Here is a 56,306-nt window from a genome sequence, read left to right on the forward strand (position 1 = left end):
CACTGTCCTGGTGGCGGCGATCCTGGCCGCGTGCCTCCTCTGCTGGACGCCCTACCACCTGAGCACCGTGGTGGCGCTCACCGCCGACCTCCCGCAGACGCCGCTGGTCGTCGCGGTCTCCTACGGCATCACCAGCCTGAGCTACGCCAACAGCTGCCTCAACCCCTTCCTCTACGCCTTCCTGGACGACGGCTTCCGCAGGAGCCTCCGCCGGCTGCTGGCCTGCCGCCCCGCCGCCTGACTCCCCCGCGGCCCGCGCTCCCGCTCAGCACCGCCAGCGCTGGCTGCAATCTTCCAACCTCCGCCCCTCCAGACCTGCCAGAGATGCAGATTCTCGGGCCCAGACCTGGGCGTGCCCGGAAGCTGAGCTTGCCTGGTCCTTTGGGTGATGCTGGAGCAAGCACACCCAGTGTGAGGACAGCGGCGGCTGAGAACGCACCCGACGGCTCCCTAATGCCGAAGGGCACCCCGCCGAACTTGTCAGGGGAGGAGAGTAGGGGGAAGGAAGAAGTGCTGGGAGCTTCTTTCTCGTTCCGCAGCTCGCTTTCCGGGGCCCCCGAGTCGTGCGCAACCCGGCTCTAGGGGGAGCCCGCGGCGCTACCTCGGGCGGGCGAGGTCCGAGGACGCAGCGGCTCGTGGGCTCCGCACTTGCCTCTGCACTTCGCCGCTTTGGTTTCCAGCAGCGACTGGCTGTGCTTTGGCTGGAGCTGCGAACAGCCTGCCCATCCCCCTAACCGCCCCCGAGCTTCCAACAGCGCGAGAAAGGGTCAAGGCGCGTGCGCTCCGCGCCCACCTCGCCCAGGTGCGCGGTGATGGCGGACGAGGCCCCTCTGTCCTTTTCGGGGTGGCCTCGGGGACAGAGAGAGGGAGAGCGGGAAACAGAAGAGAGAAGAGGGAGAAAGAGGAGGCGCGTGGGGAAGGAGGCTGGGGCTTGGCTGTGACTCCTGACAACAGTGCTAAGACTAGTCATAATCCCCCTTCCTGACCCAGCCCCTTCTTTCTTTACCAGTCCCTCCCCCTCTGCCCCTCCTCTCACCTGAAAATGCTCCCGGACTCGGGCTCTGGGGGGCTCCGCGGGCTCAGGACCGGCCAGGAGCCCGAGTTGCCCAGGCGCGGGGCTGTGGCGCTCCCTGGCGGAACCAGCGGCCCAGCGCGCGGCGGACTAAAAGGGATCGCGAGCCTGCGAACCTGCTGCTTACACCGTCTGATTGGGAATAATCGCTTCTTTCTACAGAGGACTTGGTTACCCTCACGCTGCTTTCTCCCCGTGGACCTCTCCTAGAACTCGGACCAGTTCCTTGCAATTGCTTTTCAGGATTGAGAACGTTATAAATATCCTAGCGGGCCCGACGCAGGACAATTCATGCAAGAGTAGGCCTTTCTGCCCCTGGCTGCCGGCACTGGCTTCCCTCCTGCCGCCCGCAGGCACCCAGACAGGGCTGGCTTCTCGGGAAGGACTTCTGGTCTAATTAGCATATTACCTTTTTATTATTATAGATAATGTCCCAACCTCATAAATGTATGTGAGGAGCAAATGAGGTAAAAAGAAATGCAAAATTATTCTTTCGTTCTCTTTTCCTCGTATTCTTCATCTCTTTCGCTTAGGGACAGCCAGGAAGCTGAAATGAATCTGCCCTTATATTTCTCTCTACTGGATTTCTTTCCACTGGGAGCTATGGATTCCATGGGCTTTATTCCTGAGTCCCAGATAGCATCTGGAAGTTAGGTGAACCTGGTCAATACCTGGTTCTGGAATCACAAGGGAGTTGGCCAGCAACCTTTATTTATTTTTTAAAAATATATTTTATTGATTTTAGAGAGGGAGGGAGAGAGAGATAGAAACATCAATGATGAGAAACATTGATTGGCTGCCTCCTGCACGCCCCCTACTGGGGATCGAACCCTTCAGTCCCCAGGCCAATGCTCTATCCATTCAGCCAAACCAGCGAGGGCGGCAACCTTTATTTTCTGTCCACTGAAGAGAGATGAAGGTGGAGTAAGAAAGAGGATTGACACTTTGTCCAACCATCTGCAGTTTGCATCTCAGACATGAGGGCAGAGCCTTCACCAGACTATGGTCATTGACTACAGTTTTAAAAAAAAGGTATTTTTTTTTTAAATTTGGGATGAATTCAAAACAGGAATGAAAATTTCTACAAATATTTGTTTCCTATGGCTTGGTGTTAAGTGTGAGAAAAAGCATTAGTGTCACCATCAGGTTTTGTTTCCTTAATTTAATGGGCATTAATCAATTTCTCAATTACTTTGGTTCAAAGTACATTTTTGAAAATATGTGGAAGGGGAAAAGTCTCTCTTGGGTGGGGCTATGCAAACTCCCTCTCTGATTTGGGTGAATGAGGATTGCTTCTTTAGCTCTCAAAGTTATTAGGGAAAATGGGATAACACATAGCTGTAAGATTAGAAAATGTAAATTTAGAAACCTGCCTTGGGTGACCAATAATAATACATTGTTCAAAATACAGTTTTTCCTCTCCAGTACATGTCAGATGACGGGCATTGTGGCATTTGAACAGTCCTCTGCCAGTGGGCCTCAGAGGGCCTCTTGGAATTCATCGTAGTATTTCTCAGGTTTCTTGGAAACATTTTATTGATTTTTTTATGACTCAAAAATTCTTTTAGGAATCTCAGTAATTTTTTATTTTATTTTTTAAAAATATATTTTATTGATTTTTTACAGAGAGGAAGGGAGAGGGATAGAGAGTTAGAAACATTGATGAGAGAGAAACATTTATCAGCTGCCTCCTGCACACCCCCTACTGGGGATCAAGCCCACAACTTGGGCATGTGCCCTTGGCTGGAATCAAACCTGGGACCCTTTAGTCCACAGGCCTATGCTCTAATCCACTGACCCAAACCAGCTAGGGCTCTCAGTAGTTTTTAAAAATTAAAGTTTTAAGCTTAGAATAGTTGCTAGACCATCTAAGGTGATGAACGCAGAGTAAAGTGGTCACAAACAGAACCAGGTACAATCACCTGGATTTGAAACCTCATCTGCCTTCATAAACTCAGTGACTGTACTTTGACATCCTCTAGACACAGATGGGGAGAGCAGGGTGACCCATCTGTCCACCGTGTCAGCCCCACACAGGCCGATCTGGAGCTGCCTTGAATCTCTGGACAGGACTGCTGGACAAGTATACAAACTGGCACCATTCTGTTGTCCACATCACTGTGTTGTGTTGCATCCTATTATAGCCCGTGGTTGATTAAACAGGACTCAGTAGTTCAGTTTCACCCTGGCTTTCTAAATCAGTGGCTAAACTATTGTATTGTTATTTCTAGGTTGTAGCCTTCAGATTAACATGTAGAAGTCCAGAATGTATGTCTCAAACTTCCTTTTTATGCTGTGTCTTCAGTAGAATAAATATGCAAGTAGCCACATTAAAAGTAGAGTTTATTTACCTCATTGTATTACAGAGGTTTTAACTCGGTGTTGAATTCTTGCAATCTTCGTGTAAACTGTTATTTGGTTATACCTCTTCTGGTATTTAAAAATGTCTGTTTGGTCTTAGTTCAGTTTGTCAGGTTATGTAAGGCACGTGTTTAGGCTCTCTCTTGAGCAATGCAGACTGTTAGTCCACCCTGAGAGAAGCGCAGTTTAAAATAAAAGCTGAAACATTCTGTGTCATATGTGAATATTCTATTGCCCGAGAACATCAAAATCCATAATCCAATCACTTTAGTGTATATGCATTCTTAATTTTTAAAACACTGCCTTCATGCCCTAGCTCGTTTGGCTCAGTGGATAGAGTGTTGGCCTGCAGACTGAAGGATTCCAGGTTCAATTCCAGGCAAGGGCACATACCTTGGTTGCAGGCTCAATCCCCGGCCCTGGTTGGGGTACATGCAGGAGGCAACCAATTGATGTGTCTCTCTCACATTGAAGTTTCTCTCTCTCTCTCTCTGTCTCTCCCCCTCCCTTCCACTCTCTCTAAAAATCAATGGAAAAATATGCTCGGGTGAGGATTAACAAAACAAAAATAAAATAAAATACTGCCTTCATGAACAAGTTATTCAATGGCCCTAGCTGGTTTGGCTCAGTAGATAGAGCATCGGCCTGCAGACTGAAGGGTCCTGGGTTCGATTCCAGTCAAGGGCACATGCTCAGGTTGCAGGCTTAATCTCCAATAGGGGTCCTGCAGGAGGCTGCCAATCAGTGATTCTCTCTCATCATTGATGTTTCCATCTCTTTCTCTCTCTTCCTTCCTGAAATCAATAAAAAAATATTTTTAAAAAAAGTTATTCAATGGATAAGCAGTAAATAAATAGGAGTGATTTGACAGGACAAGATTATGAATTAAATATTCCCTCTTGATTTTGGTTGTGAAAATGATATATAACTGCTGACGAGCACAACAATTCTAGAACATATGCTGGGGCAGTAAAAGGATGCTATGTTGTTATCATATAATCACAAACCCCGTCTCTTGAATATTTGAGCAGCCTGTGTGGTGGGTGATAGCTTATTAGCCCACCCCTAACTGTTTTAGCTAACAGTGAGCACAGACATGGCTCAGATGCATGCAAGGCAGAGGCTCTGACACCACAGCAATTTGACCTAGTGCGGAATAACTGGAAAGGAGCAAGGGGAAGACCGAATATTACAGTCATTTGTGCCGCTTTGCCACCAGCCTGTCCGCGGCTGGGGAACGGGACTGGACAGGGGGAAGAATAGACCCGTGCCCAGTAAAGTCTGGGTGACATGGGGAAGGTACTCGCCTGTCAGTCACCCCTGGGAACAGTCATTGGCCAGGGTAGATGTGGCCACTGCAGGCACGGGAAGATCTGAGATACTGAAGCCCCTAAACGAAGCTCGCAGAGCTCTCACGCTCCTACGTTAACGGGCTGATGGACTACAACTAGCCCGATGCTGTACCCGACTCAGTTCCCCCATGGGATGGAAACTTGGTGCTGGCTTTGCTGCTAGCTCTATCCCTCCCCAGCTGCACATCTCCCAGGGCTGCATTAAGGGAAATGGGACTTGGAAAACCCAGAGATGTAACTCCATGCAAATAAAAATCACTCCTCTTCCCTCGATATCGTACAGATCTGACCCCCAGCACCCGGTGGGGGGAGGGATACCTCACTTTCACCAATAACATAACCAGAAAAACCCTCTCAGTTACTGAAAACTCTCCTTTCCTCAGCAACACGCTGGGGGGAAAAACAGCAAGCAATATCCTACACACATGGCAATCAGCTGTGCTTATCTACATTAGGGAAGACATCAGAGACTGCGTCACATAATTGTCTTAGATTGAGCAGATTTGGGTCTGGCACCTGGGTCCCCACTGTATATACAGAGAAAGTGAGATACAAGGAAGTGGATCGATTTGACCAGACCCACAAAGACCAATCGGGATCAACCAGAGCCACCTGTTTTCTAGAAACTGCTTCACCCTATTCCAGCGGAGAGGAAATTGGTTGCCAGGTATAATTTGAAATTACTAGATCATAGAAAACATTGATGTCTTTGAAATATTTAATGGATCAGGCAATATATACTTAATATTACATCATGTGGTGCAAAGGGAGGAAAAGATTTGATAGTAAAACTTCAGTCCTAACTCAGAGAAAGTGTATGGCGTTGTTAAAGATCTTTTAAGAATAAAAATTCCTTGGCCAGGGCTGGCTGCACTCAGAGCTGAACTACAAAAGTACCACATTCATTAGAATCTGTATGTTCCTTCCACATGGGGTTGTGCTCCAGGTGGCACCCTGTATGGAGAACAGTGTTAAGGGCCCCTCTGTTTCCATAGAATGGAGTTTTGTCTTGGGTAACACTGTCCTTGAGTTTAGGGCAAGATACATTTATTTATACCATAAATCATAAAGTTACATGAAGATATGTCATATCAGTTAAAATTTAAAAAGGGAAGAAAGGTTAAAACGACATCTCTGAGAAGCTCTTAAAATGGATGAACTACATGTTCCCCACAAGCCAGAACTGGATTAAGGGATTTCCTCAAATACCGACTGGCAGTGAGAGTTCACTGCATTCCCCACAAAGGCCTCCGGTGAGTCCTGCACACACAGATGCCCAGAGAGGCAGCTTTGCATCTTCCCGTGAAACCTGGATCATCTGGAGGAGACTGCGCGACCAGAAGTGGTGCCTGAGGGTGACTCGATGACTGCTGCACCCCACGGAAAGAGCGGGTGGGACTTCACCGTTAAATTGCATATGGGCAGCAATGTAGGAGAGGTGGTGTGTTCCCCAAAACAGGGGCTTCCCATTGGTGGATACTAAATAGTTAACAACAAATAGATGTTGTAAGTGGCTCATCCATTTGACAAGTTATTTTGCTTTAAACAGCAGTGAATTATAAGAGACTATTGAGTATAGGTGATATGAATGAAGCAATCATATTAGAAAAGATACATTTACACCTATAAAAGTACCAAGTGTGTTATCCATATTCTCCTATAGCAGTGGTTCTCAACCTTTCTAATGCCACGACCCTTTAATACAGTTCCTCATGTTGTGGTGACCCCAACCATAAAATCATTTTCGTTGCTACTTCATAACTGTAATTTTGCTACTGTTATGAATCGTAATGTAAATATCTGTGTTTTCCGATGGTCTTAGGCGAACCGCTGCTGTTCGATGAGCCTAAGACCATCGGAAAACACAGATATTTACATTACGATTCATAACAGTAGCAAAATTACAGTTATGAAGTAGCAACGAAAATGATTTTATGGTTGGGGTCACCACAACATGAGGAACTGTATTAAAGGGTCGTGGCATTAGAAAGGTTGAGAACCACTGTCCTATAGGATGTTGTTTTTAAACCTGTAACTCCTGCCTCTCATACAACCGGTGTTCTTTAAAAACATATACTGAGTGGCCAGATTATTATGATCTCTGAACGCATAATAATCTGGCCACTCAGTGTATTTGTATCTCAAATGGGTACCAAAAGTATTCTAGGCTTTTGCTGGAGATCAACCACCTATTTGCCCTGAGCTTTCTATCAGCCAGTGCAAAGGGAAAAACTGATCAGGTGCATGATTTATAGTATCTTTGATATCAAATAAATGAGGTACTCAAGAAAAGTACATTTAGTGGCCAGATTATTATGCATTCAGAGATCATAATAATCTGGACACTCGTTGTATATATATACATACACTAGGGTCCCGGTGCACAAATTCATGCACAGGTGGGGTCCCTCGGCCTGGCCGGCAATCGGGGCTTATTGGGGCCAGCCAAGAGGAGGGACCGTGGGAGGTTGGCTGGCCATCGGAGGTTGGCTGTGGGAGCGCACTGACCATCAGGGGGCAGTTCCTGCATTGAGCGTCTGCCCCCTGGTGGTCAGTGCACATCAGAGTAACCAGTTGACTGGTTGTTCGGTCAACTGGTCGTAATGGTTTTATATATATATATAATTGATTTCAGAGAGAGGAAGGGAAAGGGAGAGTTAGCAACATCAATAATGAGAGAGAATCATTGATCAGCTGCCTACTGCACATTCCCTACTGGGGATCAAGCCCACAACCTGGGCACATGCCCAGACCAGAAATCAAACTGACCTCCTATTTCCTAGTCAACCAACACTCAACCACTGAGCAACACCAGCTGGGCTCAACTGACATTCTTATTGCTGCATTTTTATTTGTTCTCTTTACTGGAGAATCCCACGGATCCTATTTTAAAGGGAATTTCTTATATATTTCTTTTTTTAAAATACATTTTATTGATTTTTTACAGAGAGGAAGAGAGAGGGATAGAGAGTTAGAAACATCGATGATAGAGAAACTTCAATCAGCTGCCTCTTGCACAACCCCTACTGGGGATGTGCCCGCAACCAAGGTACATGCCCTTGGCCGGAATCGAACCCGGGACCCTTCAGTCCGCAGGCTGACGCTCTATCCACTGAGCCAAACCGGTTTCGGCAGGAATTTCTTATATATTTCTGAAAGAAATTGGATCTAAGCTTTATTATTACCATTTGTTATTATAGTTAAATTTTATAGTACACCTTTAAATGTATTTATTTACTTTTATATATTTTTATTGATTTCAGAGAGGAAGGGAGAGGGCGAGATAGAAACATCAATGATGAGAGAGAACCATTGATCGGCTGCCTCCTGCACCCCCCACCCCCACTGGGGATCAAGCTGCAACCTGGCATGTGCCCTTGACAGGAATCAAACCAGAGCCGTTGCCTATCATACCGTAGAGGCTTTTGTGGGACTCCAGGTCCAGGTTGGTGAAGGAGAATTGAACTATGCTTGATTTTTGGATAAAATGGCCCATTCTGATGAGCAGCCACGAGGGGAATAAATGCATGATCAGCTTCTGAGGCCACAGGTCTGTTTTCAGGTTCTCACCTTGATCCACGTAGACCTGGCAAGGCAGTGACCGCATCAGCAGGGTGTGGGTGCCTGGTTTGGGCTTTTCCTTCCACCCGAGGACATCGCTCCAGGCCAGGAGTTTTTTGGAGATTGGCTGCTGCTCACTGAGGGCCGAGACCCCTCGCTGGGCTAGTGAAGGGCCACTCTCCTCGCCTTGGGATACCGTGCTCACCAGGGACGGTGACCCAGGCTGTGCAATGGGGGCAGGCCCTGACCAGGGGCCACTGAGGACTGGTTCTTTTTTATGGTTTCCATGTCTTCTTTTATGATTTCTGTGTCTTCTTTTATGGTTCCCGTGTCCCCTTTTATGATTTCTGTGTCTTCTTTTACGGTTCCCATGTCTTCTTTTATGGTTTCCATGTCCCCTTTTATGGTTTCCATGTCTTCTGTTATGGTTCCCGTGTCCCCTTTTATGATTTCTGTGTCTTCTTTTATGGTTCCCGTGTCCCCTTTTATGGTTTCCATGTCCCCTTTTATGGTTTCCATATCTTCTTTTATGGTTCCCATGTCCTCTTTTATGGTTTCCATATCTTCTTTTATGGTTTCCATGTCCTCTTTTATGGTTTCCAAGTACTTTATTATGGTTTCCATATCTTTTTTTAATCCTCACCAGAGGATATATTTTTTATTGATTCTAGGCTAAAAGGAAGGGAGAGGCAGAGAGAGATAGAGATAGAGATAGAAACATCAGTGTGAGAGAGAAACATCTGTTCCCTCCCATACGCTCCCAATCAGGGTTCCTTCCAATAACCTGGGCATGTGCCCTAACTGGAAATCAAACCAGTGACCCTTCGGAGAAGGGACAATGCTCAAAACAACTGAGCCACTTTGGCCAGAGCTCCAAGTCCTTTTTTATGCTGTTAAAGTTCTGTCTAAATTCAGCTACTGTTCCCCCATTATAAACCAGTATTTGGAACTATACATCTATTAGATTGCTTGTCTCCATTTTGTTTATTTTTTTCTGGACTTTTGTTCTGTTCTTTCCTTTGGGACATGTTTATTTGTCTCCCCCCTCCCCCCCCCCCCCGCCCCGCTTTGGCATCTCCCCTGTGTCTGCTTCTGTGTACCAGGTAGAGCTGCTACGTGTCCTGGGCTTGGTGAAGTGGCCTAATGCAGTAGGTGTCCTATAGGGTCCAGTGGCACAGCCTCCCTGATCACCAAAGCTGGGCACTCCAGGTGTGCCCCCAACCTACACCATCATGTGCTCTGTACACCCTCCTCCTGTTGTTGAGCCTCGATTGCTGTAGGCACCTCAATGGGAAGTATTTACCCCCAGGTCGATCGGCTGCAAGTACCAACCACTGTGGAAGATCAGCTGTGCAGGGCGTACCCCACAGAGCTGGACTCACCTCCGTGGGGCAGTGGTGCCTGCTGAGTCCACCCCTTGAGGGTGTCCCCTGCGGAGGAAGTTTGTGGTGCTCCGACATGGTCTGAAGCTGTCCACCGGGTGTGCTGGCTCTGGGGCCTCCTAGGAGGTGCTGGCCCAGGTCAACCACTACCTGTGTTCTGCCCAGGGCTACGGGGCTTGAGCTACAAAGCAATCTGCAAAGGCTGCTACTTGTGCTGGGCTTGGAGATGCCCAGGAGACGCCAAGCTGCGAACCAAGGCCAGATGCTGCTAGTGCTGGGCCTGGGGCCACTTTGTGAGAGGGCCTGGCATGCCGAGGCCAGATGCTGCTTATTGAATGGTTTTAGGAAAGTCTGAAGCACCAGCCAAGACAGGCCATTCATCTCAAAAGCCAGGTGGATGTGACAGGGACTCACATATGGCCCTTGCATGCAGGCTCTTTGGAGAAGGGCTCATAAAAAAACCCACAAAAAACAAAAAACAATGACCTCGCCCTGCCCGTGTTGCTCAGGGTAAGAGCTTCCGCCCAAGCACGGAAGGGTTTCGCTTCCTGCCCCTGGTTGGGCGCATGTGGGAGGCAACCAGTTGGTGTGTCTCCCTCACATCTCTCTCTCTCTCTCTCTCTCTCTCTCTCTCTCTCTCCCCCCCCCCCCTCCCTCCCTCCCTCTTTTCCATTCTCTTTGAAAAGCAGTGGAAAAAATCATCTCAGGAGATGATTTAACAAAACAACAAAAACAAACAATTCCAGTTCCAGTTCCAGTTCCTTTCAAGCGGCTGCCTCAGCAATGGACTCAGAGGAAGTGAGTCTGAATAAGTGCCCGGGCCCTGCCGGGGACTCCAGGAGCCCTGCCTCCCTTTGGCCTCAAATCCCTGCTCCTTCCTACAGCCGGAAGTTATGGGGATTTCTCTTCCCGCCCTGGAACCCGGGGCTGGGCGGCCTGCTGTGAGGCGGGACGGCCGGGGTATCCCTCCCCGTTTTCATCGGCCACACGTCTGTGTGCTACCAGCCCGCTCCGTGTCTGGGCCCCACATACCAGGCTCAGTGTGGCTTCTCCTTTAAATCCCTAGTTGTAGGGCTTCTCTTCAGCGAGATTCCAGGCAGTTCTGGGTGATGGTTGTTCTGTAGTTTAGTTGTGATTTTGATGTGGTTGTGAGAGCCAGGCTCTGTTTTCGTGACCGGGTTCCCCCTTGCCTTTCTTCAGCAAAATGGAAAGTCCCCGTCTGTGCCAACCCTTATCTCTACTTCCTACTTCCTTCTCAATCGCTACTGCCTCTTCCTCCAGCTCAGTTACTCCCGGAACAACCAGAAGGGGTCAGTATTACAATTGCCCTTCATTTGCAGACCTGCAAACGCAAAGGCATGCAGTACCTGCCCAAGTTCAAAGCTCTGGTAGCAGGGGAGGCAGCATTCCATAGAGTCAGACGACTGCGCTGGCATCTCGCCCCCCGCAGCAGCTCCTCACCGCGTTTCCTCACTCCTGTGCCTTTAAATAACTTTGAGAAATAGCAAAGCACGTCCTTGCATGATGTTCAGTGGATATCTCAACTTTCTCTTAAATGCAAACAGTTACAAAGGATGTAATTTCAATACATATATGCTGATTTAAAAAAAATAAATAAAACTGCATATATGATTTTTTAAGATATATTTTATTAATTGTTTACAGAGAGAAAGGGAGAGGGATAGAGAGCTAGAAACATCAATGAGAGAGAAACATCGATCAGCTGCCTCCTGCACACCCCCTCCTGGGGATGTGCCCGCAACCAAGGTACATGCCCTTGACCGGAATCGAACCTGGGACCCTTTAGTCCGCAGGCCGATGCTCTATCCACTGAGCCAAACCGGTCAGGGCTGCATATATGATTTTTTTTTTCTTTTTAAAAGTTTTTATTTCAAAAAATAAAGCCACAATTAATTTCACATAAATATCTGGGGAGGGACAGGGAGAGGGATGGGGCAGGGGCGTGGCCCCTACCTCCTCTTCTCTTTCACTCTGTACTGTAAAAGCAAAGGGGCGGGCTCGCCGAACCGTTGGGAAAGCCATAATCTGCTCCATGGTCACGTGATCAGGGAGAATCTCATTGTCAAAAAGGAGCTGCACGTGCTGGGGATTTAGCATCAGGCGATGGCAGAGGACCCTCCGGAGATGACGAACCTCAGCTCTAACAGAACATCGGACATATTTGTTCTGCAAGACACTTTTATTCGTGTCTTTGCCAGAACTCAGCCGCTCCGGGCACAGCTCAGCTGCTCATCATGGCGATAGCAGTGGGCTTGAGGATGGCCAAAGCTGCTGGCGGGCAGGCCGAGGTTGCTCAGGGCTGGCTCTTGCCCGCCGGGCTGGGTGACTTGGTCCAAGCCTCGGGACTGGTAGAATTCTCTGATCCGTTTCTCTTCACTGTCTTGCAAGCCAGGCACCAGCTTGTACACGATGTCCTGCCCGACCCGGTCCAGTTTGAGGTTGAGCAGTGGCTGTGTCTCGTGGATCTTGATGTTGCACATGGGCAGTACTTGCTGGTTTGGGGGTACAATACAACTCTTGCAGAAAGTATGGAGACACTGTGATGGTGGTGGCGTCCACGAAGTAGCCAGCGCACAGGCAGCAGACGATGTGTTCATTCAAGTATTTGATTTTTACGCGGACCTCCTCCTTGCACGGTCAGCAAGGGCTTAGCCCCCGGGGGCTGACACTACCCCTGCGCCCAGCGGAGGTCTCCGCGCATTAGCGGGGGCTCCCTTCGCGTGGACTGGCCCGGCCTTCCTTTCCCAGGGGAGGCTATACGACGACGGACCTGCATATATGATTTTTTTAAATTACTTTATTGATTAAGGTATCACATATTTGTCATCAACCTTCCCCCCATTCCCATCCCAAACCCCTCCCCACGCATGTCCCCATCCCCCTGTTGTCCGTGATCACTGGTTAGGCTCATATGCAAGCACACAAGTCCTTTGGTTGATCTATCTCCCTTGTCCCCACCCTCCTCTACCTTCCCTCTGAGGTCTGACAGTCTGATCAATGCTGTTCTTGATCTTCAGTCTATGTTGTTCATCTTTTCCCCTAGATGAGTGAGCTCATGTGATACTAGGAATACACTTATAGGAACCGAAAATGAGACAAGCAATAATGGTTATGCTGAGAGGCAAATGAATCAGTCTATAGTGAGTTTCTGTGCATATATGATTTTTAACATGCATCCAGTGAAATCTAAATAGCCCATGGAGCCCGGCCGGCGTGGCTCAGTGGTTGAGCGTCGACCTATGAACCAGGAGGTCACGGTTCAATTCCAGGTCAGGGCACATGCCCGGGTTGCAGGCTCAATCCCCAGTGCAGGGCGTGCAGGAGGCAGCTAATCAATGATTCTCTCTCATCATTGATGTTTCTATCTCTCTCTCTCCCTCTCCCTCCCTCTCTGAAATAAAGAAAAAATATATTTAAAAAATTAAATAAAAATAATAAATAAAAAGCGTAGAGTGGCTCAAGAGGCTGGGTGAGTGACCCAGTTCCCAGGGAAGGAAGGCCAGGGAGCCAGGCCCTGTGTGGGAGGGCAGTCACCTGTGGTGCTTGGGAGGTGGCACAGGCTCCCAGGCCTGGCCCCTTTCCCACCCCGACTTGGTGATGTGGAAGGACTTGGCTGCGGGCCCACGTGTCTCCTCTCATTATTCTGGCTGTGACAGGCCAGAAGCCAGGGCGCAGCCAGCTGGGCAAGTCCCGGGAGGCTCAGAGAGGCCGACTGGAGGGAGAGACTTCCCTCAGACACGCCCCGTGGGAAGCAGCCTGTGGCTCCTTGTCACCCGTCCAGGGCAGCGGAAGGCCAGCCGCCCGCTCCATTTGGACTGGGTGCGCGGACGTGTGAGTCCGCCTGTTGTTGCTGGAAGCTTCCGAGAGTCATTGCTCAGAATCTCTGAGAAGGAAGGGCTCACCCTGACAGCTGGGATGCTCCTCCACGGGCTCTGCTCTTCCCCACCCTGAGGCCAGAGGCGGCCGTCACAGACGCTCATCTGGCCGGTCTGGGTTCTGAGTAACAGCTTCAGTAGTTCCCACCACCGCTGAGATGAAGGCCAAAGTCCTCCTGTGCCCCCTGACATCTGACCTCTTGAGGTCATCTCTTCCCACCCCTCACCACCCCCCACACAACGTCTACACTCCTGGGGCACCCATTCCCTCCGGCCTCCCCCAGCGAATTCCTGCTGCGCCTACCTGTCATGACCTCAAAGAGGCCTCCTGACCCCTGGGCTAGGTCAGCGTCCCTGCTCTGTATTCTCATGGCTCTTGCTCCCGTGACCTTAACACTCACCCAAGTTCAATGTCATGACTTCTCATTTGCTGCCTTTCCCACTGGACTGTAGGCACCACCACAGCACAGGCCATGCTGTCGGCCGGCCGTGCATGGCCCGCGGTGGGCCCTGAGCATTTGATGATGGAGGAAATGCTCAGCTCTACCGTAATTGCTTGTCTTTTTTGGAGGGCGGGGGCTGCAGTCGGCTCATCTCTACATCCCCAACTTTTAGTCTGGTCCAAGTCCCATGTCCTAGTTCCAAAGATATACAGGCTCCGATTTCAGGAACCAGGTGGGCCTTTCCATGAACTGGCCAGGAATGGACTTCAAAGTCCACACCCACTCTCACATACAGGTGGGAGGGCGGCGAGGTCCCCTAACCAGAGGAGATGAGTTACAGCGCTCACCTCGCAGGCCTTCCCACTCTGTCCCCTCTGACGGGTGACACAGGTGGTGGAGGGTGTGGGGCCCCAGGAGCTGGGCCTGGAACAGGACAGTGGTTTTGCCTGCGGTCCCAACAGGGGTCATGTCAGTGGCAGATCGCATCAGTGTGTGTCCTGGCACCCCAGGCTGAGGTGAGAGAGAAACATCACAGGGCTGATGGGCATCACGGTTCTTACCTGTGGAAGTCAGGCCTCGGGGCCTGGGCTGCTGAAACATGCATCCTTTCCAATGTTATCACTAAAACCTACTCCCGCACCTGTCCTTCCAACATAGCGTTTGTGCCTGAAACGGCACCACCACATTGTGGCAAAGTTGCATCATCTGGCTCATAATCAAGGTTTCGAGGCTTCAGCTAGTTTAGGTGACAGTGTGGAGGCTAAAGGGAAAAGTCTGGTTACAAAGTGACATTTACTGGGAGGTCAGGGCCCTCCCGCGCCTCGTACATACGGACACAGGAGGCACTCCATGTTTGTGGAATAAATGATTCTATAAAGTTTGCTGTCTTGACTCTGTGGGTCTTTTTCTACTTGGAAATTTGGTCCTGATTAGAGAGAGGAAGGGAGAAGGAGGGGGGAGAGAGAGAAAGAGAGAGAGAGAGAGAGAGAGAGAGAGAGAGAGAGAGAGAGAGAAACATCATCGGTTGCCTCCCACAGGCGCCTCAACTGGGGATTAAACCCACAACCTAGGTATGTGTCCTGAGTGAGAATCAAACCTGCAAATTTTTTGGTGTAAAGGATGATGCTCCAACCAACTGAGCCATTCTGGCCTAGGTCAGAGAAGGTCCTTGCTCATTGAAGGGGAGCGGGAAGTTGGCCACACTGAACTGATTCACCCTCACAATCTTTCGGTCCCTAGAGCAAGAGGGATGCTCATCAGTAAGCCGCAGGTAGACAGGGTTGGTAGAGCACGCACATGTCAAGAAGTGGACTAAAACCACCGAGTTAGTTTTGTGGGGCATTTCCACTTTCCGGTAAGAACGCAGCAGGAACGCGTGTATAAACAAAGTACGTACACATTGTGTCATTTCAGCGATTCTGCCTGCAAGTTCAACGCTCTCATATCTGCATTTAAAATGGCATTGCACAATATAAAGGTGACTGGTGAAATTCATGCTCATAATTTTGAACTTTACTTTTTTTAACTTAAAACATTAAATAGCAAATTTTAAAAGCACTACGAGAAATCAACGGAAAGACTGCAGCAGAAAAGAAAAAGCTTTGTATCTTAATACCATTATTGTCATTTTTTTCCTTTTGTTTTGAACAAGGGAAAGGGCTTCATCTGGAAGGTCATCCGGAAGGACGTCCGGTCTAATTAGCATATTACACTTTTATTATTTTAGATACCCCAAACTAGAAACAACTCAGTGTCCTTCCGCTGAGAAACGGATAAACAAACTGGTACATCCCTGCAATAACATGCTATCGGCAATGAAAAGCAGCTGCCCATTGACACACAACCACCACATGGATGAACCCCAGGAGCATATGCTGAGTGAGAGAAGCCAGGCTCAAAAGGCTCGCACTATGTGATTCCATTCTAGGACATTCAGGAATGGCAAACTTTAGGGAGAAATAACAGATCAGTGGTTGCCAGGGGGTGGAGTGCAGGGGAAGCTCCAGAAGAAGCCAGAAATTTTTGCAATTCTGGAAATACTCTGTATCTTGATCATGACTGTATTCATTTCGCCAAAACTCTTAGAGCTGTACACTAACATGGGTAAACTTTACCGCACCGAAGTTGTACCTCAATTTTCATTGTAACTTTTTAAAAGCTTCTGCAAATTTGCTGGCCAAAAATGGAGCTGCCACGGTTTTCATGCATCAGAAATCGAGAACAATGGACTAGGAACTCAAAAGTAGATAACTTGCTGCCCTGGCCTAGTAACTCAGTTGGTTAGAGCATCATCCCAATATGCCAAGGTTGCAGGCTTGATCTCTGCTCAGGGCACATACAAGAAGTAATGAATAAATAACTAGAACAACAAATCAATGTTTTTTTCTCCCTTTCATATTCTCTCTCTCTCTCTCTCTCTCTCTCTCTCTCTCTCTCTCTCTCTCTCTCTCATCAATAAACAAAAACTAAAAATAAGAAAGTAGGGAGCCTGAGAGAGCAAAGGGGCTTTGCAGGCGTGGGCCCTGGGAAGTAAACTGTGGTCTTGCTGGGTGCCAAGGATGACCCCGCTGAAGATGGCGCGGGAACGCTGCCGGGGCGCCTGGCCTGACTGTGCTGAGCTGATTATATGCAGAATGGACTGATCAGTGTTGACATCGAGCTATTTACCCGTCTAGGGAATTATGCCAACTAATTTCCAACCTAATCGCATGTCTCAGGTCACTGGGTAGTGAGTCTATACCGTTTTCATGCCGCTGCAGGCCTTGATGGGGCAGTGGTAGGGAGCGGGTGGCAGCTGCCCCGTAAGGCCCAACAGGCACCCTGCTCCTCCCGGCTCCGGGGCCCACAGCCCAGGCTCTCCGTGTGGCTGCCTCCAGACAAGCTCTGGAATACCGTGTGTGTACATTCTCCCTGAGTGAGCTGGCCTCTGCCCCATCTGTTCACCCAACAAGCACTGATTGAACGCCCACTGCCTGCCAGCTCCAAACTGGGATAGGCACTGGGGTGGTGGTGCCAAAAAGCTAAGTCACGACTTGCCTGACCTCCTACCCTGTACGCCAAATTGCTCACAGTCCAAAGGAGGAGATTCTCGCTTAAACCAGCAGTTACGGAATCTGGTTGCAGATGGGAGTGAAGGCTTTGGAGGCAAACCCAATCCCGGCTCTGCCGCTGGGTCCCAGAGGAATGTACTTCACCTCCCTCTGCCTCAGTTTCCTCACCTACAAACACTGCAGGGCTGATAGGGTGCAGTGTGTATGTAAGGAGACCACCCGCTCCCTCCCGGTCCCCAATGCTGTCCTCTCCCCTGGAACGTCTCATCGTCTGGATTTGCCTGATTGGCTCCTCCTTCTGGGATCACATCATAAAGAAACAGTCAATGCCCGGCTGGCGTGGCTCAGTGGTTGAGCGTCAACCTATAAACCAGGAGACCGCTGGTTCGATTCCCGGTCAGGGCACATACTCAGGTTGCGGGCTTGACCCGCAGTGTGGAGCGTGCAAGGCAGCCAGTCCATGATTCTCTCTCATCATTGATGTTTCTATCTCTCTTTCCTTCTCCCTTCCTCTCTGAAATCAATTAAAAAAAAATTTTTTTTTTTTAAAAAGAAACAGTAAAAACCCAGGTTGTGCACCTTTGGCAGGAATAGCCCAGAAGTGATGGCGTGCTCTTCTCACCGCATCCTATCAGGTAGCGCAAGCTTTCGTTCCACTTGTCCCATTATTGAGAAGGACCACTTTGATCGCTTGGTTAGGGTGGGGTCTGACAGGCTTCTCAGTTGTCAAGTTTCAACTATATCAACTATGTAAAAGGCTCAGAAAAAACATTGTGCTGGCTTAGGCTAAAGAGTGGAGCAGTGGATAGAGCATCAGCCTGAGGACTGAAGGGTCCCAGGTTCGATTCCAGTCAAGGGTGCATGCCCGGGCTGCAGGCTCAATCCCCAGTAGGGGGCATGCAGGAGGCAGCCGATCAATGATCCTCTCTCTTCAGTGATGTTTCTGTCTCTCTTCCCTCTCGCTTCCTCTCTCTGAAATCAATAAAACTATATTAAAAATAAAGAGTGGAGCAGAAATGGGGCAAGGCCTTCTCCCGTAGGTCTCACGCCCTTTGGGGCTCATCCTGTGAAAGAGGCAGAAGGTCCGGTGGTTGGCAGGTGGACCCCGGGACCAGAGCACCCACATGTGGCCCTGGCTCTGCCCCTTCCAGGCCAGGTGACCTTGGGCAAGTTCGGTAGGTAACCTCTGTGTTTCAGTCTCCTTCATCCATGAGAGATGGGAACAGCACTGACTCCTAGGGCTGCTATGCGGATCGAGTGAGTTAACACACGCAAGGCGCTTAGAAGAGCACCTGGTACTCTGGACGTGTTCCATACATGTTAGCCGTGGCCATATGGACAGAGGAAAGTGAAGCTCCGTGAGGTTAGCTACCCAAGGTCACATTCTAGTAATAGCATAGGCACAATGAACCTGGTTGTGCCGATTCCGAAGGCATGGACGCTTTTTGCTGCTGTACATCCTGGGAATGGAATGCAGGGACAGGAGGCCATGCACCCATAATTAGTGCGAGACTGACCGAGATGTGTGCTACCAGCCCCTTGGGGATTGTCAAGAAAGTCTCCCTTGCATAGGTGGGGATCAAGAGAGACCCTGAACGCTGAGAAAGCGTCGAATAAGTTGTCCAGGTGGAGGCAAGGACTTCCTGATGAGGGGAGGGGCTGAGAAAGGCAGGGACTGGATGGACCTCCCACATGGGTGAGGGTCAGTTATCCCCTACGCCAGGGTTCCTCGGCCTCAACACTATTGACCTTGGGGCCAGAGAGTTCTTTACTGTCAGCTGCCAGTAGCATCCCCCCACCCCCAAGTTGTGACAACCAAAGATGTCTCCAGACATTGCCAGATGCCCCCTGGGTGGGAGGAGACAACACCCCCCCACCCCCATTGAGAACCATTGTCCTAATAAAGGAAGCCCGGACACCACTCATTTGCTAATAGGAGCCCAGCTTCTCATTGGCTTCTCGTTCTTTCCCTCGTTGTCAGATGTCCTCATGAGCAGAAAAGACTACACTTCAGGCCACAGGACAGAGAAGCAGGCCCTTCGCAATCCTCAGTTTTGGTACCAGATGGCTCTTTGATAGGATGTCTCAGTGGAGGAAGGTGTGGCTCTACAGCTGGCCAGCCTTCCTGGTCCAGAAATGCAGCCCCAGGTGGGGGGATTTATTCCAGCCAGCGGACACTTCACGGGGCTGGGGCTGCAGAGGGGAGGAGATGGGGACAACGATGATGACAATCACTGGCCATTGAGGAGAGTGTGACTTTGAGGAGAGTCACTGTCCCTTTCTGGGCTGCAGTTTACCCATCAGTAAGCTGGAGCACTTGAAGTACATACATCCAAGCCCTAGCTGGTTTGGCTCAGCCTGCAGACCAAAGAGTCCAGGGTTCGACTGTGGTCAAGGGCACGTACCTCGGTTGGGTTGCAGGCTCCTCCCCCGGCCCAGGCCCTGGTCAGGGCACATGAAGGAGGCAACCAATACTAGTAGATGTGTTTCTCTCACATCAATATGTCTGCCTTTCCCTCTCTCTTCCACTCTCTCTAAAACTCAATGGAAAAAAGATCCTCGGGTAAGTATTAAAGAAGAAGAAGAAGAAGAAATGAAGTACATCCAAGATTCCTTCCAGGTGAGGACTCCAATTTGAGTTCTCTAACAAGCAGTGAGGGGTTAGTTCCCAGCTCCCAAGGAAAGAGTTCTGTGATCAACTAGTAATGTCTACCAGGAGCGCAGGAGTGGGGGGATTGGGTGTGACAGCACACAGAGAGTGTGTTTGCTGTCTATTCTAAAGAACTCAACCAGAGTCTTGGCATGGCCGGGGGGCGGGGAGGGGGCCGGGGGGGGGGGGGCGGCGGGGGCAACAGAGGGAAAGAGCTTATTAGGTCTGTCCTCTTCAAGGTTCCAGGGATTGTGACGAGGAGATAAAATGGAATAAAGGAAAGATTACTCAGGGTTGTGAGTTGAATTCCTTCAAATATCCTTCTCTCTACTACTGGACGGAGCCACTTGGACCACAGCTCTGGGGAGGTTACAGATGCTTCCAGCAAGTTTCCTCCAAAGAGTAGCCACGCCGCCGAGGGCCCTCTGGCTCCTGCTGCACTAGCTGACTGAAGGCCCCGCAGTCCTGGGCTTCTGGCAGAGTTCTCTGAGCAGGTATGGCCGTGCCCTGCTGGCATCCCACGGGCGCTCACTGCTCCCGGTCTCCTACTGTGCGCACTCGTGCCTGCCTGAAGGCCTTCTCTGGAGTCATAGCTGGCTGGCGAGCACACAGGGCAGCCAGCGGGTGGGGAACTAACGTGGCTCTGGCAGCAGCCCTTGACCATGACAAATGGAGGTTGGAAGGAAATTCTGCAGCTTCCTCACCCTTTGGGTCGGAATAACCTGAGATGTGTTCTATGACCATGACAATCACAATAGGGAGAGAGATGTGACAAGAGCTTTTGCAGAGCAAAGGAAGGACTGGGAGCTGGGGTGTCACCAGGAGAGAGGAGCAGCACTGGGGTGCACCCAGCTTCCCAGCTCACGGGGTCGGAAGGCGGGTCTGGGGGCAGCATGTGCCCCCGGGAGACCCTGGTCTTTGAATGCTGGGTGTTGAACTGAGGAGCACAGTAGGCCCACAGAGGTGATGGGCTGGGAGAGGCTCCCTGCTTTGTAACAAGGACCCGAGGGTCTCGGGGAGATTGTGCAACAAGCAAGCGGGAAACCGGCTCACCTTGGCCGCCCGCTGCCTGCCGCTGGGAGGAGGGAGTTTCCTAGATGAGTGCCAGGGCGTGATGGAGCAGCGCCCCTGGCCGGCGGGCAGGGCAGGTGTCGCAGAGAGATAAGCCCCGCCCGGCGGGCGCAGCGGGGCTCTCTTCCAGGTGAGCATTGCTCAGAACAGCGGGAAATGACTCCTGGGAGCGGCTGTGAGGTGGCAGGTCGCCCCGGACACTGGCACACAGCAGTCCCGGGAGCTGGGTGCTTCTAGGAACTCCACTCCCCCGCGGTGGGGGGCTGCCAGCCCGACCTCAGGAACAGCTGGAGTGCCGCCTCCCCGTCGCCACCAGGGACAGGGCAGCATGAGCCGGGCAAGGCAGGTGGGCAAGATCCGGAGACGCCTGGAGGATGTCAAGAGCCAGTGGGCCCGGCCGGCCAGGGCCGACTTCAGCGACCACGAGAGCGCCCGGCTGGCCACAGATGCCCTCCTGGACGGCGGGCCCGAGGCCTACGGGCAGGTGCTCCGCCAGGAAGGGGAGGTGGACTTCTTGTCCTCCGCGGAGACCCAGTACATCCAGGCCCAGGCCAAGGAGCCCCCCTGGACGCCGGACACCCCGGGAGGGGCCGAGGCAGGAACCAAGGGGCTGGACTCGTGCTCCCTGCAGTCAGGGACCTACTACCCTGTGGCCTCGGAGGACAGCGAGCCCGCCCTGCTGCACTCCTGGGCCTCGGCCGAGAAGCCCTACCTGAAGGAAAGGTCCAGCGCCACCGTGTACTTCCAGACGGACAAGCACAGCAACATCAGGGACCTCATCCGCCGCTGCATCACCCGGACCAGCCAGGTAGTGATGGCCGAGCTGGCTCCTTGGCCGGGGCGGGCGGGGAGGAACGGGGCCTGGTGGAGGGGGCAGAGGGGTGCGTCCCGCCCTAAGGGATGGAGTCAGGGATGCCACCCTCTGCCTCACCCGGGATCACTGACTTCCTGGACCCCTCGGTCACGGCCTGGGCCCCAGGCGCCACCCCATCCCGGAGCTCCTGCAGTAGTCCTGCCTGGGCCTCGGCTTCCCTCCCGTCCCCGCCACCCAGGCTGCATGCTGCTGGAGACGCTTTCTGCCCGTCAGCTCTAACCTGGCCCCCTTCTGCCGGGCCACCAACGGAGGCAGGCGCTGCAGCGCACTGGTGTGCAGACAGGGCGAGGCAAGTCAGAGAGGACGAGGGAGCAGCATGTGCCCGGGGAGCGGCCCCTTGGAGGCGAGGCGCCTGGCCCAGCCGGGAGTCCGGAGAGGCTTCCGGAAAGAGAGGCTTCGGGCTGGTCCTGAGGAGGTGTAGGCGCTAGTCAGGCACACAGCAGGGAAGGTGAGGGGGGCGCAGGCAGAGGGATCTGAACACAGAGCGTGGTGGGCGTGCGAGTCCGCAGTCACTCAGTACTGAGTGGCAGGAGGCGGGACTGGACCTGGAGCGGTGGGGAGCCGTGCTGAGGCGTTTGCTCTTCCCCCTATGGGCAGTGGGAGCCACTGAAGGCTCCGAGGGATCACAGCCCACTTCAGTGACAGCCTGGAGCTGGGGTCCAGCCCCTCTGGCATCTCCGTGGGAGCAGCCCATCCTGCAGCCCTCGTGTGTGTGTGTGTGTGTGTGTGTGTGTGTGTGTGTGTGTGTGTAGATCACAAACTCTGCCTGCAAAGGCCTGACAGGCATCTAACTGGGTGAAGTTCGTGGGGGCCTGGGACAAGAGGGAGTGGTGGGGTCTGTGGCAAAGAAGGTGGCACCAACTAACTCAGCACCAACAGAGCCGTCTTCCTACCTGCTAAGAGGAGCTGGAAAGTCTTACTTTGAGGTGAAATCTCTGATTTGGGTTGTTTTAGATTCCTAACTGGCCGTGCTGGTGAAGGACGTTAGCAGGCCTCAGGCCAGAGGCAGGAGGGAAGCCTTGCTGCGGGGGAGGGGGGGAGGGAGGGGAAGGAGAGGCACTCGGCCAGGGGTTATGCTTCACAAGCCCTAACCTGGCTTCTTTCCGGGGGGGTCGCTCACCCTGTGAGCAGCAGCTTCAGTGAAGAATCCACCCCCCCCCCCCCCCCCGAGTGGTGCCCACGCCTGGGAGAGCACTGAGCTTCACGCACAGGGAGACCAGAGCCGGCACACTGAGAAGCAGGCCCTGGGTGCTGGAAGGGATCGAGGCCTGGGGAGGCTGAGGGACTTGCCCAGGTCATGCAGGCAGCCCCACGACAAGCCCACACCCCTGGCTGCCGCCTGGGACCATCTGCCAAACCCTATTGCCGCCCCACGGAACAGGAGACACCGCTCGGCAGCAGCCCGGTGACAGGAAAAGCTGGTGCTCCATGCATTGTTCCCTCAATTTAAATTTTCCAGAACTCCGCTCCCTCCCTCCCCAACCCCATCCCCACACAGCCTCCCCACCCCCACACAGCCTCCCCACCCCCACACAGCCTCCCCACCCCCACACAGCCTGCACAGCCCTGGGGGCTTTTCCTGGAGCCTTTGGATTTCACACAGCATTAAACTTGGAACCCCAACAAAAACGTGAGCTTAAATATCAGCTCATTCTTTTTTGAGTTCTTTTCAGCGTAACCAAAATGTAACTTTGAAGTGATCAGAGACAGAGGGAGAAGGTTTGCAGGTGACACATTTCTTCCCTTGGAGTCCATTCTCGCCCCTCCGGGCCCTGGGGGGCGGAGTGGGCATCTATAGCCTGGGCTGGAGCGTCATCTGTGCACCTGGGGCAGGAGGAGCTACAGCTGACAGTGGCCGCCGCTATGGCCCTGACCTAGGACACAGCACTGGCCGCGTGCCAGCAGGGTGCCGGCAATTCTGTCAGCCAAGCCAGCATGGCAGAGCACACAGGATCCTCCTTCCCTTTGGGGAGCTCAGCTGCCCCGGGAGGAGAGGAGAGGAGAGGGGAGGAGAGGGGAGGGGAGGGGAGGACGGGGTGGGGGTGGGGGGTGAGGAATCCATTGGTGGGTGGCAGCCTGAGCTTGAGCAACCGCTGTGCCTGGAAGTAGACAGGAAGGTGACTAAGGCGGGCTTCACAAAGAGGTGGCCTCTGAGTTGAGTCTCAAAGGCTGAGTAAGAGTTTGCCAGGCAGAGCGGGGAGGGGAAGGCATTCCAGGCCTAGGGAGTGTCAGACACCAAGGTCAGGTCTGAGAGAGCTGAGGGTCCGGGAGACGGGAGACACGCCATCCCTCTGGTGGGACAGCTGGTTGACAGGGGACCTCGGGGAGTGATGAGGGTGGGAACAGGGGTCAAAGGCCACAGCAGCCCTGCCTTACCCTTTGGGCCAACAGTCCTTTGTAGGATGCCAGGTATTAGCTGGAGAAGACATGAGAAGTCTTAGGCACATGCAGGAGAGGTTTCATTGTAGACCAAGTAGCCATTGCTACGCAGGAGCCATCAGGCAAAGTAGTTCTTCCAAGCAGCCCCACAAAGCGGCCCCACAAAGCGGCCCAGCCCGCCTGGCTGGTCAGTGGCAACTTATATCCGCGCTCAAACAAAAGAGGCCTCGTGCCAATGAGGGATACACGCTCGTGCTATGTTAACATGAACAGGTTACATCCTCGCCTGCCCGCAAGCGTATGGCAAATTGGCCTGGACCATCCGGCGTACTCTGACTAGGGTTCCCACGTGAGGTTTGCTCGAACCAGGCGCCGAAGGCCACACAGACCTGGAGGAAGGAGGTGTGGCACAGCTCCCCGTGCCATGCAGGGCCAGCCGGGAAGCACCAGGCGGGCAGGAGGCAGGGCGGCAAGGGGGCAGCAGGAACAGGAGCCTGTCTTGTGGTTCTGCAGGAGGGACAAGGAGGGCGCAGTGAACAGTTTGAGGTGGGCCTGTGTGGGTCAGGTTGGCAGGCTCTGGGCTACAGAGGGTCCCTCGTGGTCCCGGCCCTGGCCTGGGTGATGAAGGGCTATTTATGGGGTTGTTGTGTGCGAGTTAAAGAAGAGGGTGGTTGGGTGTTGGCTCTGGATTGTGTTGTTTGCACATCAAAGACATGCGCACAGGCCATGCGCACATCAAAGACATGATTCCTGCTAGCTCTAGGAATCAGCAGCTCTGGGATGTCAAAGCATCATCACATACAAAACCACAAGCCGTGATCAATACGTCCTCCAAGAGGGGCCAAGGACCCTTTCAAGCGGGTCTGTAAGGACCTTCCCTTTTTAACCACGTATCTGTGAGGCCAGTTTCTCTGCACACACTGCCACCCAAACAACCACCACAACAGATTGCTGCGGAAGCAGACACGCGAGGCCAGCTGTCTCCTGTGCAGCCGACGCCACAGAGATCGACAACACCCCGCTCACTCATTCTGCTGTTGTTTTGGAAGATAGTTATTTTTTATTAAAAGGGTTATTTATATTAACATGTAATGGGTTTAATATTGTTTTCAGTAACTAATATTAGTTATTTTAAGATAACTAATAAATAAACACTTCAAAATGTCCTCACATTTAGTTTCTAATATGATAAATATCCATAGCTATAATTCACATAAACCAAAGCTCTTTGGAATCCTCAATAATTTTTTTTTAATCTTCACTGGAGGATATTTTTCATTAATTTTTAGAGAGTGGAAGGGAGGGGGGGGGAGACAAAAAGAGAGAAACATTGATGTGAGAGAGACATCGAGCCTGCAACCAAGGTATGTACCCTTGACCGGAATCAAACCCCAGACCTTTCAGGCCACAGGCCAATGCTCTATCCACTGAGCCAAACCGGCTAGGGCCTCAGTAATTTTTAAGAGTGTAAAGGGGTTCTGAGACCAGAAAGTTGGAGAAGTTTAGCAGACAAGCCCCCTCTCCTTGCTCAGCTCCCCTCTCCCTCGGCCTCTCCCCGTCTCTGAGCAAGACATGGATTGACTGTAGAAAGAAGAAATCTAATCAGCTCTCTGGGAGGTTGGGAGGTTGGGAGGGTGGAGTGGAGCCAGGAGAAAGCAGCTCCCCACCTCCACGCCCCGCCCACCCCCAGGAGGCAAGCACTGTCTTTCAGACTGAGACCTTGCCTGGGATGGGCTATCCCCCCTCACCTCAGCCCCCACCCCCCACAGGTCACCGGGTCATTGCCAGCAGGTCTGAGGGAGGTGGTCAGCGGGAGAGAGAGGAGGGTCTCGGGTCAGGACAGGGTCGGAGTGAGGCCACCAGAGCAGAAACCGCACCATCTCCTCCTAAAGGAGCTCACCAGCCCCGTCTCAGGAGAACAAGGGCCTCGCTGGGACACACCTGGGGATTTACTGCCATCCTCGGAGAGGTAATTGCCTCTTCTGTCGATAGCTTGGACGAAGAGCATTTATCTTTCAGCAGAGAGGGCCCGTAAACGTAAATGTGTACAGGCACTTGATTGTGCCCTAACAGGCACGGAGCTCAGGGATCACGGTCCCCCAGCTAGAACATCCTTCCTGACTTCCAGCCCAGGGTGAGCAATGTGTCAGCCGTTCCCTCCCCCGCCCAGACACTCGCATCAAGAAGTTCTGGAGGCTGGAGGTCCAAGGCCAAGGTCGGGCAGTGTCAGTGAGAGCCCACGTCCTGGTTGATAGACGGCATCTCGCCGTGTCCTCCCACGGAAGGGCGAAGAGCTCGCTCAGGAAGTCCCAAGGGCTTCTGAGCTTGGTGCCCGCACCTCCCTCCCCTCTGCCAGCGCCGTGGGGCCAGCGCTCCCGGGCCCCCGGGACTAAGTTCCGCCGAAACCAGTTAGCACTGGACCTGACCCTCTGGTATTTGCCCCCTCGTCCCGGCCCAGGTCCTGGCCATCCTGATGGACGTGTTCACGGACGTGGAGATCTTCTGTGACATCCTGGAGGCGGCCAACAAGCGCGGGGTGCTGGTCTGCGTGCTCCTGGACCAGGGCGGCGTGCCGCTCTTCCAGGAGATGTGTGACAAGGTGCAGGTCTCTGACCGGCACCTCAAGGTAGGCCCGAGGGGAGGCTGAAAGCTACCGTGGATTAGAACAAGGCAGGCCAGGGAATGGGGATAGGTACCCACTGTGCCGTGGCGTCACACAATGAGGTCTATTTCTTGCTCAAAGTGAAGGTCAGACGGCCCCCCCCCCCCCCCCTTATCTTGTAGCTCCATAGGAAGATGTGGCCTCCAGGATCGTAGTGGCCGGAGAAAGCGGGGAGGAGGTCCCGCGGGATGAACACCAGACTTGGAAGAGATTTTCACTTCCACTCATAGCCTTTCTTTAAAAAATAGATTTTTATTGACTTCAGAGAGGAAGGGAGCGGGAGAGGGAGATAGAAACATCAATGCCGAGAGAGAATCATTGATTGGCTGCCTCCTGCACGCCCCACACTGGGGATGGAGCCCACAACCCGGGCATGTGTCCTAAATGGGAATCGAGCCGTGACCTCCTGGTTCATAGGTAGATGCTCAACCACTGAGCCACGCCAGCCAGACCCACTCATAGCCCTTTGACCTCCCCGAGCTGCCCGGGGCAGGAAGGGCAGGGCAGCTGCTGAGCATCAGCCTCTGGCACTTCCACCTTCACTGCGTTCAGCTGAGGGAGCCCGTGGGCGCTTCACCACGCAGGGCAACCTGAGCACCTGTGTGGTTCCCGGTCAGGAGGGAGGGCAGCCCTCTGTAGCCCCAACAGGAAGCTCATCCCCTGGGACTTAACCAGCCTCCCCACCTCCTCCTTCCGGCAATGAGAAAGGAAACCCCGAGATAAGGGTTCCCTCCGTGTCGCCTCTGGGGCAGCTAATCCAAGGTCAAATGTCCAGGCGCCCGTGGCTTTGCAGCAGGCCCCGCTGAGCAGCTGATGGTGCTCCCTGGGTGGCTCCCTGTCGCTCAGGCAGGTCCGCCTCCTGGAGGCCGGTCCTCCTCCCGTCCCCCTGCCTGCCCCTCCACGCTGACCGCCAGGCGGCTGAGTTCAGGCCCTCCTGGTGTCACAGGCCCCAGGCCTCTGATTACTGGGTCTGCTTCATCTTACCTGGATCCCACTGCTCAGCATGAGGCCATAGAAGCAGGAGAGTCAGCGCCGGCCTTGTCTTCATGGCTCACACAGGCCACCAAGGGACAGTGGGAGGTGGCCCTCCTCCCGCAATCTCAGAGCTTAGAGGAGCCGGAGGAGCAGCGGGGGGGAGGGGCATTGGGTGTCCCCTCCCAGAGCCCGCCCAGCAGTGCTCCGCCCTCCTCTGAGATGCCCGTGCTTCGCCCGCCCACCTTCATCTCTCCAGCCTTCCATGCCGGCTGGCAGCAGGTGCTGCTGGGGAGGAAGGGGACAAACAGGACCAGGATTTGGGCGTGGACACACCTTTTTAAACTTATTTTTTTTTAATTTAAAATATTTTTTAAAAAATATATTTGTATTGATTTCAGAGAGGAAGGGAGAGAGAGATAGAAACATCAACGAAGAGAGAGAATCATTGATTGGCTGCCTCCTGCACAGCCCCCACTGGGGATCGAGCCCACAACCTGGGCATGTGCCCTTGACCGGAATCAAACCCGGGACCCTTAAGTCTGTAGGCCAACGCTCTATCCGTTGAGCCAAACCAACTAGGGCAACACACCTTTTTTTAGACAAAACAATGGAGGGTCCAGTGAGGTCTCCACACAGCTGTCTCCTCTGGCTGCACTGAGCCTTCCCGCTGACCAGCTTGGGGTCAGGCACTCATGTCACTAAAGTCACTCACAAGGCAATGGCCCTGCCAGACCTCCGTGGTCCATGGGAGCTGAGACTGATGGCTCCAGGGGCACTGAGCCTTGGCTTCTATTTTCTGCTTTCTACCATCCCCCCTCCCTTTTTTTTCTTCTGTTACTTTGAGTATTGCCAGGACAATGAAGGCCATTTAGAGAATTCAGCCATAAAGTAAAAATGGCCCATAACCCCACCAGCTAGAGATAACCCTGTTTCCGTGTTGGTGAGCATCCTCCCAGACTCGGTCCTGGGCAGACGTGTATCTGTAAATACGTGACTGGCGAGCAACACCTGGACCTCCTTCCAACAGAACATTTCCATCCGGAGCGTGGGAGCAGAGGTGTACTGCGCCAAATCGGGCAGGAAGTTCGCCGGCCAAGTCCAGGAGAAGTTCATCATCTCGGACTGGAGATACGTTCTTTCTGGATCGTACAGGTGAGCGCTGGGTCTCACCTGTTGCGGCTTCGTGGAGGCCAAGGCTGAGTGTGGTGCCCACCAGCCCCAGGCGCTCGGGCACAGCCCTGTCCCCATCAGCAGTTCCCAGGAGGGAGGACAGGCCTGAACAAATGGGGGGGGGGGGAGGAAATGGGCTCTTCCTGGGAGGACTTCAGGGTAGAGTCACTTTCTGGTGCCTCAGTTTCCCTCGATATTGCAACAGGATATAGAATCCTTTTATTTCCTCCTCAGCTGTCTCAGATATGATTATAAACCCATGCAATTTGTTTTAGCATGTGTGTGTTCCTATTTTCAATTTTTTTTTATTTTATAAAAAAATTTATTGAGGCCCTAGCCAGTTGTTCAGTGGATAGAGCATTGACCTGCAGACTGAAAGGTCTCAGGTTCGATTTCGGTCAGGGCACATACCCCGGTTGTGGGCCCATCTCCAGTAGGGGGCGTGTAGGAGGCAGCCAATCAATGATTCCCTCTCATCATTGATGTTTCTATCTCTCTCTCCCTCTTCCTTCCTCTCTGAAATCAATATATATATATATATATATATATATATATATATATATATTAAACATTTTCTTGATATATAATTAATATGCTATATAATTCATCCATTTAGAGTATGCAATTCAATTCTTTTTGTTATTGCTTTCCTCACCTGTAAAATGAAGGATAATATTATCTTCCCTTGCAGATAAAGTTTGCAAAACATGTGGCATAGCTCCTAGCACATAGTAGGTGCTCAATAAATGACTGCTATTAGCCTGCCAGTACCCTGGCAAGGCCCCGGGGGAGGGGGACATGGAATAGGCAAGATCTGAAAGGGTGGGGACTGAGAGGAGGCTGGTCCTGAGGGCTGCCAGGCCCCTGGAGGATGTCACATTGGCTGGCGAGGGGATGTGGTCCGGAAAAGACGGGGGCACCAAGACAGCCCCCCTCTCACTTCAGAATTGCCAGGGCTTGCTGAACGCCACAGTGTCCTCGATAAACGACAAGCGCCACCCTCTGTGCTTCCGGTCCCTCCTCCCCTCCGTGCGGGAGCATCTCCAAATCCCCCAGGACCTACGGCTGGCGCCAGGGACTACAAGTGGCAGCGGCCCAGCCGGGAGCCCCACAGTTTAAGTTCGGTTCCCAGCTCTGTTTCTCAGGTTCCCTCAGCGGTCAGCTGTTTCTTAGGTCAGAGCAACGTATATTTTGAGACGGCGTGTCCACACCCCTTCACCATTAGGTAGTCACTCCCATGCCTCCCTCTCAGCCCCTAGCAACCAGCTCTGAGACTGGCCAGAGGCTTATTTAGCCATTAAAAAGGTTTCCAGACAGTTACAAAGGACAGAGGAAGGAATTCTGGGAGAGAAAACGAAGAGGGAACCTTACTTTCAGCGGGGAGAATTCCCCCCAGTCCTCACTTCCTTGTCCTTACAGAGCTCACCACCGGGTGGCCCCTGCCCTCAGGGCCGGCAGGAAGCAGCTAACCCTGGTGAGCTTTGTGCAGGCCTCAGACCTGTAAGGATTCAGAAAGGAGTTAATCCTCCTCACACCCTGAGGGAGGCGACACTCCTCTCATTGACAGATGGGGCCCTAAGGAGAGAGGGGCAGGTGATTGGCCCACAGTCCCCAGTGTCCTTGACTAGCATCTCCAGCTCCCCGGTGCCCACCGAGGCCCAGCTGGGCGTGCCATCCTGACCCAGGAGGTGCCACGAGGAGGGGGCAGTGGGCTTCAAGATGCAGGGCCATCCCTGAGAACTGGAAAATCCGGCTCCTGGAGAGAGGGCAGGACAATGCTTTTGCCCTCAGCATTCAGGGTCATCTGTTAGCCTATCAGGGTCCTTCCCCCTGGGACCCTTAGAGCTGTAGCCAATGAAAACAAAGCAACAAACAGGAACGCCCTCACCCCATGTCTTCAGCCTGGCTCTCCCTGGGCTCCCAGTAGTCTGGCCCTTCTCTCTGGTTGTCTCTAGTTCTACCAAACTGAAGAGCGGTCTGCCTCTTTGGCCGAGGGGTGGGGGACCAGCACAAAGGCTCAGGTGGCAGCCCAGGGGCCTCTGGGTGCGTGGGGACCTCAGCAGTTGCCAGGGCACCTTTGGACCTGTTTTACTGAGCAAAGCATGTAGTTGTTGACCTCATCCAGCCCGATTCCAAGCACAAGGCGTTAGATTTCTTAGTGTAGCCGGGAGCCCCACTGTGCCTGTCTTTGCACCCCCGGTCACCTGGCTGCCCTAGGCTCAGCCTCAGCTGCTCATCAGCCTCAGCTGAGTGGGCGGCTCCTGGGCGGGAGGTGAGGCTGAAACAAAGCCTCCTTGTTCCTCCCAGGATTGCCCCGGCCTCTGTGGGCCCGCCCTGCCTTCTACTGGCAAGGCCGGCGGGCTGGCGGCTGGAGGCTGAGGCCCTTGGTGGGCGCCGCCTCTCAGGATGCCCTGCCCTCTGACCACCCAGCCCCCATCGCGTCCACGCCGGGTTCACATGATTAGGGACGCAGGGATCTCTGACCTGATGCTCTTGGTGGGTCTTCTGTGCTGTCACCATTTTCAAGGGTTGTTTGTTTGTTTGTTTGTTTTTTGGGGGAGATGAAGGGGGAAGGGCATGATGAGGGGAGTTTTCATCAAAAATAGAAATTTCGCCTGGCCTATATGGCTCAGCAGTTGAGCATTGACCTATGAACCAGGAGGTCACAGTTCCATTCCCAGTCAGGGCACATGCCCAGGTTGTGGGCTCGATCCCCCGTGTGGGGCGTGCAGGAGGCAGCCAATCAATGATTCTCTCTCATCACTGATGTTTCTATCTCTCTCTCCCTCTCCCTTCCTCTCTGAAATCAATAAAAAAGATATTTTTAAAAATAGAAAGGAATTTGGTTAAATCAGGGAATCATAGAAAGTCATACCTAAACGCCTTGAACATTTTGTTTTCTCCTAAAATCTGTGATGGACAGAGGGCCAAGACCTCTGCTTGAGGGTGTCCTGTCCTGGGTGTCCTGTCCTGGGTGTCCTGTCCTGGGTGTCCCGGCAAACCCCGGACGCCCGGTTCCTGCGGGCTCGCCCTGTGTTCCCCTTTCCACCTGCCAAGGGGCCCAGGATTCTCCCTCCCCACCCGCCCCTCTGGTCCATGTGCCTGAAAATGGACCTACACCCTCTAGATCAGGGGTCCTCAAACTTTTTAAACAGGGGGCCATTTCACTGTCCCTCAGACGGTTGGAGGGCCGGACTATAGTTTAAAAAAAAACTATGAACAAATTCCTATGCACACTGCACATATCTTATTTTGAAGTAAAAAAACAAAACGGCAAAAACACCCGCATGTGGCCCGCGGGCCGTAGTTTGAGGATCCCTGCTCTAGATGTTCATGATCACATAGCCCCTGCCTTCCCAGGAGCTGCCTTCTCAGCCCCACATCCCCTCCGCGGGGACCGGCTAAGGGGCCATAACCTGAGCAGCAGGAGGAACCCTGACCTGAGGCCAGAAAGTCACTCTGGCAACTTCCTCACTAGCCAGCCGGCCGGCCGACATTGGCTGGACTGGGAGCTCCAGTTCTGCCTTTGGTGAAAGGGGCACACTGTCCCGCCAGGGCTTCCGCAGGATGACGCGAGGCAGCACAGGGGGGCAGAGGGCGGGGTCCCCTCCTTCCAGTCCTGCTGCTGCCCCCCACCCCTGAGGAAGGCCCCGGTGGCCCCCGTGGCCCATTCCCACCCTCCCCCTCTCTCCTCCCCACAGCTTCACGTGGCTCAGCGGACACGTCCACCGGAACATCCTCTCCAAGTTCACGGGCCAGGCCGTGGCGCTGTTTGACCAGGAGTTCCGCCACCTGTACGCCGCCTCCCAGCCCGTGATGGGCCTGAAGTGCCCCAGGATGGTGGCACCCCTCCCGCCCAGAGCGGGGCGCAGCCCCCCGCCCGGCCGCCTCAGCGGCAGCAGCTGCTCTGCCAGCGGCCGCCTGTCCTCCAACCCCTTCAGCAGCCCCTCGACGGGGAGCAACCCCCAGAACCGGAGCCTGTCCGTGTCCTCAGGGCCCAGCACCCCGCCGGCCCCAAACCCGCCTCCGCCCCCCAGGTTTCAGCCCTACCATGGCCTTTGGGGGGCCCTGGCCCCGCAGGCCCACTTCCCCCTGAGGCCCCAGGACAGCCCGCTCGCTCTCTACAGCAAGCTCGGCGCCTGCAGGCCCCCGCGGCTGCAGCTGGAGCAGCTGGGCCTGCTGCCCAGGGCGGCCCACGTCTGGAGGCCGTTCCTACAGGCCGCCCCTCGTTTCTGAAGGGTCCCCCCCCCCCCAGCTGCCCTCCCAGGACCCCTGGGGACCCACCTCAACGACGGCAGCTTGGCTTCCCCTAGAACTGAAGCACCTGGACAACACTGTTGCCTGTTCGAATGTTCCAGGCCTGAGGGCGTTCACTTGCCAACCCCACCAGTCCCTCCCTGGGTTCCCCTCTCTAGTGTGGGCTACGCAGCACATTCCAGAAGGTTCCAGGGTGACGGGGTTCGGGAACTAGAGGACAAAATGGTGAAAGTAGGGCCCGTTCTTCCCAAGAGCCCAGTGCTGCCACATGGCCATTCTTGGACCCGCTGGGATGTGAGATGGGGCGGACGCAGCCCACGTTCTACATGTGGGTAAACGAGGCACTGAGCAGCAGAGGGTGCGTGTGACCGAGGTACTCCCGTTTCCCGGTTCGCAGGAACAGTCTTCTCCCCAGACTCGCGAGAGAGATCCAGAAGGCCGGGGAACATTCTGGGTGTTTCTGGGAGGGGACAACTCCTGCTCCCTGGAAGGCGGAAGACTGGGTACCCCTTGGCCCGAGGACTTAGGGATGAGGCCCCCCAACTGCCCCTGTGAGCCGTGTGGGGCCGGTGGACACTGCAGCCAGCAGAGACGGGGCAGGCCGGGCGTCCCGGGATCGAGGTGACCAGGGCAGTTCCGTGCTGAGTCACGGCCAGGCCGACGCTCCCAGAGCGTCCGGAGCAGGTGCAGTTGGCCTCAAGGGGGAGGCCCCTGCGCCGGCCGGGTTCCTAGGAGAGTGCGGTGAGCAGCCCCCCACTCCTCCCCACCCACTCGCAGTGGATAAGCAGTATGAGCGAGAAATGAAGCTTTGTAGTCCAAGCACTGAGACTGGGGGTGTTTGTTACTGCACCAGGACCCAGCTTCGCTGACAGATACGGCCGTGGGCGCCGGGGCTGGGCATTCCCTGGTGGGACTGGATTCCCAAGGGTCCTCAGCCTTGGGCCCTCGTCCCGACAGTATGCCCACCAGGAGACCAGGCGGGTTTTACTCACCAGGCGAGGAGGTGGCTGGAGGCCAGAGCACGTCCTTTTCCAAGTTCCCAGTCCTCCCAAACCCACCTGTAGCTCCGCTCGGGCTAGTCACCGCTGCACCTGCCCGGCAGCCTGCTCGCTGGGGGCCGTCCTGAGACACCCGCCCGCAGTCTCTGCTGGGAGTGAAATTAAACAGCAGCAATGGGCTGCCCACCGTGTCCCAGGCACAGCAACAGGCGGACACCCCGACTCACAGGTGTCCTGGAGAACCCCCGTCAGCTGCAGGTGACTCCCACGTGAGCCAGCACCATGCAACATGAGGAGAGAAATCTGTGAGCACCTAAATCAATAAAAACGTATTTAAAAAAATTAAAAGCCTATAAAATCTAAAAGCCTCTTTTACACACTCTCCCAACAGATGACTTGTAAAGGGGTAGGAGGCTCAGAGAGGTGAACGGCAAAAATCCAAGAAACGGAACACAATAGAAAGAACCCGGGAGATAAGCCATTTTTATAAAACAAAGCATCATGTTTGATTCGCTCTATTTCATGGTAAGCAGTGGATTCTCTCTGAAGTAAAGGACAGTTAACATGGGGCCAGATGTCTTTTGAAAAAATATTTTTATTGATTTCAGAGAGGGAGAGATAGAAACATCAATGATGAAAGAGAATCACTGATCAGCTGCCTCCTGCACACCCCACACTGGGGATCAAGCCTGCAACCCAGGCACGTGCCCCTGACTGGAATCAAACCCGAGACCCTTCAGTCTGCAGGCTGACGCTCCATCCACTGAGCCAAACCAGCTAGGGCCAGATGTTTTGTTTTTAAGCAGAGATTTGCATCTGTGTATGGAACTGGTTTTCAAAGGAGCAGAAGTGGTCTTTGATCTTTCGGAACCACTTGTCTTCAAATTCTTCCGAAGATGCAATCACCAAGGCGGCCAGGGCTGCAGGGCCCACACACTTCACCTCGCTGTGAACCTCGTCTTTTATTTTTTCTGGAACGATATCCTCTCCCATAACCTGCAGGAGGGGGAAAAAAAAAACAGTAAAAGGGGCACTCGCTGTGGTGTGCAGGACCACGCCAGTCTGTGGCGTAAAGGATTTCATACAAGCAGGACTCCTTCAGCAGCGCGGGGACGATTCCAACCGTTCCAGCGTATGGAAAAGATGTCTGATCAGAAGCGCGAGCTGAGGACCCATGGGTAAAACATCACCCCGTGTTTCCAGACTCATCCTTCCCCGAGCGAACAGTCGCAGAAGTGCTCGTGTGGCAGCGGAACTGGTCAAGACACAGGAAGCCGAGTCACCTCCTCACAGCTGAGGGCATCTTCTCTTGGCACAAATGCAACTGCGAGGGACCCTATCTCCTTGTAAAATGACTGAAGAGCAGGGCTTGGGCAGGATATAACTCAATCCTTCCAGAAATGGTACCACAGCAACCTCCGAGATTTAAGAAGCAGGCTGGCCCTCTGAAGGCACAATACTGCCCCCTACTGGTCAGAATCAGGTTCAGATTCTGCATTAGTTTCTCTTTGATAAAACACCAGGAAGATTAAGACATGTTCTTGCTTGGGGGGGGGGGGGGGGGGGCGGCCGCAGAGCGGGAGGACAGGACAGGTTGAGGGGGAATAAAGAGCTATCTATTCAAGCCATCATTCCATCTGAGCTCAGATGAGGGAGAAGCTGCCACAGAACAGGACACACTGTGAAAGGTGCCTAGATGTGATTTCAGCTGGGTCTTTGAGGACAGGAACAGCAAGGAGGTGGAGATGGGAAACCCATAGCAGGTTTGTTAGATACAGGCAGATCAGTCTAGTAGAGGCAAAGACTTGGGTAAGGAATTACTAGGTCAGAAGTTTGGGGTCACTCTCTGGAAGGCCGTGGACATCACTATCAAGGCTGTAAACTAGACCTGATACATTTTCGTTTTAAGCAAGCAGGTAATATGGTCAAAGCAATATTTGTTTTTTCAATTTTATTTTTCAATTATACTTGACATTCAACACTATTTTATACTCATTTCGGGTGTACAGCATAGTGGTTAGACAATTACATAATTTATGAAGTGATCCCCAATAAGTCTAGTACCCACCTGGCACCATACGTAGCTCTTGCAATATTATTGACTATATTTCCTGTGCTGTACTTCACAAACCAGTGACTATTCTGTAACTACCATTCTGTACTCCTCAATCCCTCCCCCCTTTCACCCAGTCCTCCAAGCACTGTTTTAAGATGAACTCAGCAGCAACGTTCAAGACAGATCTGAGGGGAGAAGGTAAGGAAGCAAGGAGAGATGAGCCCGGAGGTCGCTGTGAGAGTCCACCGTGAGTCGGTAAGGACTGCGGCTGGTGGTGAAGAGAAATGAAAGGGGGCCCTGAAGAAAGGGTGGGCTTGGTGCCTGGCTACAGGTGAGAGCAGAGGATGAGGTTGTGAGGTTCCAGGTCTGGATAAACCAAGAATGACAGACAGGGTCAATGGAAAAAATTAAGTCTAAGGAAGAGATGGTTCTCTCCAACTCCCCTGTGCTTCCTCTTCGTATGCCGGGCACTGGTACTCCGTATACCGGGCACTGGTACTCCGTATTCCAGGCACTGGTACTCCGTATGCCGGGCACTGGTACTCCGTATGCCAGGCACTGGTGAAAGGTGGAAGTGTTTTGGTGAGCACTTCCATTTTAGACATTCTGTAGCTGAAGTGACAGCAGAATAATCAATAATCATCTCCGATTAACCGCTCAGTAGGTAATTACTCTGAGATGTGAGACAAGCGTTCCAGAGCAGGGAGCAGAGACCCAGGCTGGAGGGTCAGCAGCCCAGAGGCGACCACTGAGCTGTGGTGAGGTTATGAGGTTATGACCGCTGGGGGAGGAAGGCAGAGGGACCGGAGAACCTCGGAGAATGCAACACTTAGGCCTCGGAGGAAGCTAGTGGTGTCTCAAGAGGCAGAGGGACAGTAAGAAATACAGGAGAAAAGCGGAGTGCAGCCGCTCAGAGCAAAGGGAAGAGGAAACAAAAAGTGACTGGCCCACTGCTACGTACATACCTATGGAAATCAGACCAAGGAAAGGCTGCGGTCGGCTCAGAGAGACAGGCTGTCTGGGCATGGCTGTGGGCTCAAGGGAAAGAGCCCAGAGAAGGGGAAGGTTGAAAAAGGCTCAGAGACAAGACAGGAGGGTGTGATCCCAGAACAGGGAAAAGGAGTCAAGTGAGAGCTTAGTTTGGGGAAGGGAGGAAGGAGCCAGGCAATTTGCTGTAAGCATTTTTTTAAAAATATATTTTTATTGATTTCAGAGAGGAAGGGAGAGGGAGAGAGAGATAGAAACATCAATGATGAGAGAGAATCATCGATTGGCTGCCTCCTGCATGCCTCTACTGAGGATCAAGCCCACAACCCAGGCATGTGCCCTTGACGGGAATCAAACCCAGGACCCTTCAGTCCACAGGCCGATGCTCTACCCACTGAGCAAAACGAGCCAGGGCATGTAGTAAACATTTCTTAAAAGCATGACATTAGGATGTATACGGACAGGGTTATTCTCATGGGAAAAGTCCCTGGGCCGTCAAGTTTCAATTATATACAAAGAGGAGTCACGTAAGTACATGGATAATCTCCAAATGCCATCTGAAGACATTTCAACAGCATATAATTTTGTTTGTTTGTTAATCCTCACCCGAGGATATTTTTCCATTGATTTTTAGAGAGAATAGAAGGGAGGGGTAGAGACAGAGAGAAACATTGATGTGAGAGAGACTCATCGATTGGTTGTGAGCCTGCAACCAAAGTAAGTGCCCTTGACCAGAATTGAACTTGGGACCCTTCAGTCCACAGGCCGACACTCCATCCACTGAGCCAAACCGTCTAGGGCCAGCATATTTTTTAAAAGCTAATAAAGGTTTAAAAAGATTGTCATCTGAATGTCTCCATAACATCAAAGCAGTAACGGGTGGGGCAGACAGACAATGGACTTGCAACTGGACGGGTTCCAGCGCGGCTCTGCCCCTTAAATCCTGACCTTGGCAAGTCACAGCGTCTCTGCGCCTCACTCAGCCCCACCTGCCCCGCAGGCTGTTCTGAGGATGAATGAAGGAGAAAACACAGAGTCCTGCACAAATGTCAACATTCATTCCTCCCCCACTCAGCACTCAGCAGCCAGCTGCTGCGCATGCTGGTGCCCAGGCAGCAGGCATGGCAAGCAGCAACCTCGAATGAACAGAGCCCCTGCTCCAGCCGCTGCGGCAGGAGGACGAGGAAGAGGCGCTTTCGGGATGAAGTGACCCGAGGCACGTAAAGGCAGGACACGCAAGTCCTTTGGAGGATGAGATCTGACCTCGTTTTTGAGAAAAGGGCGTGGGCGCCAGGAAAAATATCCATGGTGCCTCACTTCACATAAATCCCAGGGGGTCACTCACCTCGGTGATCAGCTGCAGAGTGTCTTCTTTGAAGCCAAAGCCTTTCATTTTATCTTCAATTTCCTGCTGGGTCCTGAGGTTCCTCTCCAAAGCAAACGATGTCTGCTGAGACTGGGTGAGCTGAAGCAAAAGCCTGAAAAACACAAACGTCCGGACATGCAGGCTCCAGAAAGAAAGCAATGAGGTGTCCACATAGAGCACAGGGTTCGGCTGGATGGGAGTCCCGCTGGGCTCAGCTGCAGGCGCTCACCTCATCCGCATCCCTAAAGCTTCTTATCCTGAACAAAGGGCCCAGGATAGTCGTCTATCTGGAGAGTCGTCTTCTGGAAAATGCATTGGCCAAGCTTCTCAAAGAAACTCTTAGACAGCAAGCTCTCAGAGGGCGGCCTGCAGAAGTCACGTGATCAAAAGCACACGTGCCATGGAGTGAAAAGGACAGGCCTCCCGTCAAAGGCTCCGCCCCAGAATCCTGGGATGTGTTCCTCTGCGATCAGTGCTCTGTGACCCTCCAGGGCCCTGAGCTCACAGCAGTCCGACCTCAAGGACTAATTAGACTCTCCAGCTCACTGCCATTTCCCGAAGCAGGCCCAAATCGCTGAGGACTCCCGATGACCACTTTGCAACTGCCTCCCCACGAACTCCCGCATCATGATCAAAGCCTGGTCTCCTGGCTCCCCCTCCCTCCTGCCCCCTCATGTAGCCCCTTTGTTGCTTATGAAATACTGACTGTGCAGACACCACACACTCCTGTAGGCCCTGGGAGACAGGCTCCAGCTTCATGGGAAGGAAGAAGAGAGATCACAAACAAGACAATCTCAGGTAGTGATGAGGGCTATGAAAAGGAATCCAAGAGAGGGTGGATGCAGTGTCTACTTTGATGGGACAGCGGAGGAGGCTCCTCTGAGACACCCCAAGCCAAGACCTACAGGACGAGGAGCCAGCCACACGACCATCTGGGGAAAGAGGGTTGCCGAGGGGAAGGGGCTCTGTCACAAGAACTAACTCGATGTGTGTGCAAATCGCGAAGATCCCTGTAGGCAGAACACAGCCGGGAAGAGAGACTGCGGTAAACACGGAGAAAAGGAGAGGGAGGGCAGCTCCCGGCAGCCCTCGCAGGGGTGGAGAGAAACGTGGAGTTTGTGTAAGTGCGAGGGGAAGTCCCTGGGGAGCTCATGACAGATCCTGGCCCAATGCACACCCACCTGTTTTCATCTGACCTGTCTGCATGACCTTCCTGGCCTCTGGAAGCACTTGCGTCCAGACCACAGGAAATATCTCAAAAACATATACCAAGTCTAGCCTGGAACTTTTTGAAACTTAAAATTAGCAAAAGGACACCTTTACTCTGAGCTTAGCATCCTGCACATTGCTTAATGCACTGTCCGTTTACCTGGTCCGTATAAAGGAGGCGCACGCTTTCACCCGAGCCTCCAGCGACAAAGAGTCCCGAAAGTTCTTCGGAGCTTCCTCCTTCTTCCGGCTGTTACTGCTGCTCGTTTCCACAGAAAACACGGAGCTCTCGGGCAACGTCTCAGGGAAACACACACGACCATCTTTCCCTGCGTGTGGGCAGGCGGAGGTGACAGTTCTGTCACTGGGGGGGGAATGGTTCTGTCTGTGAGATGACGCGGACGATGCGGCCAGGTAGGCCTCTGCCAGCCGGCCCCAGCTCCAGGGGCTGAAAGGGTGCAGAGAGACCAGTCTCTGAAGGCAGAAGGCGGTGCGCGGCTCGTCCTGCGAGCTTGAACAAATGGCAAGCTGGAGGCAGAGCACAGTGGTTAAATGGTCTGTGTTCGTTGCTTTCATTTCCTAAGGAGAAAAGAAAGGTCACAAACATTACACTGCAGACCGTTTTCTACGTACAAATGGAGGTTCCTAACCACCCAGCTGTATATGTTATAAACCAGAAGTATCTTTCAGCAGCTACACAAGGAGAGTGAACAAAGTACTTTTCAATAGATCTGTTTGAAACCCTAAACCTAGAGAAATATATGCTACCCAGTAAAGCAAGCACCGATCACTCCCAAGATCCTAATGTCATAACAATAACACAAAGTTCAGCACCAAAGACATCACTGCCAGTTTATCTTCAAGTTTATTATAATCTTTTTTTTAATATATTTTATTGATTTTTTACAGAGAGGAAGGGAGAGGAATAGAGAGTTAGAAACATCGATGAGGGAGAAACATCAATTAGCTGCCTCCTGCACACCTCCTACTGGGGATGTGCCCGCAACCAAGGTACATGCCTTTGACCGGAATCGAACCTGGGACCCTTTAGTCTACAGGCTGACGCTCTATCCACTGAGCCAAACCGGTTAGGGCTATTATAATATTTATTGCCTTCAGCCACACAGCTAAGAGACCCAAGCCAACTTTTTGATACCCTAGGGCCGTGGTCGGCAAACTGCGGCTCGTGAGCCACATGCGGCTCTTTGGCCCCTTGAGTGTGTCTCTTCCACAAAATACCACGTGCGGGTGCGCACATACAGTGTGATTGAAACTTCGTGGCCCCTCCTAGGAATATATCCTAAGAAACTAGAAACACCAATCAGAAAGGATATATGCACCCCTATGTTCATAGCAGCACAATTCACCATAGCTAAGATTTGGAAACAGCCTAGGTGCCCGTCAGCAGATGACTGGATCAGAAAACTGTGGTACATCTACACAATGGAATACTATGCTGCCATAAAAAAGAAGGAATTCTCATCATTTGCAGCAACCTGGATGGAATTGGAGAATATTATACTAAGTGAAATAAGCCAGTCAATGAAAGAAAAATACCACATGATCTCACTCATTTATGGATAATAAAGAACATTATAAACTGATGAACAAAAAGATAGATACAGAGACAGTAAAGCAACAAACAGACTTTCAAATTACAGGGGGAAAGTTAGGGAGGGGGGGGGAGATAAGAAATCAAACGAAGGACTTGTATGCATGCATATAAGCATAAACAATGGACGCAAAACTCTGGGGGGTGAGGGCAAGTGTGGGTGTGGGGTGGGGGGGGTAATGGTAAGATATGTACACATATAATACCTCAATAAAAAATTAAAAATAAATAAATAAATAAAAAGTAAAAAAAAAAAAAAAAAAAGAAACTTCGTGGCCCATGCGCAGAAGTCAGTTTTCGGCTCTCAAAAGAAATTTCAGTCGTTGTAATGTTGATATTTGGCTCTGTTGACTAATGAGTTTGCCGACCACTGCCCTAGGCTAACGGTTCCATTTTATTAGTAAGATTCCAGGCTTTCTAAAAATCCAAATGGTCATTTCCTTGAGGATTCGAATGAACTCTATGTCCAATGTTCCTTGGCTTAGATCTTAAGCAGGACAGCCCTGAAGCTCATGCTGCATCGTAATTGAGTCCAAATGCCTTCCCTGCTCTGACCAAGGCCAGTGTTTTTGGCTCCAGGGGGTTGCTTGGTTTCCTTCTGATCAGAAAATCCTTTGCGGTCTCCTCAGCAGAGCCACCACCGCTTGCCTAACTTGCCATATGGCAAAAGCCCTGCGGGTTTCAGAAAACAAACCTTCTTTTCTAAGTTCAAGCCTGGAGAGCAGACAGCAGACTAAATGGCCTTTCAGTTGATTTTAAGTCACAGGAAAACCTGGCTGTCTAGTATGCAAATCAAGCGGCCACAGAAAACTGCACTGAGTGAAACTACCCAGGCTGCTGCCGAAGACCTGGCGCTCCAGGGAGCGGAAGCTTGGGAGGCCTCTCAGCAGTCACGTACTGAGTGAAAAGATGGAGAGAAAGCCCACACAACCGACCTGGTCACACTGTGTCTTCCAAGCACAGAACCTGCCTGGTGTTACTATTACCCTTGTTGAGTGTTCTGTCCTTCCCGACAGTCCAGGAAGTCCTAGAGGGTTTCCGTTCAAGGCTGAACCCCGAGCACAGAGCACAGCACTTCAGACACAACAGATGCTTAATAACTGCTGAGTCATACCTCCTCGTGCCCTTCATGTACAATAAGGCAAGTACTGTGACTGGACCGCCTGAACCAAATACTATCGTTCTACAACCACTCTGTGGGCCTTTACTCTGTGTAAAAACATTTTCATATTGAGAAAGCAAGTGTGTGTTGGGGTAGAGGTTGTTACATACAAACTACGATTTTGATGGGAGGGTTCTGACAGCATCACTAGTAAATAACTCTGTGGATGTTAAATTCCATGTAGATGACTTGGTGTGATTTTTCCAGAATATGCACCTCCTCTGTGATGCGATGATGACCAGTTAATATTTACTGAGTGCCTACCATGTGCCAGGCGTAGCTCATTTAAGTGCTTGACTCACTTAATCCTCATGACAATCCCTTAGAACAGCTTTTATTTTCATCCCCATTTTATAGATGAGGCCAATGAGTCACATCAAAGAAGTTAGATCACCTGCATGACCTCACACACGAGGAAGTAGCAGAGCCAGGCAGTCACACTAGGAATAAAGAATAAAGCCACAGAAGAGCTGACGCGTTAGCTGGCTTAGGGTTCTCCCACTGGACTCCCGATGAGCAATGCATGTGCAGGGGATAGACATCCTTATCTGTCTCCTCAGCACTAACCCAGAACTGGGCACACGTGGGATTGACATGTCAGTGGAGAACATAAATGAAAAAGAGAGTCCTTTACTGTCAGAAAGCAATTTCTTTACACAGTTCATCACACACCACTATGAGATGTTTAAATTGTTTAAGAAATAGGTTCTTGTAACAATATGCATCCAATTAACCCACAATCACTAGAGGGGAGAAAAAGAAAGGGAAAAAATGCAGCTATTTTCCATGTTCTGAAGACAATCACCCCAAGGTTTCCTCTCACTGCAAGAGGTGGAGATCCTATGCGATGAACCACTCAGCAAGCAAATTTAGGGATTCCCCTTAGTTAACCAGAAAGAGGACAGTTCAGATTCACGCACACTCAAGGCTGACCTTGGTCGACTAGGTGCACAGGGGTCAAGATCAGTGACATGCGCCTCAGTAATTCCCTTTGAGGAAGAACACTGGCCATCTATAAACTAGGACTGTTTACTTGAGATCAACCCCCTATAAAATTTACACAAATAACCAGAAGTAAACCATAGATGCCTTAACCTGAAAACAAAAACAAGCAGAATGTAGAATTCAAAGAGTTGCTTTTCTTTATCCCTTAAAAAAATTCTGCAAATTCCATTTAAGAAAAAAAGGATTTTTTTTTTCCAAATTAGCAATAATTGCACCTCGGATAAACCTCATTGGCTACAATATTGCCACTGCGCAAAGCTAAAAAGAAGGATTATTAAAGCTTGGCGTACTATGATCTTTAGTCATTTTTTGGTAAATCCCCCCCTTTACAAAAGTAATACATGTTCATTGTAGAAATTTTGAAAAATAAAACCTAAAGAAGGAAACAGATCACTGATAATCCTTCCATCAGTATTTTCTCCCAACAAGAGTAAAATCTTTGCAAATCAGATTTTCAGGCAATGAAGAATTTTTATCATAATCAAGAAAAAACATAACAAGAAAATGATTATGTCCAGAGCTCCAAAATGTTCATCATCATAGAGTTCTCACATCATTGGCAATTTTCTTCTGCTCCTCCAAACCCACAGATCTTGCTGTGAGCAAGAAGCTGGTTTTTGTTTTGTTTCAGAAAATATTCAACCATCTTAGGAAAACAAGTGGAAATAAGCAATGACACCACTCACCAAGTTCGTAGCAATTGCCAGTGCTTCTGCATGCCTTCCGAGGTGAGCGAGACACCGAGCCTGGCCTTCCTGGACATCCCTTTTCATAGCAACATTTGTAGGTGGTAACTTATCAGAGATACTGGAATATTCCTGCAGTGCTTTCTGGCAATTATTTGTTCAGTTGAGGAAATGAAGAGAGGGATGAGAAGAAAAGCGGAAAACACAGAAGAAAGGACTCAGTTATAGGGATGATTTTTTTCTAGGCAGAAGGTAATGTCATAACTGACCCCAACAATGAACTAAGGAAGACTTGAGGATTACAGTCAGTAGTATTCTTCTAAAAGGCAGAGAATAAATGGCTGGAGAATAAAATCACTACTACCATGGAAAACAACGTAGTATAGTAAGAAGAACATTCTGGAGCCAAATAGACCAGGGTTTGAATGTTGGTTCTGCCACTAACTTGCTATATAACCTTTTCATCAGCACAATAACAACAGGACTCTAATGAGGATGAAATGAGATCTACATGTAAAGCTGGTACTTAGCTGTTGGTAGTTAGTTTCTCCCTTTTCTTACACACTTTGGGGTGCTTTGCTTCTGGGGCACTAAGAGGGGTCTGTGATAGAGGCTCCCACATAATGAGGAGATACAGAGCATGGGGAATCCGAATTACAAGGATCCCCAAAAGATTCCTATACTGGAGTTACAAGAAACAAAACTAATGATATAGAACCTCATAGAAAAGGACAGATCAGCCCTAGCCAGTTTGGCTCAGTGGATAGAGCATTGGCCTGTGGACTGAAGGGTCTTGGGTTCGATTCAGGTCAAGGGCACATGCCCAGTTGTGGGCTTGATCCCCAGTAGGGGATGTGCAGGAGGCAGCTGATCAATGATTCTATCTCATCATTGATGTTTCTGCCTCTCTCCCTCTCCTTTTCTATGTGAAATCAATAAAAATATATTTTTTAAAAAAACAAAAAAGGACAGACCATGAACACAGACAATAAGGTGCTGAAGGCCTGGGGTGGGGAGTAGGGTGGGGAGTGGCAGGTTGGGGGGCGGTCAATGGGGGGAGGTACATATGTAATTCTTTCAACAATAAAGAATTATTAAAAAAAGAAAAGGACAGAGACTTGGGGTTCTAAGATTACAAACACATATCACAAAAGATTAAATTCATCTTCACAAACAACACTCCTAATTTAGCCTGTTATTGAACTATGCCCTAACTTATGGAACAAGAGCCCATTTCAAGTAGTGTGACCTTATACATGTGGAATTCTACCTGGTACTCCTGCCGCCGGTAGGCCAGGTCCCCTCTGAATTTCTTGACCGTTAGAGCTTCCACGTCATCACTGCTTTCCGTTTCCCCATAAAACCACTAGAAATTGTGAAAAGAGGGTATTACAGAGAACGAAGCTGTGCTTTTCCAACTCATACTCAGAAGCAATTTTCCATAACTAAACGATTAAGTCTCAAAAAAGACCTACTTCTTCGGGATGAGACTCAGAGGAAGACATCCTGGCGTAGAAGAGTGACGATTTTAATGATGTCCCCTTTTCCCCCCTCACAGACGCCCCCCCCCCGGCCCAGTTTTTATGAAAATAATCATAATTAATAAACATGCCAATAATATAATGCCTCTCAACGTTGAAAGGCATTAATGAAGCGCCCACTGCCAGGTGATCGTTTAGCATTCAGGGTCTAAAAGAGCTTTATGGGACACTGGCAGGTGTTCTGCGTTTTAATAGAAGCTAAGAGGGGCGGGGTGGTGGTGGAAGGAGTCAAAGACAAAAATTTGGGGCTGGAAAGGGAAATCAGAAAACACTTCTTGGCCCGGCCGGCGTGGCTCAGTGGTTGGCGTGGACCTAGGAGCCAGGCGGTCAGGGTTCCATTCCCGGTCAGGGCACGAGCCCCGGTTGTGGGCTGATCCCCAGGGTGGGGCGTGCAGGAGGCAGCCGACCCATGATTCTCTCTCGTCGTTGATGTCTCTCTCTCTCTCTCTCTCTCTCTCTCTCTCTCTCTCTCTCTCTCTCTCTCTCTCTCTCTCTCTCCCCCTCTCTAAAATAATGTTTAAAAATATGAGAAAACACTTCTTGAAGGAGACAGCGTTTAAGATGTGACCTGAGAAATGGATACAACTGAGGGATTCTGACCGTCAGAGCGAGATTAACGCGGGCAGGGAGGGGACATCGCTGACCGAGGAAGGCTCGTCGGGGGGTGGAGGACGTCGCCGTCGGGGGGCGGACCACGCTAAGGTCTGGGCAGTGGGCGGCGGCTGGATCTGTGGGGGCGCTGAGGCCCGGCTGCAGTCGGTGCAGGCATGGCCCGTGGGGGTCCGCAGAGTTGACAGCTGGGTGGGGGAGACCAGGACGTCACAGCGAGACCCGCCAAACGCCTGCGGCCAGTTCATCGCGACCGCGCGGGGGTTCCCTTGCACCCTCCGACCCTCGCGGTGGTTAGAGATAACGGGAGGCCCGGTGGGCCCCGGTGCCGGGACCCGCGGAAGCCAGGGCCCGGGGGCCAGGCGAGGACGGGGGGCCGGGACGTGGAGAAGAGGCCCCGCCCTCTCACCTGCGGCTCGCAGAGCTTGGCGCGGTAGGACGCGGGCGGTCCCGGGCGCCGCTCCCGCCTCTCTTCGAACACCGAGTCCTCGAACTCGCCGCCCAGCAACCAGCACCCGGTCTCCATCGCGCGCCCACGGAGGGGGCATCGAGAGGAGGCGGTGCCTAGAGCGGCGCCCAAGTGCGGGCTAACGCGAAGGGGCGGGGCCGCCAAGGCCCAGAGCGCAGCATCCTGGGATTTGTAGTCTCTGGAAGCCCACTGCAGGGTGGGAGTCGTTGTTGAGCTGAGATTTTTATCTGACTCACAAACTGACCGAACTCGGGGACAGAGTTGGACTTCTCGGTCTCAGGAGATGGGCAGAGCGTTCCTTATATGTTCGCATCAAAAAGCACCAGCCCCAGGTGAATATAATAGAATCAGGGACATAGAAAGGGAGGCGACAGACAATTCTCAGGGGGAAGGGGGTCTGAGGAGTGCAGGAAGAGATTGGACAAAAATCTTACACCTATGGATGAAGACAGTGGCGGGGGTTAAGGGTATGGGGTGGGGTGGGGAATCAGGTGGAGGGGAGCTATGGGGGGGAGAGGGAAGAGGAACACCTGTAATAATCTGAACAATAAAGATTTTTTATACATATTTTATTGATTTTGTACAGAGAGGAAGGAAGAGGGATAGAGAGTTAGAAACATCAATGAGAGAGAAATATCCATCAGCTGCCTCCTGCACACCCCCCACTGGGGATGTGCCTGCAACCAAGGACATGCCCTTGACCGGAATCGAACCTGGGACCCCTCAGTCCGCAGGCCGACACTCTATCCACTGAGCCAAATCGGTCAGGGCTGAACAATAAAGATTTATTTAAAAAAAAAAAAAAGCACCAGCCCCAGGGTAGCTGTGTAAAATCAGTAGGTACCATTTTTTTTTCACCACTGACGATATTCTTGACACTGTGTTAAGCACTTCTTTTTGCACTTTATATCCTTTCCTTATGAAAGACACAGTGATTCCTATTTTGCAAATGAAGATATTGGGCTTATAGAGGTTAAGTAATTTGCTCAGGATCAATTATCAAGTGGCTAAGAGCTGGGAAGTAAATGAGTCAGTATTCCCCAAGTCTCCAGAGCAGACACACCACCAATAACAAAGACCAGAATAAAAACCAGAGGATATAGAGATTTACTCTGGGGCTCCATTCGGGAGCACTCATTCTGCCTGGAGAAAATACTAAATCCCAGAATTCTAAGACTAATATTTACTAGCATTTTTATACTTTCAAGGTGTTCCCTGAGACTCGGAAGCAGAGAGTGTTGACAAAGTACCACCCGATGTTGCACGGCACAGTATTACTGTGCCATATTACACAGCAGGTAACAGGCATGGAGCTTTTCTCTGGTTTTCCTCCTCTTGGTCCTCATCTCGCCAGTTCCTCTCCCACCATTTGTCTTCCAGGGTTCTCTCTTCAACACAGTTTTCTATTCCACACACTCACCCTAGGGGAACCTAATCCACTACCCACCCCCTAACTGAATTAGTGCTCTCCAGCCAAGCTGGTCCTCTCTGGAATTGACCTCCCGGAGTTTTTCCCTCATCCTGCAACCTTCCCTGCCCTTACAGGTGCCACCTCATCATCTCTTTTGTCAAGTGTGCTCCATCTTGCTGCCTCCCACCACCCTTTCCTGATTCCCAAGTCTGGTTACATGTTCCTTGTCTGGGTTCACATAACACCATGTGGTTCTCTCAGACAGGGCATTTCTCATTTCATACAGCTCTTGTCCATGTTTTCTTTCATATATATATATATATATATATATATATATATATATATATATATTTTATTGATTTTTCACAGAGAGGAAGAGAGAGGGATAGAGATTCAGAAACATCGATGAGAGAGAAACATCGACCAGCTGCCTCCTGCACACCTCCTACTGGGGATGTGCCCGCAACCAAGGTACATGCCCCTGACTGGAATCGAACCTGGGACCCTTGAGTCCGCAGGCCAACGCTCTATCCACTGAGCCAAACCGGTTTTGGCTGTCCATGTTTTCTTGTCCCTCACTCCCAGGAGACCATGACCTCATTCTAGGCAGGGACGTATCTCTGTCTAGCACCAAGCATAGTGTCTTGCACCCAGTAGGCCTTCACTCCTTGTTGAATGGGTTGTTACACTCTTTGCATGTGAATCCTCTCACCTCTACAGCCTATGCTCCTCTAGGGCAGCACTTGGTACACAGTATTCATTAAGCATTCTGTGCATAACCCATTGTATTCCTGAGGGCCTGCTCTGTGCCAGGTGATGAGGATATACCTATCACTCATGGTCCTTGCTCTCAAGGAGCCTAAATTAAGGTGGAGAAGACATATGATACACATGTGAGCAAGCAAATTACTTAATTACAGATTGTGGCCAAGTGGTAGGATAGAGAATAATGGGGCTTGGCAACTGGTAGAAGACCTTCCAGAATGAAACCACATCTCTTCCCCTCCTTTTCTTACTCAGGCTGTTCTCCTCTGAGCCCCCTTTCTCTGCTTGCTCAGATATTTGTAAATATTGCTTTTTCTCCTTTTCCATCTTTTTCTGTTTTTTTGTTTTGTTTTAGCAAAGCATACCCTTCCATTATTGGCATGCATCATCCACTAATTCTCCTGGGTATTTATTAACTTACTAGAGGCCTGGTGCATGGATTTGTGCACCGGTGGGGTCCCTCAGCCTGGCCTGCACCCTCTCGCAATCCAGGACCCCTCGGGGGATGTTGACTGCCAGTTTCAGCCCAATCCCCACAGCCTGCGGGGATCGGGCTGAAACTGGCAGTCCGACATCCCCCAAGGGATGTAGTAGTGCACAAAGCAGCAGGTGGCCAGGGAGGAGCCCGAGCCCAGGTTGGGCGCCACTCCCACTCATCCCGGCCCCGCTGCACCTGCTGCTGCCTCCAGCCGCTCGGTAGCGCTGCAGCGGAGGCCGAGAGGCTGGCGCTGCCACAGCTGTGCTTGCCAGCCATGAGCCCGCCTGTGGGAGTGCACTGACCACCAGGGGGCAGCTCCTGCGTTGAGTGTCTGCCCCCTGGTGGTCAGTGCACATCATAGTGACCAGTTGTTTGGTCGTTCGGTCGTTCAGTCACTTAGGCTTTTATATATAGAGATCTTAGCATACTGAGCTCCCTCATTTATTTCCCATAGTCTGTACATTTTTATAATAGGTACATTCATTGATTCAACTAACATTTCTTGAGACTTGCTCTAAGCCAAGGACTGTATCCTCAGAGTGGAGGATAGTGATGGATAAGACAGACAAGATCCTTGCTCCATGGAACTTAAGTTCTAGTGGGCAAATAACAAGTAAATAAATGAACAAAGTAGTTTGAGACTGTGGTAAGGGCTGTACATGAAAGTGGAAGAGAGGTGAGACAGAGACTGCTTCGGGGAGGGTGGCCAGAGAAGGCACCTCTGAAGAGGTGATCTTTGAGCTGAGCCCGGAGTGAAGAGGAGCTGGCCAAGAGGACATCTGGAGGTAGCCTTGCAGGTGGAAGCAAGAACTTCTGAAAAGCTGCAAGAATGAGGAGCAGAAAGCAAGCTGTGGTGCTGAGGCTGAGCAAGCAAAAAGGAGAGCTAGCTGCATGGCCTGAGACAGGAGAGCGAGGCAGAGTCTATTGTGTGCTCAGTACGCATTTATTGAATGAATGAATGATCTAATGATACAAAACTCCACGTGTATCTTACTACCATCTGGGCTGTACTTTCTTGCATTGACTGTGCATGGTGCCCATGGTGTCAGGTTATTTGCCTGTCACTCCCTTGGCTGTCATACAATGTATGTAGCTGAGTTTTAGCCTCTCTGCGTCTCCCCCATCCCACTCCCACTACAAATCTCAATTTAATGCCCTTTTATTCAGGCTGGCAAGTCTTGAGCCAAACAAAATTTTCTCAGGGACAGCTCAGTTCATTTCATTCCAGTATCACAGGCTGTTGTCCAAAGACAAAGACTGTCTGCCAACTCCAGACATGTGCACAACCAGCCTGGCAATGCTTTTCTTCTCTCCTGACTCCCAAACTCACAATCTCTAGTTCAGTTTGATGAACATTTATTGAGTAACAATATTGTGAAGACACTGGCTAGGCAATGGTTAAGGGTGAGAGCTCTGGAGACAGTTCAGGTTTGAAACTCTGTGTGTGAATCTGATCCTTTGTGACTCTCAGTTTCACCAACAATACAATGGGGATAATAATAGCATCTACCTCATGGACTGTGCATTGGGATTGAGATTAATCAAGTAACCCTCTCAACCTAGTGCTTGGCACATAGTAAGTGTTCAGTTAATGCTAGCTTAAAAAAAAGATTTTAAAAAATGTAGTTTCTGCCTTGAAAGTGCTCTGCTAGTGAAATAGATGTACTTACAAAGCCAATTTGACAGGTACTGAATAAAGTATAAACCAAGACCTGTTAGGTAGACATAGGACAAGCAGTTAGTACTGACCAGATCAGGAAGAGATGCTGGAGGCCTCCAGGGGAGGCAACTACTGTGATGGTGACAACATCAGAATAAGGACAAGCCAGACTGAAGGAATAAAATTCATTGTTACTTCAATCAAAGCAACTGTCTACCTACTCTGTAAAAAGCAGTTAATGATCAAGGGATTGAAAATCCTATATAATAAAAGCCTAATATGCAAATAGACTGAACAGTGGAATGACTGGTTGCTATGATGCACACTGACCACCAGGGGGCAGAGGCTCAACGCAGGAACTGCCTGCAGCCTGCAGGCCCCAGGCCAGCCAAGGCGGGTGCCAGTGGGGGCCCCCCAGATCGCCCCGCTGGTCACCCTGCAAAGGGAGGTGACCAGCTGTGGCGGTGGGGGGCAGGGCCGGCCAGTGAGTGGATAGCAGCAGGGGGCGGGGCTGGTGAGCAGGTGGCGCCAGGCCGGCCAAGGCGGGTGCCAGCAGGGGGACCCCCCCCCCCAACCCTCCCAATCATCCTGCCAGTCACCCTGCAGATCGGCCCTGATCTCCGGCCAGGCCTAGGGATCCTACCCATGCACGAATTTTGTGCATTGGACCTCTAGTGGTAATATAAAATAGAAAGTAATAAACACCTTAAGAGGTATATAAAGTACAAAGAAAGTCTAGAAAAAATAAAGCTTAATTCAACTAAGTACTTTGAATTTAAGGAAAGTCTTTTCAACAAGTGGTACTTAACAACTGGCCATCCACATGCAAAAAAATGACCTTACAACATTCACAAAAATGAACTCAAAATAGATCATATATCTAAATGTAAATGGAAAACTATAAAACCCTCTAGAAAATAACATAGGAGAAAACCGAGATGACCTCAGGTATGGCAATGACATTTTAGATACAATACCAAAGGCATGATCCATGAAAGATATAATTGACAAGCTGGACTTCCTAAAAATAAAATACTGTTTCACAAAATTTGTTTGTGAAAGACAATTTCAAAAGGGTGAGAAGACAAGCCACAGCCCAGGTGAAAATATCTGCAAAAGTCACATTTGGTAAAGGACTATTATCTAAAATATACAAAGAACTCTTAAAACTCAACAATAAGAAAAAAAACCTGATTTGAAAAATGGGCCAAATACCTTAACAGACACCTCACCAAAAGAAGTTATACAGATGGCAAATAAGCACAAGAAAAGATGCTCAACATCATATGTCATCAAGGAAATGAAAATTAAAACAATGAGATTAAAACAATAATGTTCAAATCCAGAACAATGAAACCACCAAATGCTGGCCAAGAATGTGGAACAATAGGAACTCTCATTTACTGCTGGTGGGAATGAAAAATGTTGTAACACACTATACATACTTTTATCATATGACACAGCAATCATACTCCTTGGTATTTACCCAAAGGATTTAAACTTATGCCTACATAAAAACCCAAACATGAATTTTTATAGCAGCTTTATTCATAATTGCCCAAACCTAGAAGCAACCAAGATGTCATTCCACAGTAGGTGAGTGGATAAACTGGTACATTCAGACAATGGAATATTATTTAGCACTAAAATGAAATGAGCTAGGGGAAGGAAGTGGAGGGATTGAGAGAAAGAAAAAAAAAGAGCTACTAAGCCAATGAAGAGACATGAGGGAACCTTAAATGAGTATTACTAAGTGAAAGAGGCCAATTTAAAAAGGCTACACTCTATATGCTTCCAACTATATGACATTCTAGAAAAGGCAAAACTATGAAGATAGTAAAAGATTAGTGGTTACCAGGCGTTTGGGGGAGAGAAAGATGTATAGGAGAAGCACAGAGGATTTTTCAGGCAGTGAAACTACTCTGTATTATATAGCAAAGGTGGAGATTTATTGAAGAAAAAGTACAGACTCCCACGTGGGGAGGGGGAAAGGGTCCCACTGAGTGCCTTTTCTCTGTGGCTTATAAAGGCTGCAGATCCTGGTGCCTTGATAACCCCTCTGCTTGGTCACTATTCCCTTGGACCAGTTACTATAGTAACTCCTAGGCTCAAAGGGGACATGTGAAGTTCCCACTCCTTCCTTATTGTTTTCCTATTCCCTTTGGGCTTTCTTCTCCTTCTGGATGAAGGGCTTCCTTCCCTTTGTTTTGTAAATACAGACCTTTTGCTGTTCCCAGCTCCCTCATTCTATGGAAATGTACCTGTTGCAGCTTTTCAGCTTCCCTATTCTATGGAAATATACCTTCTGCTGCTCTGCTTGCGTCTGTATGATGTTGTACTGGCAGACACATATCATTATACATTTGTCCAAACCCAGAGAATGTATAACACCGAGTGAACCCTAAACTATGGACTTCGGGTGATAATGTGTCAGTATAGGTTCATCAATTGTAACACATTTACCATTCTGGTGGGGGACATTAATAATGGAGGAGGCTATGCATGAGTTGATGGTTCTTTAAATTTAAACATCGAATTATGCTATAACTCAGCAATTCCACTTTAACTATATACACAAAATAATTGAAAATAGTGACTCAATCAGATAATTGTATGCCATGTTCAACGCAGCATTTTTCTAGCCAAAATGTAGAAATAACCCAAGGTCCATCCATCACAGATGAATAAACAAAGTGTGGTACACACACAGAGGATTATTTATTCAGCCATAAAAAGGAATGAGATTCTGACATATGCTACATGAATGAACCTTAAAAACATTATGCTAAATGAAATACGCCAAACACAAAAGGACAAGTATTGTTATGATTCCACTTATTTGAAATATCAAGAACAGGCAAATTCATAGAAACAGAAAGTGGAGTAAAAGTTATCAGGGGCTGGGGGGAGGGGAATCGAGAGTTATTGCTTAACTGTTACAGAGTTTCTGTTTGGAATGATGAATAAGTTTTGGAAATAGTGGTGATGATTGCCCAACATTATGAATATAATTAATGCAGTTGAATTTTACACTTAAAAACAGATATAATGGTAAATTTTGTTATGTGTATTTTACCACATTAAAAATAAACACTCAAAAAGAAAAATAAAAAAATAAAAATAAATAAATAAACACTCAGTTAATAAAATGGGGAGGGGAAATCACTGAAAACTACTAATCACAGCTAACATTTATTTTGGATACAACCAGGAGGGGGTTCTTTTGCTCTGTCAAATAAATAAATTTAAAATCTAGCAAACATCATAGCAGAATTAAGGGCCAAGTCTACAAAAGAGACAGGAGGGAACATTTCAATAGTTTTAACAGCTATACAAAGTTACATACTGTAAGGGAAATATAAGTATATTCAATGGCTTTATACTTGTCATTTCAAATTTTGAAAATATGAAAATTATTACCAAGCAAAACTCAGACCACATTAGCAAGGTTTAAAAAAGGGAGCAATTTAATTATTATAATACAGAGAGCTTTAAGAAGTTTTTAAATGTGTAAAAGAAAGAACAGTTTAGTGCATTAAATTGTTACAGTCTTTACATTGCTTCTTTTAAAAAAGTTAACAGTAGTATGAAAAAGCCACCCACAAAGCCAGCTGTCTGAGCGAAGAAATCAGCTAAACGGCAGCATTTTGGAATTACTAATAAAGCTATAGTTAAAAAATGAAAAGTTTATAAAAATGAAAGCAGCATGCATATTCAAGGCTTTTTCATAACATTTTCATTAGCTGACAAACATTTAGGTAAAAACATGAGATTAATATTTATTATCCATTAAATTAGATTAAACTGGCCAAGCCCACTACATCTGGTCATTCAGAAAAAAACAAACAAAAAACCCCAACATTTTAAAACACAAAGCTAACTGAGCCCTGCCAGAGTGGCTTAGTTGGTTGAGCACTGTCCTGTGCACCGAAAGGTTGCTGGTTCCAATCCCGGTCAGGGCACATGCCCTACAGAAGGCAACCTCTCTCTCTCTCTCTCTCTCTCTCTCTCTCTCTCTCTCTCTCTCTCTCTCTCTCTCTCTCTCTCTCAGCATGTCCTCAGGTGAGGAATAAAAGTAAATGAAAATAAATAAAATAAAATACAAAGCTAATTGAACTGAACATTTCTTCTATGAAGAAAGCACATTTTGAAAAATGGTCCCCTAGTCACAAAAGAAAGGGTCCTTCTCAACATGAATGAACAGCACCGGTTTTTACAAGGTTTATAAGTTAGTAGGAACTTTCAGTCTCCTGAAAAGCTGACTTTTAATTCATTATGATCAGTTAAGAATTTTTTCTCTATTCACTGAAGTTATTACACAAAGTTGAATTTCACTGAAAGATAATTCTTGAAAATTCTGATCTGACACCTGTACAAACATTTGATTTCCATACGAGTGGCATAGCATTTATTTCAGAGGCTCACCCCATCCAAATTCTTATGCCAGTTTCTTTTCCTTTTTCAGTGTTGATTATCTTCAGTTTAATAAAAATCCAATTCAGCTTCGAATGAAAACAAGTAACAGAAGCATTACAAGTAGTAATAGTGGTATCCATCAAAGATCTAATCATTAAGGGCCAATAATACCTCAAAATCTTATTGTGCCAACATGTATCAAAAGGCTGTATTTTCACTTACATTGAAAATGTATAAGCCCATGCATAACTTTTAATCTTCATGCAGGGCCTGATAAATGACAGAAATAAATCAGGTTTTTCTTTTTCCTGTTTCCAACAATTTTTACTCTGGGAACTTTTTGGTCACTCAAAGTATAAGCCTAATAACATATCAGAGAATACAGACAATAAGGTCCATCTCACCAGATATACAGTATTACACTAGACAAAATGAGGACAAGCTCTAGTGGTCATTAAACCCCCTCTGAAAGTCCAAGAATCAGAATGTCTCCATCTTATTAGAATAAAAATGTATTAAAATTTGAATTTTTACAAGTTGTTTTTTAATGTGTTCTATTTACATTGCAGAACTTCCACCAGCTGCAGTAGTTTAACTTTGGCACAACATTAAGTTCCATTTCTTTTGGGTACTGGATCCTATTTTTTGAGACTGTGTATGCTCCCAAAGGGTTTCAGTGTCATAAAGATTGGGCCCATTCACAGTAAATCAGACAGCTTGA

At 50.3% G+C, this 56,306-nt stretch overlaps 4 protein-coding genes and 1 pseudogene across 8 annotated transcripts in view; 2 read left to right on the plus strand and 3 right to left on the minus strand.

Annotated features, from left to right (window-relative positions):
• NPBWR1 (neuropeptides B and W receptor 1) overlaps nucleotides 1-821 on the plus strand; it is a 1,647-nt gene extending 826 nt beyond the window's left edge. Inside the window, exon 1 of the mRNA XM_079796694.1 lies at nucleotides 1-821. This exon is cut by the window's left edge and continues 826 nt beyond it. Within this exon, the coding sequence (XP_079652820.1) occupies nucleotides 1-241 (241 nt within the window). The 3' untranslated portion in view covers nucleotides 242-821.
• Nucleotides 822-11,698: 10,877 nt separating this feature from the next.
• Nucleotides 11,699-12,229, minus strand: LOC307114157 (polycomb group RING finger protein 1-like; annotated as a pseudogene). Its single transcript has one exon. The product of its transcript is annotated as a polycomb group RING finger protein 1-like (transcript).
• An 8,937-nt stretch (nucleotides 12,230-21,166) lies between these two features.
• Nucleotides 21,167-33,212, plus strand: FAM83A (family with sequence similarity 83 member A; the record flags this gene model as incomplete). Its single annotated transcript, XM_079795790.1, has 4 exons — nucleotides 21,167-21,646; nucleotides 26,550-26,717; nucleotides 28,756-28,880; nucleotides 32,600-33,212. The coding sequence occupies 4 exons, from the start codon at nucleotides 21,167-21,169 to the stop codon at nucleotides 33,132-33,134; spliced, it is 1,308 nt and encodes a 435-aa protein (XP_079651916.1). The 3' UTR covers nucleotides 33,135-33,212.
• Nucleotides 33,213-34,627: 1,415 nt separating this feature from the next.
• Nucleotides 34,628-46,941, minus strand: LOC307113935 (uncharacterized protein C8orf76-like). The gene is made up of 6 exons (XM_079795963.1): nucleotides 46,796-46,941; nucleotides 45,507-45,602; nucleotides 44,237-44,380; nucleotides 39,932-40,350; nucleotides 38,542-38,674; nucleotides 34,628-35,149 (listed from the first exon to the last, which is right to left on the minus strand). The coding sequence occupies exons 1-6, from the start codon at nucleotides 46,910-46,912 to the stop codon at nucleotides 34,952-34,954; spliced, it is 1,107 nt and encodes a 368-aa protein (XP_079652089.1). The 5' UTR covers nucleotides 46,913-46,941; the 3' UTR covers nucleotides 34,628-34,951.
• A 7,673-nt stretch (nucleotides 46,942-54,614) lies between these two features.
• The window catches only part of ZHX1 (zinc fingers and homeoboxes 1), a 24,338-nt gene continuing 22,646 nt past the window's right edge, over nucleotides 54,615-56,306 (minus strand). For all 4 annotated transcript variants that reach the window (XM_079795960.1, XM_079795961.1, XM_079795962.1 and 1 more), the window contains exon 5: nucleotides 54,615-56,306. This exon is cut by the window's right edge and continues 36 nt beyond it. The gene's annotated coding sequence lies outside the window, so the exon portion shown is untranslated.

Source organism: Cnephaeus nilssonii, assembly GCF_951640355.1.
Source record: "Cnephaeus nilssonii genome assembly, chromosome: 18".
Classification (NCBI taxonomy): domain Eukaryota; kingdom Metazoa; phylum Chordata; class Mammalia; order Chiroptera; family Vespertilionidae; genus Cnephaeus; species Cnephaeus nilssonii.

Bases quoted from the DNA above. Each gene is read 5' to 3' on its own strand.
- LOC307113935 (XM_079795963.1), bottom strand. From the start codon at position 46,912: ATGGAGACCGGGTGCTGGTTGCTGGGCGGCGAGTTCGAGGACTCGGTG. The intron at 40,351-44,236 runs GTGAGTGGTGTC...TTTTCTCCTTAG, and splicing joins TGGCAATTGCTACGAACTTG to GAAATGAAAGCAACGAACAC. The intron at 35,150-38,541 runs GTGAGTGACCCC...CCCCTCCTGCAG, and splicing joins CTCTGCAGCTGATCACCGAG to GTTATGGGAGAGGATATCGT.